General features: G+C 42.6%; 4 protein-coding genes and 2 non-coding genes across 9 annotated transcripts in view; 4 read left to right on the top strand and 2 right to left on the bottom strand.

Annotated features, from left to right (window-relative positions):
• LOC146697636 (uncharacterized) overlaps positions 1–9150 on the bottom strand; it is a 20993-nt gene extending 11843 nt beyond the window's left edge. Inside the window, exons 1-3 of the mRNA XM_085476514.1 lie at positions 8742–9150; positions 6304–6351; positions 1305–1937 (exon numbers count right to left, since the gene is read on the bottom strand). Coding sequence (XP_085332640.1) covers positions 1305–1937; positions 6304–6351; positions 8742–8745 — 685 coding nt within the window. The 5' untranslated portion in view covers positions 8746–9150. The remainder of the gene's footprint in view (positions 1–1304; positions 1938–6303; positions 6352–8741) is intronic.
• A 3315-nt stretch (positions 9151–12465) lies between these two features.
• On the top strand, positions 12466–12537 carry trnay-gua (transfer RNA tyrosine (anticodon GUA)). The gene has a single exon. It is a non-coding gene; the product is annotated as a tRNA-Tyr (tRNA).
• Positions 12538–14242: 1705 nt separating this feature from the next.
• LOC146697633 (cilia- and flagella-associated protein 157-like) lies at positions 14243–23698 on the bottom strand. Of its 3 annotated transcripts, none has more exons than XM_085476458.1 (9): positions 23447–23698; positions 20857–21128; positions 19740–19893; positions 18814–19081; positions 18407–18546; positions 15876–16026; positions 15373–15509; positions 15149–15283; positions 14243–14530 (listed from the first exon to the last, which is right to left on the bottom strand). In XM_085476458.1, exons 1-9 carry the CDS (start codon positions 23608–23610, stop codon positions 14452–14454), a joined length of 1500 nt encoding a protein of 499 aa, XP_085332584.1. In that variant the 5' UTR covers positions 23611–23698; the 3' UTR covers positions 14243–14451. The 3 variants fall into 3 exon arrangements, with proteins under 3 accessions (XP_085332584.1, XP_085332585.1, XP_085332586.1); XM_085476459.1 differs by having other exon boundaries at positions 15373–15506; XM_085476460.1 differs by having other exon boundaries at positions 18425–18546.
• Positions 16044–16115, top strand: trnac-gca (transfer RNA cysteine (anticodon GCA)). The gene has a single exon. It is a non-coding gene; the product is annotated as a tRNA-Cys (tRNA).
• Positions 23699–25398: 1700 nt separating the features above from the next.
• Positions 25399–58323, top strand: dmrt1 (doublesex and mab-3 related transcription factor 1). Of its 2 annotated transcripts, none has more exons than XM_085476457.1 (5): positions 25399–25811; positions 28476–28644; positions 29800–29957; positions 39313–39487; positions 57871–58323. In XM_085476457.1, exons 1-5 carry the CDS (start codon positions 25596–25598, stop codon positions 58026–58028), a joined length of 876 nt encoding a protein of 291 aa, XP_085332583.1. In that variant the 5' UTR covers positions 25399–25595; the 3' UTR covers positions 58029–58323. The 2 variants fall into 2 exon arrangements, with proteins under 2 accessions (XP_085332583.1, XP_085332581.1); XM_085476455.1 differs by having other exon boundaries at positions 39310–39487.
• Positions 58324–66027: 7704 nt separating this feature from the next.
• dmrt3a (doublesex and mab-3 related transcription factor 3a) lies at positions 66028–69375 on the top strand. The gene is made up of 2 exons (XM_085476454.1): positions 66028–66845; positions 68024–69375. Exons 1-2 carry the CDS (start codon positions 66446–66448, stop codon positions 69034–69036), a joined length of 1413 nt encoding a protein of 470 aa, XP_085332580.1. The 5' UTR covers positions 66028–66445; the 3' UTR covers positions 69037–69375.
• The last annotated feature ends 1539 nt before the right edge of the window (positions 69376–70914 follow it).

The raw sequence follows: 70914 nt of genomic DNA, 5'->3' as shown, positions 1-70914 counted from the left end.
TATCAATCTGACCTTCATGTCTGATTTAGTCCTGCACATTGAAATCTGAGGCAATGTTTGAACATGAATATCTCAACAACTTTTAAAGATTATTCTCAACTACTCAGAGTGGCCGTCGACCAGCGCATCCAAGACGGAAGCCTGGCAAGAGAGGTGGGCTACATGCTAGACTAAAGGCTAGAGCCACACGACCACCTCTAGCCTTTTGTTAGCCAACGTCTGCTCTCTCGAAAACAAGATGGATGAGCTGAGAACCAGGATAACATCTCAACATGAGATCAGAGAGTGCTGTGCTCTGATTTTTACGGAAACCTGGACTACGGGAAGCTCGCTAGACTAGGCAATACAGTTACAGACACACATCAGCAAACACGAGAGCGCTCACACAGATGCCGTGTTTGTTGTTGCCGCGGATTTTAATCACTGCAACCTCAGGACTGTGCTCATGAGGTTCCATCAATATGTGGGAACATCACGTCTACAGCAATGTAAGGGGCGCAAACAAGGCAGTGCCTCGCCTGCACTCTGGACAGTCCGACCACATTTCTGTGTTCCTCTGTCCAGCATACAGGCAGCTCCTCAAACGAGCCCCGAACAAAATGGTAAATGGCCTGTATTTGTATAGCGCTTTACTTAGTCACTACATTCAGTCATCCACACATTCACACACACATTCACACACACATTCACACACACATTCACACACACATTCACACGCTAAAATTACTAAAGTTTGGAGCAAAGAGATCTGATTTGGTGCTTCAGGACTGCTTTGATGTTACAAACTGGGGTGTGTTTAAGACTGCTGGCGTAAGAGAGGAGAGTTCTGTGGATTTAGAGGAATATGCATCAGTGGTTACCAGCTACATCAGCACATGCATTGACAATATTGTCCCCACCAAGTACTACAAACATATCCAAATCAGAAACCATGGTTGAACTCTGAGGTACCTTCCATGCTACATGCACGCTCCACTGCATTTGCCTCTGGTGACGCTGTGGGGGACAAAATAAGACCTGCGTAGATCCATCAGGGAAGCCAAGAGGCAATACAGACCGAAGCTGGAAGGACACTACAACAGCTCAGATTTCCGACGCATGTGGCAGGGCCTTCAACAAATTACTGATTTCATGGCATTGTGTCCCTAGTTGTTATTTATTTATTTATTTTTATTTCTATAGTGTTTTTAAATATGGGACTTACTGAACTTATTTATATTTTGTCCTCCTGCCAGCAGAAGAGCTCAGAGTACAGAGAGACCCAACAAACATTTAAAAGTAATAAAATGTTTTCCTGAACTCACCAGCAGCTCGAGCAGGATCCATGTTTGCAGGCACTGACAGCTGATGTTTCAGGGTTTGATGAGAACCATCTGCTCCAGTTTCAGATAAATCACAGCTCACATGTTCTCCATTGTTTTCTTTCACAATCTGACCTAAACGTGTCCACAGTTCCAGAGGTTCAAGGTTCTTCTGCTTCACATATCTGAATCTACACGTTTTCATCATGGCCTTTAATGGGGGATCTTCCATATAACTTTCACTGGAAGCTAATTGTTCCTTTGCAGGTGTTGATATCAGGACCAGCGAGTGTTCAAATGACTGATCACCAAAGTCTTCCAGGACTGTTTGCAGCCTCAGTCTTTGCTCCTCAGTGAAGTCTTCAGGCTGTAGAACCAGCAGGAACACGTGAGGTCCAGGATCAGAGAGCCTCACACAGGTTTCTATCAACTCTGTCAGTTTGTCCTCAGAGATGTTTGGATGCAGCAGATCTGGAGTGTTGATCAGAACGATTTCTTTCCACCTGCACCGCCCGCTGACCCTCACACAGCAGTCTGGTTCCTCAGTGCTGAACACGGCCCCTCCCAGTATGAAGTTCCCCACATCTCTCCTCTGAGACCAGCTGTTCCCCAGCAGGACAACCCTCAGCTCAGACACTGGCATCAAAACACAACGACAACAGGGAGTCAACAAAAACAGAGCCAGGGTCACTCTAAGATGTTTAGTGTGTTAAAATCATGTTTGCTGATCATCAGAGAGGAAACATATGATAAATAGTTTGAGGAATCTTCTCCAGAAAAACATTAATACCCATAAAATATGCAGGAAATTGCAAATGTTAAAAAACAGTTATTCATCAACAAATACATCATGCTATTTCCAAAAAATGGTTTTGATCTAGTTCGAGAAAGAAACCCTGCAATATTATTTGTGTTTTGAATGAAAAATGTGATTTAATTTAGGTTCAACAACATTTTTCAGTTTTGTCATTTCCAAATGAAACAGACACTGCCCGACCACAACAAGCTCACACCTGGATTCAACCAACAGGTTCCACTGCAAAATGTCATGCCAACTATGTGTATACAGTATAATTCATTGCATGCAAACTCCATGTGCTTCACATAAAAGATGGAAACATTAAGACCCATATAAATCAACAGTGCTTTGAGGCAATTAAAAAATAATTTATACCGTAATTAAAGTTAACATTCAAACACACAATAGAAAGAAACTCGTGGAATTGGCACTAAACATCTGTGTAACTAAGAAAAACAGTGATCAGTGAAATTAATCTGCAGAAAATGTTTCAGTTTGATTGGGAGCAGAAACACTGGAAAAGTGATGCATACATCATGTCTAGTTATCAGGATGTGACCTGGAGTTGCTCCAGTTGGTCAGGTCCAGGTTCTGTAGTGTTGTTTTTTTAATAATAGTTTCATTTTTATTTTTATTTTTTTTAGCCTTTTTCAGCTTTATTTGGCAATGAAGAAAGGACAGGAAAGCAGAGACAGAGGGGCGGACATGCGGCAAAGGGCCACGGGTTGGACTAGAACCCGTGGTACATGGGTTAACCCTAACCCATGTACCAAACGGCTGAGAGGAACCCAGGCCGGCTGCTCTCAGCCGTTTGGTACATGGTTGCCCACTCAAAGCCAAACCAGTGCCTGAGAGTCTGTCGTGTTATGTCATCCAAAACAAAGATGACAGTTGACTGAATATACTGGATTGTCAAGTTTTTTCCATCAGTGGATATTTTCTGACTCAGATTGTGAAATCAGGGATCATGAAACATTATTTTCACACATGGATTGGACCCAGAGTCTAGACCAGGGGTCGGCAACATGCGGCTCTTTGGTCCTTTTAGTGCGGCTCGGTGTGGTTTGGGAAAATAAATGAGTTTTTTTTAAGTATTTAGCTGAAGTGCATTTTATTTATGTTACTTTTTTTAACTTGTAGTTCTAAATTGGAAGATTATTGTGATATTGAAATATAAATATAAAATTATATTTTATTATTTTTTTCATGCTCAAAATAAGCGTCACACTCGCGGAAGCCGGTGTAGCCGCCGAAACGCCGTGCATTTATCGACACTTTCGACCCCATGTAGGCCAATTTCGGATCTTCGGATCCACATTATGTCAGCAGCTCCACTGTGAACTATGTTAAAACAAACAGCGCTCACGCCTCACAGACGACAGCTTACAGTCCTGCGTAAAGATGAAAGTGACTTCGTACAGACGCTGTGCGCAGAGGTTCAGGAGCAGAAGTCCCGTTGTAAACATATCACGGCAGACCCGACGATGTGTGCATGAACACGCTTTTCAGCATCTCTTTACTGACCACTTTTCACACACGGTTGCTGACGCATACAGCCGGCTGTAGCTTTTCAGCTCACAGCCCGACACACACCAACACAACAGCAGAGATAGCGCAGACGTTAAGGTGGCGAGGTGCGTCCGCCTCTGCTGCAGCGGCGCTGCAGACCACGCCCCGCCACACACATTAACCAGGTAAAATACATATTTAGGCAGAAATTTGCAAATATTTTTTTTAGCAGCATAGTGCTTTTTTTTTTCAATTATTTTTTAAAAGTCAGGTCAAGGCTCCAAAAGCACAAAGGCGATATAAGGGTGGCTCACAGCAGTTTTTGTTTGCTGGATCATTTTAGTTCAGCTTTCCTTTGGTTATATTTCTTTAAGAGTTCAAAATGTGTTAATCAAATAAATAAAATGTAATTTTCTCTGTAGCACTTCATGGATTTCATAAGCAACACACCTTAGTTGTTCACACAAAGCATAAAGGTAAAAACAATATATACAGTGTTATCTTCATTTTAGATGTCAAAATGTATTTGCGGCTCCCAGTGTTTTGTTTTGCGTGGAAACCGGCTCCAAATGGCTCTTTGGGTGTAAAAGGTTGCTGACCCCTGGTCTAGACATTAACTCCACTGAGAATCTTTGGGAGGTGCCGGAGTAGATTTGACATAGCTGTTAGACTTTCCCATCAGCAAGATGCACAACTGGGGCAGGGATAGCTCAGTAGGTAGAGGGGTCGTCCCATGATCGGAAGGCTGGGGTTTGAATCCACTGAGGCACCCTTGAGCAAGGTACTGTCCCTACACACAGCTTCCTGGGTGCCTGCTTAGTGGCTGCCCACTGCTTCACTGAGTGAATGGATCAAATACAGAGAAAAAAAAGTAATTTCCCCACGGGGATCAATAAAGTATACATTATCAGGGCTCTAGACTAACTTTTTGACATGGGCGCACCGGTACGCCTAACTTTAAAAATTTAGGCGTACCGGCACAAAAGTTAGGCGCACTCAAATTTTTCAACCGCATCGCTTAACACCGCAGTTTTACATGTGCACTTTCTTTGGGGGGGGAGGGGGGGGAGTCCATACAGACAATATTAATTTCTAAATTATTAACTAACAAACTTGTGCTTAAAGTGCTTTGTCAATATTGTAGAAAATGTTAAAAACTTAATCATCATCTTGGCCTCCTCTGACGACCTGTTTGCTGCTGTCTGCTGCTGAAAGGCCGTGGGGAGAGGGGACACTTGGGCAGTGCATTTACTGCAGCATATAATGTGCTTTTTCAGCATTCAAATATTGATGGCACCGTGTCAGAGCACTGGCTATGAATTTCAGACAGATCAGGCCTTAACTTAACAAAAAAGTTATCAATAGTTCTTTTCATCTTTTCTTATTACCCACAGCTACAGTACATCCACTTCTCTCAGGCCTAGGCTGCTCACTAGGGCTGAGTATCATCACTGATTTCTATAATCCATTCGATTCCGGTTCTCAAAGTCCTGATTTGATTCAATTTAGCCTCAGACAGTCAGAAATATTATAATTCTGATCATTTATCAGTACTGATACACATGAGACTTCATCAGAATTGTGAAAATCACAGCAGATGCCTTTGTGTGAAAGTAACTGAGAATAAAACACAGGAAAACATGAAGGAGATTTTCCTGGTCTGGCTTTTTATAGCAGATAACCTTAAAAATATTCTGCAATTTTGCATAATTTTAAGAAATTTAAATTTCTTCAGTATTGAACAGCAGAAATTAGGCTTTCTTGTCCGAGGTCATTTAAGTGAAAAAAGAAAAAGCGCTGTAAATAACGCTAGACTGGTGGGTAATAAGCGAATGAATAATGCAGAAAACAGATTTGAGACAGGAAACTGTTCCTGAAGTACAGAGAGAGAGAGAGAGCTGTGCAGGAAGTGTGATTTTTATCGTGGTGGAAGCAAAACAGCAAAAGTCAGAGGGAATTCATGACGACATTGATCAAATGTGAAGCGCAGTTTGCTGCTTCTTTTGCTGCAGGCTCGGTGAATTTTGGTTGGAGAGAGACAAAACCTGCAGCTCAGAATCAGCGCAAAAAGACATAAACACAGCGCGGACCCGAAGAATCGCTAAGCTCCGACAGCGTGTCCGTGTTCAGGCCGTCGGGTGAGAAAGCCGAGAAAGACTAAGCTGATTCTGATGTGTTGGGTCCGCTCCGTGTTTAGGTCTTTGTGTGGAATCCGTTAATGAATTGATATCGCTTTATTCAAGCTACTCACCTCTCTCTTCCACCTGCACTTTCAACTGGACCACGGCCAATCAGAGAGGTCCCGCCCCTGACTATCTCTGATTGGTTTAGTCCACGATAGGGGCATAATGTGTGTCTGTTGTTGACCACACGGAGAGTTACAGAGATTTTTTTTTTGTTACCGGAACAGTTGGTCGCACCTGTGCGACCAAATATTTATTTTTAGTCGCACCACTGAAAAATTTGGTCGCATTTGCGACCAAATTGGTCGCACTCTAGAGCCCTGATTATTATTATTATTATTATTAAACTGGACGAAAAACTGGATGGAAATAATACTGTGATGCTGCATAAGGTTATATAAATAGAAATAATATCACAATGAATATGTACCATATCAAAGTTAGTCCAAAGAAATATTACAGTGTGACTTTTTTGGCCAAACAGTTTATATTTGAGTCAAGATTAACTTACTGTTGGGGGGAATAAGCTCATAGCTGCTTGTTCGCTGCTGAGGCACCTCTGTGAATATAAAAGAAAAACCAGTTACACAAAAACCTAAACTGTGTCAAATTCCCACAGTGATGAAATTTCTTTGTTGACAGTGAAGGAGAAAGTGGGAAAAACCAGTTTCCAACATATAATGTTGCAGCAAATATACAGGAAGAGAATGTTTTTATCCAAGCGTCTGTTGCACTGAAACTTATGATCTGTTAAATGTAACTAATAATATACACTCAACAAAAATATAAACGCAACACCTTTGTTACTGCTCCCATTCCCCATGGGATGGACGTAGAGACCTAAAATTCATTCCAGATACACAATATAACCATCCCTCCCAAACAGTGGTCACAAATCAGTCCAAATGTGTGGTAGTGGGCACATCTGCTATATTGAGATAATCCATCCCACCTCACAGGTGTGCCACATCAGGATGCTGATCTGACATCATGAGTAGTGCACAGGTGTACCTCAGACTGCCCACAACAAAAGGCCACCCTGGAATGTGCAGTTTTGTCTCACAGCAAAATGCCACAGATGCCACAAGCAATGAGGGAGCGTGCAATTGGCATGCTGACAGCAGGAATGTCAACCAGATCTGTCGCCCGTGCATTGAATGTTCATTTCTCAACCATAAGCCGTCTCCACAGGCGTTTCAGAGAATATGGCAGCACATCCAACCGGCCTCACAACCGCAGACCTCGTGTAACCACACCAGCCCAGGACCTCCACATCCAGCAGGTTCACCTCCAAGATCGTCTGAGACCAGCCACCCAGACAGCTGCTGGAACAATTGGTTTGCACAACCAAACAATTTCTGCACAAACTGTCAGAAACCGTCTCAGGGACGCTCAACTGCATGCCCGTCGTCCTCATCGGGGTCTTGACCTGACTCCAGCTCGTCGCCGTAACAGACTTGTGTGGGCAAATGCTCACATTCGATGGCGTCTGGTACGTTGGAGAGGTGTGCGCTTCACGGATGAATCATGGTTCACATTGTTCAGGGCAGATGGCAGCTGAGAATGTCCCAGTTCTTGCATGGCCAGCATACTCTCCGGACATGTCACCCATTGAGCATGTTCGGGATGTGCTTGACCGGCGTATACGACAGCGTGTACCAGTTCCCACGAATATCCAACAACCTCGCACAGCCATTGAAGTGGAGTGGACCAACATTCCACAGGCCACAATTGACAATCTGATAGACTCCATGCGACGATGTGTTGCACTGCATGAGGCAAATGGTGGTCACACCAGATACTGACCGGTTCTGGGTCCCCAGACCCCCAATAGCGCAAAAAACTGCACATTCCAGGGTGGCCTTTTGTTGTGGGCAGTCTGAGGTACACCTGTGCACTACTCATGATGTCAGATCAGCATCCTGATGTGGCACACCTGTGAGGTGGGATGGATTATCTCAATATAGCAGATGTGCCCACTACCACACATTTGGACTGATTTGTGACCACTGTTTGGGAGGGATGGTTATATTGTGTATCTGGAATGAATTTTAGGTCTCTACGTCCATCCCATGGGGAATGGGAGCAGTAACAAAGGTGTTGCGTTTATATTTTTGTTGAGTATAAGAGTGTGATGAGTGCTGATGAGAAACTCTTTACTTTACAATATAAAGCACATTAACTGTTGTTGTGATTTAATGGTATAAAAATAAAATTGAAAATGATAAAACATGAACTGGAATATTGAAACATGGCAACAAAAAGCCTCAAAGATATCAGATCAGAGACGATCAGCAACAACATCCCGGAAATGTCAAACCTGCCCAGGTTTAAAACAAAAACACTCCCAGAAATGCTGTCAGTGAAAGAACAATAAATAAATAAATAAATGAAGATTGAAACTCAAAGAACAAACGGGATAATTAAGATCAAATCTCATCACATTTAAAACAGTTTCAGTTCAACCACAACAGAGAAAAACGTAAAAAGATAAAATGAGTGATTAGAACAAGGACAAAAGGAAGTAGTTTTATCCACGAGGACATCGAGCACTTGTGAAGCGTTAAACATGGAGCTTCCTGCAAAAACACACCTGTGTAGCTCTCTGCTGAAGGCCGCCCAAATCCAACATGGCGGATGAGCAATGATTACGAATGTGACGGTTAACACGAACGAACAAACAAACAAACACTAACGTTATCTAAGTGTGTACCATCAGAGTCAGACTGGGATCGCTCTGAAATCAAACAGTGATAATAAAAAGCTTTGTGCGGTCGGTCTGTTCACTTCCGTCTGTTTCCGCTTCAGCAGCTGGAGTTAATCTGATTTTACCTGAAAACTGAAAGTTTCTACATTTCTGTCAGTTTATTAAAAGAAACATCAGAAAACTGCGTCCTGCTCAGTTTCTGTGATAAAAACCAGCTGACAGTGTGATCAGCCGATACTCACCCATCGATCCGGATCGATCAAAAATAATCCTTTTAACGTGTTAGAGTCACCGGATCAGCGTTGATCCATCGATGTCAGCACAGCCGCTTCATGCAGAAACTTCTTAATGCTTTACTTTTAAACGTGTTTCTAATCAGATGATTTGTTCTGCTCAGAGTTGAAATTTAACGTAAAAACAACTGAAACCCTTCAGTCTGTCCCCGCTGCGGCGGAGCACAGGTCTCACATCAGTTTCGGTTTTATTTGTCATATGCAAGTTAGCACAGGTCCAACATCGCAATGACATGTGTTTGACGAGCAGAAGACAGTCAGCAGCAGAATGGTACAGTAGAAAAAAAAATAATAAAAAATAAATAGAAAAATAGTAAAGAGCAAAATATTAATAAGATGTAGTAAAAGAAAAAAGAGATTTTCAGTTAACTGACTAAATATATATATGTATATATAAATATATGTACACACTAGTGATTAAATAAAGAAAATCTTAAATAGGAATGTGAGGGGGGGGATGGGACACTGCACAGGAATGAGCAGCAGTACAGACTAAACAGTACAAAAAATGTTTGTTTTGTTTTTTGTGTGGCAGTTGTTGCAGTGGCTGTGGTCCTTGATGATGCTGTGTGCTTTAAGGAAGCCTCGTGCCAGTGATGTGCTCTGCTGCCTTCACCACCCTCTGTAGTGATTTACGGCTGCTGGCAGAGCAGCTTCCGTACCAAACTGTGATGCAGCTCGTCAGCAAGCTCTCGATCGCACACCTGTAGAAATTTGAGGTGATGTTGGCGTTCATGCCAAACTTCCTCCACCTCCTCAGGAAGCTGGCGAGCTTTCCTGATAGCAGTGTCTGTGTGAAGGGTCCAGGAGAAGTCCTCAGTGATGTTGACTCCAAGGAACTTGAAGCTGCTGACCCTTTCGACCTTGACACCGTTGATGTGGGTGGGCTGGTGTTCCCTGACTGGTCGTTTCCTGTAGTCCACTATCATCTCTCTAGTTTTGCTGATGTTGAGAGTCAGGTTATTTTCCAGACACCACTCGTACAGCGCCATCACCTCCTCTCTATAGGCGTCTCATCATTGCCTGTGATGAGGCCTATGATGGTTGTGTCATCATCAAACTTGATGATGATGTTGGACTCTTGTTTAGCAACACAGTCGTGTGTGAGCAGGGAATATAGGAGGGGGCTAAGCACACAACCCTGTGGCGTACCTGTGTTTAGGATGAGTGATGAGGAGGTGTGCTTACCAACTCTCACCACCTGGGGCCTGTTTGTGAGGAAGTTCAGAATCCATCTGCAGATCGGTGTTCCCAGCCCAAGGTCGACGAGCTTCGTGGCAAGTTTTGAGGGGATGATGGTGTTAAATGCCGAGCTGTAGTCGATGAAGAGCATCCTTGCATATGTATTCCCTTTCTCCAGGTGAGTGAGGGTGGTGTGCGTTGCAGAATATAAATACGTAATATGTACTGTTTAATTACTTGTTATCATGTGCAGTGAGCAGAGACCTGCAGCTGCCTGGGTTTGATCTCTCGTACTGTCTGTGAACTTAAAACTAAAATCATCCATAAAACAAACGGAATTATTCTCAGACACAGTTTCATTCATGGATCACTGAAAGCTTTTATACAAATAAAAGCTTTTTCCTGCCTGATGGGCAGTAACGCGTAAAGCGATAGGGATGGGTATCGAAAACCGGTTCTTGTTGAGAACCGGTTCCCACTGTCTCAATTCCTTGGAATCGTTTGCCATTTTTGCAAACGATTCCCTTATCGATTCCAGTTGCCCCGAATGACGTCACCACGTTGCGGAGTGTCATTTACCTGGCAGGAAACATGGCAGCTCAGACGCTAGAAAGTTTGGTTATACTTTACAAGAACGGATGACAACAGGGCAACTTGCAATACTTGCAAAGTAGATACTTCATTTAAGGGAGGAAACACTACGAATATGCAAAAGCATTTGCTCACAAAACACACGATGACCTTAAATGAATGTCGTGTTTTTAATTCCGCTCCGGACTCGTGAATCTCAACCCAGCAGCAGCGGTAACGTTTGCACGTCCTCTCTGGCTCAGATGCTGGCAGTTCTCGCTGCAGTCTACCGGTAGCGTCTCCTTTCAAGCCAGGATAGACTAATGTTACCGAGCAGTGACTCAGTTTGTGGTCAAAGGCTTGCACCCGTTTGCCACAGCAGATGCCCCCGATTTTCGGTAAGTGAATGTGTTTAATTGTAGGCAGGGACATTACTGGATATTCTTGTGTAATTGCTACAGAATGATTTATGTTAAACTTTGTTATTGCTACAGAAGAATATTTATTTTATTATTTTACATTTACAATTTTTTTCCCCGGGGTCCCTGTGACACCCCATTGAAGAGTCATAGGCTTGATCTCTTAAGATCTCACTGTTGGGTTTGTAAGGCCATGTTACTCCTAAATTTCTATCTTGTTCAAAGAGAAGATATAAAACAAAGTTCTGAGCTAATCGACCTTAGTGTTCTCCTTTTTTAAAAAGAATCAATAAAGAATCGAATCGTTAAACAGAATCGAAAATGGAATCGGAATCGTGAAAATCTTATCAATACCCATCCCTATAAAGCGATCAATTTTTACAAGTAACAATTAAAGTAAGGGATTACTATTGCATAACAAGCAATTAGATTACTGTTACTTTTAAGCACACAGTGTTACTAAACCATGATTTTGTTTGCGAGAGTGTCTCATGACCATGATGCAAGCGCGTGCAGCGTTCGTGGTAGTGACTGAAAGAATCTTTTAAAATCACTTTCCTGTTGTTTCAAAAGAATACGAAAAGAACTTAATTAAGAAATACGGGCTTCAGATTGTGACACACCATGGACCCTCACAGCACTCAATCATATTGCACTTTTATTTACACAGTGTGTCAAATGCCAGATGCATCCCTCCGGGCAGCTTAGACACAGAGTTTCCTGGTCGGCACCCTAATGACTCTGGACGCACACACACATCATCTCTGGTCTTCCACATCACTATCAAAAAAAAAAAAATCAAGAATGAAATTACTTGCTACTACGCAAGTAACCCCGGCGGAAGGGGCTACATGAATAGGATGAGGGACCTATGGATTCTTCGATACCCAACATCCACAATGACGGCGAAACAACTAGTAGCTCAGTGTTCCAACATTCGAAAGAAGGGACTGCTCTCACAGCTAGAGATTGACGAGGTACAACACAAATGCTACAGCTGGAGAAATACCAAGGGCTCAGAGAAGAGCTTGAGAGGATGTGGAGGGTGAAGGTAATGGTGGTCCCCGTGGTAATCGGAGCACTAGGTGCGGTGACTCCCAAGCTAGGCGAGTGGCTCCAGCAGATCCCGGGAATAACATCGGAGATCTCTGTCCAGAAGAGCGCAGTCCTGGGAACAGCTAAGATACTGCGCAGGACCCTCAAGCTCCCAGGCCTCTGGTAGAGGACCCGAGCTTGAAGGATAAACCGCCTGCAGGGGCGAGCTGGGTGTGTGTTATTTATATATATATATATATATATATATATATATATATATATATATATATATATATATATATATATATATAATCTAAAACCTAGATGTTATATATATATATATATATAACATCTAGGTTTTAGATGTTCTGACTGGCTGATACCTAAAACCTGATTCTGCCACTTTATTTTTTTCATTCAGATTTTGTGTCACATGCTGTGCAGCCGATGACTAAATTCCACCACATGGGGGTGTAGCTCAGTGGCAGAGCATTTGACTGTAGATCAAGAGGTCTCTGGTTCAATTCCAGATGCCCCCTGTGGGGGCTCAGTGTGCCCTTCAGTCTCTCTGCTGTAGAGATGATCGTTGGTACTTTCATCTATTGTCTCAATAGGCAAATCTATGAAATGCTGAGGAGTGTGTGCTGCAGCTTTACAGAACCCAAAGTGCTGGGGTCCGTTCTTCGTACCTCGCTAAGTAAGTTAGCTGGATCTGATTGTTGACGATTTCGCGTGATCCTGGATCAGTCGGTTCTCCGAAGCTCATCCGGGACTTGCTGTCATAGCAACAGATCCGTAAGCGTAAACCTGCTCGGGAGCAGGTTTACTTTATGTAAACAGGATTAGATCGCGGCCACTCAGGTATGTCCGCTTCATTTATACGAAAGCAACAGCGATATTTTACCACTGTTTCACCATAAATAAATAACATCAATGTAACTAAAGATAATGCAGCACTTGATCCTTTTATTGATGTCACACAGATACATACAGGTCATTTCCTAACAAAAGGGAAATGTACTATTAACATTCTATTTCATGTATTTGATTATTTCAGATGTAATTCATATTTTAGAGTAGTAATAGTAAATCACTTCGTGTAATCAAGATGGGAGACCACGGCTATAAAAGCGAAGGTGGATTTGGGAAGCCTGTCGCAGCCATGTCCTGTCCGTATACGCGAGCCACCCATTGTGGAAGGTGCAAGATTGATAAGGAGAGTTTTCAGAATTCAGCGTATATTGCGGGACAGACAGGATCCTTTAGCTCAGCGCGACAGTGTGCTCATAGAGAGATATCGATTTTCCCGTGAGGGTATTATTGACTTAACCAACTTGTTGATGAGGGGGTGCAGGACCACCACCTGTCTTTTTTTGCTCTGCCCTTTTCTTGGTTGCTGTTATAAACAAACAAACAGATTATTTCAGGGTCTCTGTCCAAGAGACGAAAAGCAATATAAGTGATAAATATTACCATTCTGTAGAATATTCTTATATTTCACTTTTACTTGTTCCCATGTTCTAGTGGGTCCTGTCGTGGCTCTAATGTGAAAGAGGATATAATGTAATATAATATGATATAATATAATATAATAAATTTACCCTACCACCTACTGCTGATGGCCAGAGGGGCCGATGGCGCGATATGGCAGCCTGGCTTCTGTCAGTCTGCCCCAGGGCAGCTGTGGCTACAACCGTAGCTGCCTCCACCAGTGTGTGAATGTGAGAGTGAATGAATAGTGGCATTGTAAAGCGCTTTGGGTGCCTTGAAAAGCGCTATATCAATCCACTCCATTATTATTGTTATTATTAGATTACTTACGAGTTTAATTTGTCAGCAACTTCCTGCCAGCCCTCGCTCCTTGCTTTTGCAGCCTTTGCAGTGTTCCCTTGAGTTTTAATTAAACTCTGAAACTCCTGAAATCCCTCAATCAAGAGTTCTTGCTCTGCTGCCGAAAAATACAGAGCGCGCTCCTTCGACATTTTCGCCGACCAATCAAAGGGTTGCCGATCAATGTTTCTACTATCGATGCGTAGCTCCTGTTAAGCCACCCAGTGATCTCACATTACTTCATCCAGCTGTACTAATCGTCAACAACAGGTGAGAACCGGAATAGCGAGCTCAAAGTTGGCGCGATGATTTGATCTTGGATGTAGTAAGCGAGGTACGAAGAACGGACCCCTGATCTTCACTCAGTAAAGGAATTTTCAGCATTCTGTAACAACAGCCAAGCAGAATCATGAAGACTGTGATAAACAACATTTATAACATGTTTCCTGTTTCACTGCACAATAACAGACAAGCTGTTTTCATCACAGCAGGAACATTATTAGAGTTTGTTACAGAGGCGTCACCTTTACTGTAACAGGCTGAGCTCACAGGAGTCTCAGTCGATGTCAGACTGAACTGCAACATAATCAACAGTTTTTAGGAGATGAGTTTAGTTACTGTCACTAGAGTTTGGTCTGTTTGGAGGTCACAGCTGAATCGGTGAGCTTCACAGAGCTGTCCGCCTTCAGACTCGACGGTTTCCTGGATATAAGAAAAACAGAAGAAGAAGAAAGTCAGGTGACATAATACACTTAAAGCTAAAAAAGGGAAACCTCCAGAGCAGCAATGTCAAACTGCTTCAGTGGCCACCTCTCTCCATCACTGAGTCAGTCTCAACTTTACGGCATTTAAAACATGTTTTTAATAACTGGTTTATTTTGATGCTGCTGAGGCTTCACTGACAGCTGGATGCTGACACCAGTCGCCCTGCTACGCCTCCATGATTGTGCCATTTGGAACAATCTACTTTTCTTTAATATTTATCAGTGTGATACTCAGATTACGTGTTTCTGTTTGTTATACAGTTTATGGATGCAGTTTGCTGTGGGGAGAAGATAAGTCAGCACAACAACCTCTCATTGCTTTAACACAGCGAAGGCTACAACACCAACACTGAGGCTCTGTCCCTCTTTCACATACAGTCTATGAACTGAACTACTTAAATAGGAGGATGTTGTCTGCCTGATATCTAAACTGATGAAGGAATGGAGAGTTTAAATGTTAGTTGTAAACAGCTATATCATATAATAACTGCAGCTGTAGCTGTGATCAGACATCCCCCTGCAGGCCCTGAAGCTGAGCTCTGAGGTCCTCACAAACCTGCTGGAGCCAGCTTCCATCCTGGGGAGCACGTTTTTGTGTTTCAGCGCGGGGCGAGGCACAAAACCCAGATCTCCCGGCCTGTAGCGGGCCAGCTGGAACTGGAAACTCCAATCTGGATCCAGACTTCTTGTTCTACACAGACGATAAAGATGCAGGATTTCTGTCAGTCATCAACCTGTCAGGTATTTGCAGACCATCTTAGCGAGCACTGATTTTATTACCGGGCTGCTGCAGAGTCAGCCGTCTGCAGCTCGTTCACTTTGCCGCCGTCAGCAGCGGAGCTGGCAAATCCGTCTCTGCTTAAAAGCACCAGCATCCTCTGCATCAGCTGCTTCCACTGGTCCACCTCTGAGTCCTGCTGCAGGTGAAAACAAGACTGAAACAGTCTGATTGGCTGAGATAAAGACCTCACCTTCTTCACTGGAGCATGGAACCATCGTCATCGACAGAGAAATAAAATGAATTCAGTTTGCTTGCAACAACTTTGTGTTTTACAGATAAATTCCACCTTGTCATAAATCTTTTTTTCCATTTCTGTATTCTAAAACATAAAACGTTGATGAGGCGAATACCTCGTGTGTTCTGTGTTAGCTGAAGGTTTCAGACTTTTACTTTGAAATGATGTCGGTCTCACTGAAGCTCACTTTTCTAAAATCGAGCAGTCGGTCAGAAAGTACGACACCTGTCATCTGCACACGTTCCAGAGTCAGCGCTGTCATCTTACCATCAGTGCTTGTCTGAGAGCAACAGCTGCTTCCTGAATGATGTTCTTCATCCTGCTCCTCCTCCTCCTCTCCTGTTGAAGCTCCGCCTCCAGCCGGCTGACCTGAGCTCTGTTTTTACTGCACTGTTCAGACAGAGAGGCCTGATTCTGCCTGAAAGCACAAGCAGAGGGGGTATAGCTCAGTGGTAGAGCATTTGACTGCAGATCAAGAGGTCTCTGGTTCAAATCCGGATGCCCCCTGAGCAAATGTTATGCCACCCTGAGTTACCTGCCATCATAGTTCAGAGCAGGAGTGGGAATGTGTTTTAGATGTGTCCTTGATCCAACACAGCTGATCTAAATGGCTAAATGACCTCCTCAACATGTCCTGAAGTTCTCCAGAGGCCTGGTAATGACCTAATCATGTGATTCAGGTGTGCTGACCCAGGGTGAGATCACAGGAGACTCTTCCGCTTTTCCTCAAAGTGAAACAATTTCTCCCCTTTAAGGAAAAGATCTCTTTCTACTCCATATAATTTATTTTTCAACTTCAAAACAATCCTTACTCTTCTCCATCCTCTGCATTTAAGCCACCTTTCTTCTGATTGGTTGCCTCTTTCAAACAGGTTTGTCCTGAACAGTGCATATATGGCAGAAATGATAATAACAGGCTGACCCTGACATGTTTAACTAATAATAATAAATAATGAACGATATCAGTGAGTACTCCAAACTGATGCACAACTTTCTGTTTTCTGCCTGAATCTGAGCCTTTAAACTAAAATACACTTCTCTAGTTTTGCATGTAAAGAATTATTCATTTTGAATGAACACGTTTCCTGTTGTGTTTCTATGTACAAATAATAATTTATGGAGTTAAATGTACGATATTTCACAGACACTGTTTTGTGTGGCCGTAGTTAACACGTCAGGTCAAGGCTGCTCTTATCTTGCAGCGTCTCTTCTCTGCATGTGTGAAAGAGGGATTTTTTGAGCTCTTGGCTTGGAAACACAGAGGAGCAACTGAGGTGGAAAAAAAGGAGGCGAGCACTCCGAGTCACTGATGACAGCAGCTGGGACCGCTGCAAACGTCGCTTTCTTTGTCTGCAGTGATGAACAAGGCTTCATTGTGCAGAGATCTGCGTCTGCCTGAGAAGAATGCGACCTTGCTGATAAGAAAAGTAGCAGAGCAGAGCAGAGCAGTGAGTAATGAGCATTTAATGTTCATATCAGGCACCTGTTTGAGTACCTGCTTGATGGGAGCCACAAGTGCTCTTTTCTAGAGGCATTTTTTTAGTGTGTGTGTGTGTGGAGTCCTGCCTGTGCCCCTCACAGTAACATTTAACGATTAATCACAGTGTTGCTAAATAACAGGCTCTGGGTTGCATCAGTCACATGATGACCATTAACCAATGATCGCTCTTGACAGCAGAGCGCGCTGGTCACGAGTCAGGAACGAGCTCTATAGCACGCAGGAGTATTAGCTTGTTGTGTACACGTTGGTCAGTTGTGTTGTGGTAACTGACGAATTGAAACAAATGAGTGTGCTGTGTGTAAAACCGCGTGACAACCATCACCTGTCCTTTTATTAACTGCACAAGTAGTAGCTGCTAACTAACTGGGTGAGGCTGTCCTGGGTCTGTGGGGCTGTCCCCGTTTTATGGAACATATTTATTTTTACAGGGCTTTTCCTCCCTTTATGGAGGGCTTACATTTAGTATATTTACACAGTGAGAGAGAGAGAGTGTGTGTGTGTGTGTGTGTGTGTGTGGCAAAGTGCTCCTGCGCAGTGTACCATAGGCACGAGGAGTGTGTGTGTGTGTGTGTGTGTGTGTGTTTTGCCTTATGATTCCAAGCACTGTCACCAATCTTTGCATTTTATTATTATCTCACCTGTTTAATCAGCTACATTCTCTCCAATGGACTTTTTACCGTCTACGGTCTCAGATCCACACAGCCCCGCCCTCCAGCCCCGCCCTCCAGCACTGTCAGCAACAACATTGTACCCATCAGGTAAAACTAGTTTCTTGATGAGTGTGGGTTGTTGTTCCAGGCTGAACGCTTCCCTTTTTAACTTTGAGCCCCGCCCCTTCAAACCTCTGCACTGCCCGGGTTCATTTTCATTCTGAATACAAATTTCTGTATTTCTGCTGCACTAATGTAAAATACTAGTTTATGTCTTTGTATTGAAGTAAAACAAAAATGAATGCACAAATATTTTTCTATTTTTAAATATTAATACATGAATTTTCCAGCAATCATAAGTAAAAGAGATGTTTTCTTGTCTCGTTCAGGGAGGCCTCATCATCATCATCCAGCCATCAGCTGCTACCAGTAACACGATTCAGTGCTTTTATGTTTCCTGTCTGTCTCCTTTGTGTCTCTGTTGTTATTGATTTATTTGATTACTTATTATTGATGAATCTTACTGTGGAGTTATTGCTTGCATATAAACGTACCACAAATGAGACTACGAGCCCGTATGTGTAATAACTGCACCTGCTGCTTTGCTTTCATTAACGTGAACCTGAGTGAGACTCATCTGTACGGACGGCAGAGTGAACTTTGACCTCAGCGCCTCCATCTTGCCCAGGGCTCCTGCGTGTTCGGTCTGAAGCTGCTCGAGCCGCTGCCTGCAGTCCTTCTGCTCCACCTGCAGCTGCTGGCACTTCTCTGTGAGCTGCTCCACCACCTGATGGAGAGAGTTGGATATGGATTTAGAGTGAATCCCTTGTTTTTCACGTTAAGAAGACGTTGGCGTTAAACACGATGAAAGGGCCTGGCACTGGGAGCACACTGTCTAATGCTGGTCCACTTTTCAGTAACCTTGATTTAACTAAATAAAACGTGGATTATTTGAAGCCGCTGTAATCTGAGTGGACAGTGAAGCATGACTGTGGTTACACTGCATTTAAAATATTAAGTTAAACTTAAAGACATTTAGAATTCCTTCTCTTACCTTCTTACGGACGCAGCTGGTGCGTGACATCTCTCTGAGCATTTCTTCCAGGTTTTCCACATCCATGCTGAGCTGACTCTTGCAGCCCCGCAGGGCGGCATTCTCCTCCATCAGGATCTGCACCTGCTCCGACAGCTGCCCCACGCGAGCTTTCACCTCCGCGTTCTCCTGCAGCGCCAGCCTGGTCGTCTCCGGGACTTTCTGGTCCACCAGGAGCTGCACCTCTGCTGCCATGGCTGCAGCGTGAGACTCCAGCTCCCTCTCCAATCTTTGGCAGGACACAAGACAAAGGAGGTAACGTCAGAGGGTATTTTAGGTGGATAATTCAGGTACATGCAGCCTTGTGAGGAGACACTGACGATATTTGTGTATTTGCTGTGCAGTAGATAAGGTGAGTGTTCTCATATATATATAGCCAGATATTTAATTCAATTCAATTTTATTTATACAGCGCCAAATCACAACAAAAGTCGCCTCAAGGCGCTTCATATTGTACAGCAGATACAGAGAAAAACCCAACAATCATATGACCCCCTATGAGCAGCACTTTGGCGACAGTGGGAAGGAAAAACTCCCTTTTAACAGGAAGAAACCTCCAGCAGAACCAGGCTCAGAGGGGGGCGGGGCCATCTGGTAGCAGAATTGGTTGGGGTGAGAGAAAACTTATTTTATGCCCTTAAATTTATGCCTGCAGTTTCAGAGCTTCAAAGGAACACGACCCTTGGTGGGACGAGGATGACATAAAGGAAGAAACATTAGTGCTACAGAGGCAGGATTAACATGTCGTCCTGAAGACAAGCTGCGAGTTGCTGCGATGACACGGATTTGTTTACAGTCTGAACTTAAACTAGTTTCTACGAGTGGACTCGACCCGGGTAATGAAAAGAGTCTGTGCTGTGATTTTTATGTACTAAAGTGGATTCCACCTCCTCTTTTCCAGCAGCGCTTTCATCTCCAGGCTGTGAATGTCATCCTTGTGCTCTTCCTTCTGACTCGCCAGCTGCTTCTCCAGCGACTCTAAGCTGGACATCATCTCCTCCTTTTGCCCCTGAAACGCCTCCAGGCTTGCAAACCTCTCCGCTAGAGGAGAGAAGAGGAGAGTTTAAATCATTCCCTGAAGCCAGTCTTTGCTGAAATAAACCTCCTGAAAGTTTAATGGTTCCTGCTGGAAACACTTGCATCCAAAAGAAATCTGGGCTGGATTTTCAAGGAATACTATAAATATAGGAATACTATAAATATAGGAATACTATAAAGCTGAGCTCCTTTTAACATCTTTGGCAGGGAGAGGCTGATCGAGGCCTCTTCCAGCAAATCACTGTCAGTTCTTTTCAGCCTTTCCAAAAGTAAAACCTTTTTTTAATTTTAGTATTATTAATTTCTATATTTGAGACAAAACAAAAAGGCTTGAATTGGAAGGAAAACTTTTGAGTTCCCACATTTGAATTCTTGTGGCAGACACTTGATGGTATGATACAACATTAAACTAATGTTTAAGAACAGGCTTCAGAAAGTTAAATGGAAAATGTATATTCTCCTGAAATGCAAAGACATATTTAATTTAACATATTTAAAATATCACGAGATTCCAAATAAGATTAAGATTCCCCCACAGAGCTTTATTGATGCTACACAGACACACACACCACCCTCATAAATATGAACAAATACTTTGGAGTAAAATCCATCTGAAATGTATAAAATCAAAGGTTTATTTATTCAAATAATTGATTATTGAGGAAAATATGTCTCGGTATAAACTGAACTCATACCAGTCGTTTGACCAGATTCCATTAAAATTAGTTACACGTAAACGTTCAAACAAAAGAATGCAGTGATATTTTGTAATGATTGTGAAAGCATATGTTTGAAATAAAAATGAACTGAACTGAAAAGGGAGGAAGATCCAGAAATTTCATCTTTTATTTAAAAAAAAATCCTTATTATTATTTTAAAAATCGAATCCCTACCATCACTTTGATGTTTATGTGGATACCCTGTGGTAAACTCTGGTGGGCTACATGCTAAGAGCTGAACTTTTACCGAGTGCTGTGTTTTCTTTGATAAGTTCATCGATGCGGTTCTGTAGCTCCTGCCTCTCCCGGCTGTGCCGCAGCTGCAGGGCGTCTCTTTCCTGATCTGAAGCCTGCAGCTGGTTCTGCAGCCGCTGCGACAGCTCGCCCACCTCGTCCTCCTTCTCCAACAGGGAACGCTTCAGGTACGCGATCGTGTCTCTGTTCTCCTGCTCCAGTGTGCTGCGCTGAGTCAGCAAGTCTTTCCTCTGTCTCACAAGGTCATCACATTTCAGCTGATGTCTGAGGGGTTAAGGATGACAGCTTCAACGATTTATAAACTGCATCTGGCCTTTTCTGGATTTCAAGCAGCTCTACAGCTCGAGCAGAGCATGCACTGTCTGAGTGACCTCAAGCTCACTCAGACCGATGGATGCCTGAAACAAATAAATATGTGAAGGTCTCGAGGCCTGTAGAAACCACAGTTTTGCAGGTGTGAGAGTGATATTTTATTTCCAGCTTCTCAAATACAAAATATCTTTAAAACAGGCCAAATCAGGTGAATGTTTTTGACAGATAAGATGGAAAACTCTAAAAAATATTCCCAGTGTGACATGTACCAAATCCAAATGAACTTTTTTTTTATTTTAGAAAAAGCAAGTTTCCAATACTTGAAAAACAAACAGACACTTTCAACACTTAACTTTCTTTCTTTTGAGAAAATTCTGACAGTAAGCACCTAAAATTACTGACACAAGACAATCAACTTGCCTGAAATACTTTAATATTCTTTTGAACCTTGGTTAGTTTCAAAGTCACCACAAAGCAGTATGAGAAACATGAGTCTCACACTGCAATTTACTTTCTTTTCTTTTTTAAATAAATTTTAATGCTTTTTGCAACAGCATACAAAGGTCTGTTTTCCCAGTAATATGCTGCAGTAATAGGAACCCTCCCCCCTCACCTCCCACCCTGCTCTCTTCCAAACTTACATCAAATAAAAAACACATAGAATATGTGTACATTTGTGACATTTATACATATTGAAGGAAACAAAAAAGAGAAAAAAAGAAAACAAAAAAAACAAATAATAGAAACAGCTAGCACAGACTAAACAATTTTCCCCTCATCCAAAACGGAAAAATGTTCCACGGGCTTCTCCACATTTAAAACATGTATCTGGAATTCTGTTATTATATTTGTTCAATTTCACCAGTGTTACATATGTTTGCATGATCCAATTATATTGTAATAACTTTAGGTTAATATTAATCGATTGTTTTTGTGATTTTAAGCAAATTGGCTTCCATGTCTCCTCAGAAATATTAATATTTAGGTCCTTTCTCCAAGCTTCTAACTTAGAAGCTGATGTTTCTGGCGAGACAGAGACAATCCAGTTATAGAATGTTGAAATTAAATTAAGCCTTTATTACCACCTTTTTCCACCATTAACTCCTCTAACTTACTTAACTGGGGAACGTTGAGAGACTGATTTTGCATGGAAGAAATGAAGCTTCTAATCTGTAAATACTTTTGAAACTAAATCCTCAAATGAGACCATTATTCCATCACAAAAAAGATCACCCACTTTCCTAACACCTTTTTCTGCCCAACCCTGGAACCCTGCGTCCAAATTTCCTGGTGCAAATAAAGCATTCCCCCAAATAGGACTAACCTGAGAGAGATTATTCTTAATATTCATCATTTCTTTTATTGTAAACCAAACTTCAATCATATTTTGGACTATGGGATTATTTGTTTCTTTCTTTAATTGTTTTGGCTGTGCAGAGTATAAGTACAAGTTTAATGGCATTTTAAGAGAATTTGCTTCCCTTCCCTCCCAAGATGGGGTATTTTGGGATGAAAAATAAAACATTATTGTCCTTAGTTGAATAGCCAGATAGTACCAGTAAAAATTGGGGACATTTCAACCCCCCTGTATCAAAGGGAAGATACAACAAAGACAAGCGAATGCGGGGATGCTTCTTGTTCCAAATAAACTCTCTGACTAATGACGCTGGTTTGCTAAACAATCTTCCAAGTGTCTCCCTTTAGCATTTTTCTCATGCAGTATAAATACTGATTTATGGTTTGGACGTGTGCAGAGGGTTGGTATATAAACTGGACAGAGGATGTTAAAGAAGGAGCTGCAAGGAAGAAAACAGGAAGACCACGGAGAGCTAGTGTGGGAGAGGAGGATGTTAGAGACGATGCTCTGCTGTGATGACACTTAAAAAGAGAAGAAACTTGTGAATATGTTGGATAGAAAAAAATGAAAAGTCACTTTCATAAGTAAATCCTAGTACATGGCATGTGAAAGAAGCATGTAGTAAATGTTTTGTTGTATTTTGTTCATGTGAACCTGCATTAACACACTTTTCAAACCCCCTCATGAAGGAACCCCGGGATCATTGTTATCTGAGCGCACCAAAGAATGAAGCGTCTCACTGTAGCTTGTAAAATCAGTTCATTTCAATGAAGCTTTGTAAATTCAGCCTCCATTATGCTAATGCAACATTAGATCGAGTTAGCAAATAAAACATATTTAAGATATCATTACAAAGTGCTTTTTACTGCACACACAATCACTCTAAACATTACGGTAAACTTAAACGGCTCACCGCTCCAGCTCGTCGGTTAAATACGCTATCTGTGTCAGGTAGAGGTCCTTCTCTTTGTCCGCAGACCCGCTTTTCTCTGCAAGAAACTCGGAGTTTTCCTTTTTCGGTGTCTTCTTGTTTCCATCTCGTTTGTCGCTGCCTTTTCTCTCCGTCTTTCTGGGCATTGTGTCTCACAGAAAGTTAGCTAAAGTTTCCGCCGATAGCCCGGCGCGAGAAACTAAACGGCACCGTTGCTAGGCAATGCTGCCTTCAGTGACTTCTCGGAAACGGTGACGACTTCTTCTTTAACCTGATTCGTGATTGTGAATTGACTGAGATTTAAACTTTCTTGATAACAATTTAATACATACCGTACTGGAATAAAATACTTTCATGCCTTTTAAATGTGGCAGAGCTAATATATATTTCCATTCTGTTTAATATGCCATCATTTTCCCTTAAAATTCAGTTAATGTGCAATCACAAATAGAACTAAATGCATAGAAAATAAGAATGAAAAGAAAAGAAAAAAGACACTGGCGAGTACAAAAGAAATTGAAGACTGAGTTCATGATTGTAGCTAAAAGGTATCAACGGGGGAAAATATCAATATAATACATAATAACAGTGAAGCAGCATTTGAACTACACACGGAAAGCTTCAGAAACAATTCAGAGACTAAAGTGTCGAAAATGAAAGAAACTCTTTATATGCTTTCACTTTCAGTAGCACAAATTGGTTTTGCCATCTCCTTGTGTCCACCCAGGTAAATTAAATATATAAAGACAACGTTATTGCGTGGCCATTCATCATTTCATTTCACTGCTTCATCAATGCAAACAAACCTCTACAGACCATTGCAAAAAGAAGGTCTGAGACCTAACTACAGGTATTCAAAGCCAACTTCATACCTACTTCTTGTTGCATGGTATACTCAGTTTAAAGCATAAATCATTGTGGGGGCTGGATTACATAGTTGGCTTTTATTGGCTCTACTGTTCATTTTACACTGATGATCATTTCAAAATAAGTGTCTCTCTCTGAGCTGCTGAGAGGCAGCATTTATTCATATTTATTATAAAGCGGTGGATGATAGGCACATACGTTTTCCATGTTGGTCTGCTGTGTTTTACAGGCCTGCTTGGACTGGATTCAGACTAATGGAGATGTTACCTGCATTAAACTGCAGACTTTATCACTGCATTATAATCTGTCATTATAACCTTTAGAGGCAATTAAACTCAGTGTTGCAGCCCTGCTTTCAGTTACTTTAGGACCTGAGCCAGTGAAGTGTAGCAGCTATTTATTTTGACTCAGTGATTCGGGGCTGCTTTTTAATTGGCAACTTTGTTTTATCCCCCTCCGTTTGGCTGTAAGGATTTTAATTGGCTGCCTCTGAGCTTCACCTCACTCCCTGTCTATAAATCCACCGGGCTGACTGACGGTGCGGAGGTCAGCTCAGTTTCAGCTCAGTCAAGCTGAGCAATTAATTAATTCACCAGCAGCCAAGGTGGGAAAAACACTGCAATAAATATGTTTCAGTGGGAAGATACTATAAAGAATATTACACTAATAGTAATAGTTATTTTAATTTGACAGGCAGAACAATTTCCTGTATTTAATTTGGGGGATAATTGGCATGAACCGTAGTTAAGTTAAATCTTCAGATTATAATACAGAGTCATGGTTATTTTCTGTTACCCACTTGGCCCACGCGTTGGTCCTTCAGACTGCAAAGCTGGCACAGACTGAGTTAAAGTCCAAAGAGTATGCCTTTTTTCACTCTGCAAAGCCATCAGGTGGCCTCTGAGGACACTTTTCTGGTCCCTGCACCTCATAAGAAGAATTGTATTGAATTTTAAATTGTGTTTTTGAGTCAATATTTTTAACTCGTGTCTGGAGAGAGAGAAACGGGAGGCCTGCAGAATGATGCTTCTGTACTTCCAGCTCTCTCCCCCGCATTGTTTCCTCCCACTGGATCCCAGGCCTTCTGGGGAAAAAAACCAAAAAGCAGGGTGTGGAGGGACAGGGACCTTACAGCCTCCAGCCTGGCACCAGTGCATATCTTATCAGCCAGCCTCTGCTTGGGCTCAGCAGCAGACCTGTCCGTGTGCACACGTCTTCTCTGGGCAGGTCCAACAGTTATCAGCACTCCTTATTGCCAGGACCCATGAGCCAGGACCAGCAGAGTAAGCAGGTACCGGATTGCAGCGGACCGATGTCCCCCAAAGTCAAGAAATCCCCCAGGATGCCCAAGTGCTCCCGCTGTAGAAATCACGGATACGTGTCTCCACTGAAGGGACACAAGCGCTTTTGCAACTGGAGGGACTGCCAGTGTCCCAAATGCAAACTGATCGCGGAAAGACAGAGAGTCATGGCGGCCCAGGTAACTCAGTTTAGGCGCCGGTTAGCGCGGCTAGCTGCAGCTGAGAACAAAACTGCTTTTTAACACCAAGCCAAAGGTTTTGTGACCACACACAGCCACACAGGCTGTTTGGGACTTTCTATTTATGTCTGTGGACTTTTAAACCCTGTTTGCTGCGGGTGAGTCTGTTCATTAGTAATAACCACCCAGAAAGCAGCTAGCCAAGTTCGTACAGAGCTAACAGTTAGCTGCCTGACGGAGCTAATGTTCCAGCAGCTGCTCACATTTATAAGATACTTACAAAAAGCAAAATGAATTCATTTGTAACTTTGTAATTTAAAGTGACAATTTAAGAGTTTGTAAAATAACATTTTAAATGTATTAAGTTACTAAAAATAACCACATGTTTTTTTTCCTTTCAAAGAATATTTTTGTTGGTTCTTCCAGTATTTCCCCCACATTGATATCTACTGTTTTTTCTTTGAGCTTCTTTAAATCCATGTTGTTGATTCTGCTCTCTTTTTTAATGATCTATCCTGTAAAGAACGCTTTAATAACTGAAGTTTATTGTCTTTTTTAAATAGACTGTATTTAATCCTATTGAAAACCTTTTTTTTTTAGCAGGAAACGCAGCAAAATTTAGAAATCAGTGGCTTTTAAAGTCAGTAGTGCTGGATAATTTCCTCATTTTCTAAAGAACAGATGAATAAGTTGGTCTAGCGTGGTCAGGTGTGTGAAAACTGATTTGGAAAACTGTTTAAAAAAGTTATTTGGAATTTCTGCTTGAAAGTGACTCTTACAGAGAACTGATACTAACAAAATGAGCAGATAAAGAATTAAAATGTCTTTTTAACTGGGTAAAACATCATGTTTCACTCGTGACCCTGAGATACATCGATGCACAGAGCTGTCAGTTTACAGAAAGCTGAGCTGATCACCTGATTGATTACACCAATCATTGATTGATTGTTTGTTAATTTATTTCAAACATGTAAACAATATACAGGTACATTTAGAAAAGAAAATAAGAGAGAGAAAAAAATACTATACAAAAATCAATACATTTCAATATTGCTACCATTCTGATTCATTTACACGTTGAAAGGGAAGAAGTACACACTTATTTGATCCCACCCCTTTGCCATAAATTATCATTCAATATTTAGTCAGCTTCCTTACTGATATAATTTGTAATAAAAATGGTGAACAGATTTCTAATATACTATATCCTGTACATCTTTTAATAGAGACATTCACATAATTTCAAGATCATATTTTTATAACTCTTTTTGAACTGTTTTGTGTTTGGACGTTGCTGTAATTCCATATTCAGACTGTTCCACAGTTTCACTCCATGAACAGAAACACAAAAGCCTTTTCTTGTAGTACGGACCTTCCCTGTTTTGAAGTTACAAAAACCCCTTAAATTATAACTTGCTTCTTTTAAAACAAACATACTCTGAATATTACCTGGCAGTTCTTTATTTTATGCTTTGAATAAAATTTGTGCTGTTTGGAATTTTACTAGATCGTCAATTTTCAATATTTCCTACTGCAAAAACAGTGAGTTTGTATGTTCCTGTAACCTGCAGTGTGGATGATTCCGACTGCTTTTTTTGAAGAGTAAAAAGTGACTGTAATGTTTTATAGCTGTTGCCCCAGACCTCTGCACAATAGCTTAAGTATGGTGAAACCAGTGAACAGTAGAGAATATGAAGTGATGTTCTGTCGAATACCTGCTTTGCCTTGTTTAGTACTGCAATGCTTCGTGATACTTTGGCATGAATATATCTTACGTGAGCTCTCAGTTAAGTTTTTCATCTGTTATTACCCCCAGAAATGTATTTTCACTGACTCTTTCAATATCAACACCATTTATTTGAATCTCAGCATTTGTATTTAAACGACTATTTCCAAATAACATAAGTTTAGATTTATTTAAATTTAATGATAATTTTTTTTTATCAAGCCAGAACTTGACTTTACTTATTTCATATCCTCCAATAAATTCTGCAGATCATCACCAGAGCAAAAAATGTTTGTATCGTCAGCAAAGAGAACCATTTTTAATGCTTTGGACACTTTACAGATGTTGTTAATGATGTTGAATTTTGGGGGGTACACCACAAGCAATGTGCATACATAAGGAGCAACCACCATTTAATTTCACAAACTGCTTCCTCTCACTAAAGCGACCCCTCTGACACCATAACGTTCCAGTTTTCTTATTAATATATCCTGATCTATAGAGTCAAATGCTTTTGTCAAGTCTCTGAATAACCCAGCCACATATTGCTTTTTGTCTATGGAATTTGAGATGTATTCTATTGAATCTGATAGTGCCAATGATGGTGATCTGCTTGATCTGAATCCGTACTGACTCTCGGTGAGTCGTTTATCTATAAATTTTTCAGTCGGTTGTTAAACAGTTTTTCAAGAATTATAAACAACAAAGAGCTGCTGGTTTCATCTCGCTCAGCAGCCAGGAGCGTGTTTTCAATATCATCTTGTTTTATGGCGATATCAACAGTTTATCTGCACACAAACAATCTTATTATTGTCTAATCAGGTGTAATTACAATTTTCAGACGAGCCTCTGTTTAAATCTGTTCTGGGAAGTCAGCAGATAAGGGCAATGTTTGTTTCATGCTCTCGGTTCCTTATCAAACCTCTCCTCCCTTCCAGGTTGCCCTGAGGAGGCAGCAGGCCCAAGAAGAAGAGCTTGGGATGTGTAGTCCAGTGTCTCTGTCCGGTTCTGAGATGATGGTCAAGAATGAAGTTGGAGCAGACTGCCTGTTCTCTGTGGAGGGACGGTCCCCGACACCTACCAGCCACCCCACCTCTGCTGTCACAGGTAACCTCGTGTTACATGGACCTCGTCAGATTTTGTTGTGTTATGAACCTTATTATTAGAGATCTCCAGTGTTTTTAGTTATTAAACAAAAACAAAAACAAAAACAATGCTATTAACGTGTCAAGTGTCTGAAAAAATTCCAGTTAATTCTCTCAAAGACACCTTTTCACCTGTGAGGTCTGGACACAGGTCAGTGTTACTGCCTGCACTTCAGCTGCTGGTCTGAGAGGCATCCACCTGCCTGCACTTCCTCCTTCTCTGTTGTGTGCCTGTCTAGATAAACCAGTTACCCCTCAGTGAATTAATGTTGTTGCTTTTTTAAAATGTTAATTGGTGTTATTGCTAATCCAAGGCTGAACAACATCCTGTGGACTGAACACGTTTCTAGACGAGAACAAGAGACTCCGTGATAACAAAGGACACTGGAAACTTGAAAATATGTCCTTGAGTTTTTCTTCCAGGTTGTGTGGAAGCTGACACAGAAGAGTGTTTCGCTGATAGCGCTTAAATGTGATTTTGGATCAAGGCTGCTCTTATCTTGCACTTTGTATGTTTGTATGTGTGTTCCTTTTATTTTGAGGGAACGGGGGGGTAGAGATGAAGATTGAGGTATAAAAAGGAGTGGAGCACTGTGTGGAGCTGCTGATGGCAGGAGTTGGGACAGTAAATGTGATCATGTTTGGCTCCAGTGGTGCACAGTGTCTTCCCTGTGCAAAGATCAGGGTCTGCCTGGGAAGAATGTGTCCTTGCTGATAAGAAACGTACAAGCGAGAGTGAGTAATGATGACTTAATGGTCATCTTCATCCTGAAAAATGACAATTTTATGTTTGACACCAAGTACAGCTGTCACCTGAAGATGGAGCTGTTGGGCAGCATGTTTCAAAATGAACTCTTTCTGTCTCCTTTAATGATCTGAACAAGTGTAACTTAAATACTGAGAGAAGTTAATTGTTACATTTTAGCATCAGTAAAATGTGAGACGGGCTTAATGAGACTTGTTTCCTTGTTAAAATTGCAACAAAACACAAACACGAGCGTTTGAAAACATCCTGAACATCATATGTTAAATTACCTGACAGTGCTGAAACAACCAGCCACAGACTTCACTCTTCATCCTCTCGGTCTCATCGTGTTTTGTTTGTTTTTGTGTCCAGGGACCCGCTCAGCATCGTCCCCCAGCCCATCAGCCGCTGCCAGGGCTCATACCGAGGGACCGTCTGACCTCCTGCTGGAAACCCCCTATTACAATTTCTACCAGCCTTCGCGCTACCCCACCTACTATGGAAACCTTTACAACTACCCGCAGTACCAGGTGAGCCACAGCAGCGACAGTCAGTGTGATCAGGAGCTAATGAAGGCGTGAGCGTTGGTCCTGCTTGTTGGATACGTTGATTTGACAGGAATTTTAAACAGCTGGGTGAGCTCGGCAGGACAAACCTGTCCGTGTGCGTCAAGCTACAATTCATAATCGTATTACTTTAACCCAGTTACATCAAACGTGACCCGCTACAGGGGATTAACTGCTGTGGCTTCAAATATAAAAGAACCGCTTTTGTGTTGGAATGTTCTTCATGTTTAGGAACAGGTCTGCACATAGTTTATTGTTCGCGTAGCAGCAAAGCCTGCAAAGCAGCATGTGAGAAATTCATGCCACAGAAACGGGAGGTAAGCGGCTTTACGGCGCTTCAGTCGGGAAAGGCTTCGCTTTCACGCCAACTTATCACGAGAGTGTCGTGTTTCTCTCAGACAATCACTGGTGTTAAACCAGTGTTAAACTGGTGTTAAATGATCCTCATTTTAAATGAGTGTTGGTTAGATTGGCACTGATTTGTTATATATGTAGACAGTCACAGCCCAAAAATACTTGTAACTCACAGTTTTGATTATGTTAAACTGATATTTTAATGTCTAAATTCCAGCCTCTTGTTGGGTTTGTGGCTATAAAGAGATCTCACAGGTCTGCTTCACTAAGTCAGTGTGCAGGCTACACTGCTTTTATTTGCCAGTTACTTTGGACTACATAAACAGGAAAGCCTAAATCTGAAGTTGCTTTGCATTTAATCCTCTGGGGTGTCTTCACTCTGTCAGTAGGTCTGCAGCTTCTCAGTCCTCCAGGTCATGGCAGTTTTAAGTGGTTGAACTGAAAACAGCTGGAATATTTTGATCATTAGGATGTTTCACCCGTCATCCGAGAGGCATCTTCAGTGCTCAAAACTCAGGTAGTTTTTCCCCAATGCAGAGGCCAAAAGGTCGATTCTGTTCATCTTCACGTTTACATCATCATCATCATCCAGGTGACTTCTTCAGTCTCAGCTGACTGCAGGTTTCAACCTTATAAACGTACATTTGCATAATGACTGAAACCAGCCCACTGAAGGAACAATGGGCTGGGAGATCAGTTCATTGATCATTAATATGCAAATCATCATGAACATTGATCAACAACCACTGATCAAGTCAGCTCAGACTGAAGAAGTCACTTGGATGATGATGAAACAGATGAACAGAATCAACCTTTTGGGATTTACTTACCTGGATGTTTGAGCCTGAGCATCAAGACACCTAAATGCAGAGGTGTCAGACATAAGGCCCGGGGCCCAGAATCAGGCCACCGCTGACTCCAGTCTGACCCAATGGATTTTTTACAGCGCTTCTTATTAATAAAGACCTCCCCCATGACAGGGCTGTATGACCAAAATCTCATATCCCGATATCAGACATCTATCGTCCGATAACGATATAAATCACGAAAATGTAACATTTTCTGTAAATTCTGTGAATCTCGGGCAGCTCGACTTGTATGAAGTGTTTCCAGCTGCGTGTCGTGTACCTGGAGTCGAGTGTTTTAACTGATGCATGAAACGATGCATTTTTAGACATAAGTTGTAACGGCCGCCGTTTTCTTTGTATTTATTACACGGCGTGCGGCGGGGAAAAGCCTGTTCTAAGGTTTGCGTCTAAGGTTTATTTTTTAGCACCTGGCGGCTCTTTTTTGCTTCTCATCTGTAAACACTCTGCATCTTTCACGTGATTCAGCTTATTTTGAAAAGTCTCAACAGGATCTTGAGCTTTATTCTGAAAGGTTTATGTGGAAAATAAACAAGCGGACACGCGATGGTTTTATTGTCGTTGTTGCTAACGACAACGCATAAAAACAGGTGCTTGTCCGTCTGTAGTGGTTATATTAAATATAAGAGAAAGAGAGAACTTTAATAAATTAATATAGACACTACAGTGACCATCAAAACAATGAAAACAGTTTATTTTGCGACACCACGAAACAAACGATAGCGTAAAATGAAACGATAGACGTTTTTATATCGTTATATCGAACAGCCCTACCCCATGATCATTTATACTACACCACAGTAACTCGGTTAAACATACGTTTACGTGACAGAAAAGTTTAGTTTTTTCAGTGTTTAATATGAAAATGTTTCTTTTTTAATTCACAAGAATTAATTTCTTACAGTTTAAGCCCAAAGAGTCGTGTTGATTATACCGTCATGTATCTGAGATGAGCTAAAGTTGAACTTTCTCACTTTGGGGTTTCTGAGGGTGCAGTTAGACTTCTTTACACTGACAGAACGCAGAGTTTCACTGGTCCCGCCCCCTGAAGCTCAGAGTGGGCCTACCATATAAAATGAGTTTGACGTGCTTGCCTTAGTGGTCACTTTATAGTATGTTACAGTCCTGCAAACCCAGAGGATAAAGATGTGTCCAGTTTCTGACTCCAGGTCCGCTGCCTCGCTCTTACTGCGCTCAAGTACAGACCTCTGTTTAAATCACTGAAATGAATTTGGGGCTGATTATACTGGATGTTTACTGCTCGGTCAAAAGAAAAGCGATGAAAATCAATCCAGTGTTAAATCATCTTTAAGGATACTTTAGTGAACTAAAGGTGTCTAAAAACAGAAACCAGCTGTGAAAAATAAAAATCAACTCTAGACTTTGGACGGCTGCAAATTAACTGCATTCACAAAGTGTTTGTATCCAGATAACTGCTCTGAACTTATGTATAGAATAGAATAGAATAGAATAGAATAATCCTTTAATTGTCCCGCAGGGGAAATTTGGTTCTAAAGGCAGCAAAAAAACACCTATACAAGCAGAAGAGGACACAGGACGGAGACACACAAAATTGTTACATATTTCCATCATGGACAATCGTTACCAAAACAGTTCTGTGCTGTTATTAAAATTAAAGTACAGATAAATGGCAAACCCAGCTGTAGTGTGCAAACAGAGCAGGATATGAAAGTTTAAATAGTTAAGAATATTTAGAATAATTAGAAAAGTGCAGATTGTGTGTCGTACCTGTGCATTAAAAAGTAGACGTGTAACTTCCAATAAGTTAGTGTATATAAACTGAGGAAAGTAGTTGTAACAGTAGTAGTTGTTCGGTTGATTAGTGGAAATTTACTCCACGACTAAAAACATTGAACCCAACACTGAAACTAACAAAGCTGAACCCAAAGCTCTTAACGAGTAAACCAAAACAAGCAAACCTGCTGTGGAAAGAGAAGAAAAGTGAACAGATTTCAGAACAAAATAGAAATAAAAGCTCTGATGTTGCTGTATGTTTGCTTATTGTAATCACATTACATTTGAAAACAGCCCCAGCTGATTTCTAACAGAAGCCGCCTGATGAACGATGTCTGTCAGAACAGTTTAAAGGACTAAATGAGGGACAGTGTTCATGTATGAGACTGATGAGGAACTTGAACGTGTCCTGATGGAGAAGGTTCGACGTCTGTGTTCAGGAAATGTAACCGAGCTCCGTCAGTGATGCATCAGCGTGTCCTGTACTCATATAACCGTATACGTGGTTACACCCAGGTCACAACTCAATTGAAAAAAGTCAGCGCTGATGGTAAAAGAGAGAGCAGGGCACACACACACACACACACACACACACACACACACACACACACACACACACACACTAAGCTTATGCATGGAGCAGATTAGATCTATAACTCTCCTGCGTTTGTGTTTTTATGAAGAACATTTGTACCCCTCTCTCCGCCCCCTCCTTCTCTCTCAGTTGCCCCAGTAGCAACGTCTACTTTTGGGGTCACTGCCTCCGCGATCCTGCCCGCGCACAGCAGAGCCTGAATTGCAAAGGTTAATGGTATTGTCTGTCGGCAGAGGAACACACCGCTATGCCTCAGCGCCCGAGGGAGAAAGCCAGCACATTAATGCTAATCAGTTAGCGCTCTTTAGCATAATTTGGCCATCCGCTTCTGTGATTTATGATATTTTCAGTGAAGTTGTCAGGTTGAGAGGGCTACGTGCTGTGGTTATTCAATATCAGAGGCAGATTTTTTTGTATTTGCACGAGGAGCTGATTTAATGAAGATGAGTTTTAGAGCAGCAAACACTCAATAAATAATATCTGTAAGTAGAAAGGTGGGATGAAATAGTTCATTGCCTGATTTTAACATTTGGTTAAAGAGAAAGAAAGAAGGAAACCGTTGTGTGTCTCCTTTACCCGTCCTAAACCTCCAGTTCAGTGAGCTGCATTCAGATTTTAGTATCCCAAACTGAAGCGAGTCCTTGAGTTGCTCACTTTAGATTTTGTCTCCATATTTGATGCTAAGCAGTTATCGCTGTCCTGTTTCTGCACGATGCAGAGAGCACGCCTGAGTCAATGCAAGCCCAACAGCCTTTAACTTTTCATTCGTTGGGGTTTTTCTCAAGGTGTCCCTTTATAAATACAACATCTCATTGTGAGTGCATAAATGACACTATGCACATCTATAAATCTGTTGATGCTGACAGAGGTGATGGCAAAGGCGAATCATCATTAACTGTGGATGGATCTACTATGAAACTTCCAGAACTAAGAAATAAATGGTTTTCTTCACTGTGAGGCAGGAAACTCCTGACAAAGTGTGTAACAGGAGAAAAATCTGTACAGTTCACCTTGTTGCTGTAGTCGTGGGCTCACGGTCAGAATAATCTTGGTGGCTCATATACATTTTTTAATTTAAACACTGGTTTTCAGCCATGCATCCATATTCTGCTGCTGATCTGAGAGGCAGCAGTCTAAGCAGGGACCTCCTCGAGCTCTGAGGTGTCACCAAGCTGGCTGAGAAACATAATCTGACCAGTGTGCCCGAGGTCTTCCTGTGCTCTCCTACTGGTAGGACTATGATTCCTACGATGCCCAAACCACCTCATCTGGTGTCCTTATAGAAGAGTAGCAGCTTTACTCGGAGTCCCTCTCAGGTGACGAACTACAACTACTGCTGGATGGAACAGGGTTCACACTTAAATGAGCTGTGGGCCCCTGCTGGCACTGTCGTCTCATTGAGGGTCACTGTAGTGTTCAAGTGTACAAAAGAAACAAACAACCACAAATGTTTGTTTGGTACCACTGCTTGCATCCACGACCGTAGGCGAGGGCGGGAACGTAGACGGAGCAGTAAATCGACAGCTTTGATTTCACGCTCAGCTCTCTTCACCGTAAAGATGGGTACAGCGTTCAGATCCCCGCGGACTCCTGCTCCTCTCTCCACCCACTTGTGAACCCGACCCACAGATACTTGAACTCCTCCCAAACACACCATTTTGTGGCCTCTGACTTTTCTTGCCAGCTGTTTCACGCTTGGCTGCAAACCCTCCAGTTTAAGCGAGAGGTCACTTCCTGATAAAGCCAGAAGATCGGCAGAAAGCACAGAGGTGATCCCGAGGCCACCAAGCCAGAAACCGCCGGCCACACTTTGCTGCGCCTGGAAATTCTATCCATGAAAGTTACGAACAACAAGTTTCAAGTCAAACTTTGTTATTTTTTATATTTCTGCATCTGCTTTTTGCCAGTTTGTTTTCGTCTGTTCTGTTTTTATGTTTTGTTGGCACTTCTTAACGCCTCACTCATGACTGAGGTGAAATATGCATTTCCCTTAAAATCATTAAGCTAATGCGTCATAATAAAGTGATCCGCAGGTCCTGAGCTCTTCCCACTGTAACACCAGAGGAAACAATGTGGTCTTTATCAGTGGAAGGCCATCTGCCTCCTCCTTTTCTCCTGTGCACTCAGTGATGCTTGGCTGTCATGCAGGTGGATGGTGATAATATAAGGGTAGTGTAGAGCTTCCAGACAGGAGATGGTGCCAGATAAGAAGACAGGCCCTCTCAGGGAGGTAAGGAAGCCCCTCCTTAAGGACTCAGCAACTTATCTGGGTGGTTCAGAGGAGGCACTGTAGGTCTGTGAGCAAACCGCAGCGTACGGCCGTCTTACACGTTTGGCACAAGTTGTTACTGATGTCATGGTGATAATGGTGGCTTTCTCTTCACTCGCCATTTATTTCAATATTAATATCAGTGCTGTCTGACATGTGCCTTGTTTAAATCACTTTGGTTGGTACATCCAGGTGTTCTCCAGACTGAGTGCAAATAAGGCAAAAACTGCACACGTGATCTGTCCACTGCTGAAGCAGGACCACAGGAGAGCCGATGCTGCACGTCTGACCCGACAGGCTGATATTGAGACGCATGTGCACGTCCAGTTTGTAGCAGTGGCCCTTGTTATATTTTAGTCTTGACCACAGAACTCGTAATATTTTAAAGAAATGCTGCTTTGATGTTAAACTGCGCTTTGCAGTAAAAACTGAGCAGCAGTTTCTTCATTCGCTTACAGGCCTGCAGACTGTTACTGAGGGCTGCTGCTGGCCTGCAGACCACGCTTTGAGAACCATGCCCCCTTTCCTTTAACAAACAAACACCTTTATACAGAGTACAACATGTAGTGAAATTCTTGTGTCCAAGCTGCAGACAGGCTGCAGACATAGCTGCGGGAGTTTTGGGGGTTTTTTTGCGTGGGGGGTCTAGCCAGGACCCTTACTGGATACCGGGTGGGAATCAAGCTTGTGACTCCCGTTCCAAAGGTGTGTAGTCTTACCACTACACCATCCAGCTTCCTTCCCTCCACTTGAACTGGAGTCAGCTGATTCAGGCACAAGTGTGCAGAAAAAAAGGCGCCTATGATTTTTCCTGCTCATCCTTCATGCAGATCATTAAAGATTTGCAATGCAAACAGCAGCACATTTGTACCTGTAATGGCGTTACTGAATTTAGTACAATAACGGGTTAAATTACTGCAAAAAAAAAGTTTCATGCGTGCATGTGGAAAAGATTAAGAAACAGCAGCGCGACCTCTGCACAGACCTGAGCGAGCACCAGTGAGAATGATAGCGGGCTGCAAACCAGCATGACTGAAGGCAGCCGTGGAGACGTTACTGCAGGTTAATCGGACACTTTATTAGATTCATCAGTAAGATAGAAGAAGGGTATCAGCTGGCACTGCGATCAGCTGATCAGCCTGGAATTAAAGTTAAGCTTGACTGTGTGACTTAATTCAACTCTTATCACTGAAGGACATGTTTTTGTTTCTGTTTCCAAAGTTTGATGCTTTAGGTGAGCGTGTTAGGGTGAAGCTGCACTTTGACTGACGAGGACACACACAGTTTATTTATAGCACATAATCATAAACATTTGGAATGAAAACCTACACTGTTCACAGAAAAACACAGTAAACTGGAAATAATCTGATAAAGCAGTGGTATTCAGATTTCTCCGGGCATAACCACGTGGTCGGTGTGAATAACCAGCCTGATTATGGTCGCGTGTCTGAAGGACATCCCAGGCAGCTGTTATCATCTGGGTGTTTTGAGCTGCTTTCATTATTTTAACCGACACATTTTGAACCTGTTTGTGATCATTTCTCCGGACTTCTTCGTTGGTGTTGCTTCCAGCTTCAGCTTCCCATTTATCACTCCATAACCCCCCACAGCTTTGTGAAAGCCTGATTGGTGGCTGGTGGATCCAGCTGCTGTCGAAGGTTTATTAATCATCTGTGGGGAAAATATGTTTGAACACCATTTGTCTCTTTGTGTGAGAACACCAACACTGAGCTAATTTAAAGTCCTGCTTTTTACAAAGTGGCACAAACTATCACCTGACTTGATGACAGGTCAGATGATGTGGACAGTTAGCTACACACTGTGGCATCGTGCTGAACCCGGGGATGTGCTTGCCGCCTCTGGATGTAAACGTATGGAAAAACTCAGCCTCGGCGAGCAACTTTGCCAGTTTTGTTTGGTGCTCCGTGTGTCCCGCTTAACCATCAGCGCGGTGCACTTTCAAGACTCCAGTTCCAATCTGTATTGTATTTTTCACGGCCTAATACAGGAGCCGAGTGTAGCTTAAATAACAGTTTATAAAGCTGTCGCAGAACCGATGGTGTGGACAATACGGGTGACGTATTACAGCCTGACAGAAATCAAATTCCATAAAAATGAAATTGAAAACCCTCAGCGAGGCGGCCTTGCTGCTGAGTAGACAACTCGTTTTAAAGTTTTCAGAGGACTGAGGAAAGCCAGCTCTGGGTGTTGCTGCCCATTTTGAGAACAAGCCGCGGGCCTGTGAAATCACACACTGCTAATTTTCTGTCATATATTATTTTACGGCTGTATTTCTTTCTGTCACTCCGAGTTGTTAAAGTGTTGCCTGTGAAAATCTGATGTATGAGATGAAGGATTTTACAGTCAGAATCTGTGAGTGGACTCACACAACAGCGGCGTTTATATTGTATTATAAATATATCCAGTGGTGGTGTTAGCGGGCTCTGATGTTCTGATGAAAGTCATAAAGCCAGTGTAAACCACTGTAACCTCACAGAGCTGCAGGAAATAAACTGTATTTTATATAAAACCTTTATTTAAAGTGCAGATCTTAAGATCATGTGACCCCAGTAAGGCGCATAGCCTCTGTTGAACCAACGGCTGGTGTTTGACTCACAGAGCAAAAGTCACAGGAAAGACTTTTTAAAGCCGGAACAGTTCTTTGTTCTTTTGAACAGTTCCCATGAAAATCTCCAGTTTTTATCAGCGTGTCTTTAAGCTCAGTTTTTTAATTCATCATGTAGCTACCAAGCTATCAGCTCAGACGGAAACTATTCAAACACCTCAGAAAGAAATCCCCTTGTGTGCAGCTAAGATTTCAGTGTGAGCATTTAAGATCAGGACATTTTTGTCGTGAGCAAAACCAAATGTAGACTGATGTTAATTTTAGCTGTTTGCTAATCTGTCATTATCGCATTTATAACAAACAATTAAAAAGAAGTGACAGAAACACCCTTCAACTCTGTTATGAGTGATGTTGTATAGTTTGTCCACCAGAGGGCGCTCTGCAACTTCCCCAATAGCAACAAACATGTTTGGAACCAACAACCAGCTGATCCAAGAGTAAACAAGCAGATAAATAACTGCACACAACAAATGTTACAGATCTGTTTAGGTTTTGTTTGTCTGGAGGCAAAAAATATATATTTAATATCATATTTAATATCCGATAATTAAAACATTTTGTTTCTAGTCTCGTGTTTTTTTTCTGTCGTCATCTTGTCATATGATGGTTTTGTTTCTGCCCAGCGGGGACCCCAACATGAACTTTTATGGAGAGCTATTTAATCCTCATACCACACCTTCAACCATGGGTCAGCTCCTAAATATGAAGACTGACCTTAATTCAGATCTTTGGTGGATTAAGGAGGACCTCCAGGCCTCCACTTTCTGGACCTTTGCTGTTTATCCACAGCATGCAGTGTTTGTATGTTTTCAATCTAAAAGTGCCTGTCTTTGTGTTTTACTTGCATAAAGCAGATGCCTCATGGCGATGGCCGCCTGCCCAGCCACAACGTGTCGTCTCAGTACCGCATGCACTCCTACTACCCAGCAGCCACCTACCTGACTCAGGGCCTGGGCTCCACCACCTGTGTGCCACCCTTCTTTAGCCTGGATGACAGCAATAACAGCTGCTCTGAGACCATGGCAGCCTGTGAGTGACACACAACAACACACTTCTCAGGCTCCATAAACCTTTACCCAGACTTTATCAACAGTACATGGAAGGGAGGATTGCACTCGAATCCAGAGCGCCATAAAATGCACTTTTTACTTTGACTAAACTTTTTTCCTTCCTGCTTCTGATGCAGTTCTGTGAAAGCAGGTCTGACCCGAGCGTTTCTGAAGCTACAAAGTTAAAAACAGTACTGCTCTGTTTCTTTTTGGCATGTTTAAAGATGAAGTAGATTTGATCCCCTGATCTCTGCAGCTCTCGATTTCTGGCACTTGCCAATCTCAGACGCTGATCTCTTCTTAACGTAGCTGCTGACGGAGGTGGCTTGGATTTTGTGCCTTTCTCATGCCTGTGAATGTGGGCTCATCAGATTGTGTGTGTGTTGCTTCACATGTTCAGCACAGTGTTTTTGGAATTTGTAAAGACTGCATGTAAGTGCATGATAAGAGAGAAGATCCAGCATAAAGCAGAAGAGATAGAGGGAGGCTGCTCGACTAATAAGGCCAAATGGAAATTAAGGACATTTAAAGGATTTGCTGTTTGATGGTTTTCAGGCAGGATAAGCTTCAGATCAGGATTCTGGCTCTGCAGTGGACGTCGTTATTAGATTTAAATGTGTTCAGAGAGCACACGACATAATCTTAACAACTCTCAGATAAACTTGTTAGTAACAGAGGACTGCAGCATGCAGAGGTTCACATTTGCATGAGCACAGTGGGAGTGCAAAGGCTGGTTTGACTGAGGCATTGAGGGTTTGATGTCTTGATTTTGTGTTATGATTTTTATTATTTGTTGTAGTTTCTGTTCCCTCCAAGGATCTCGGACTGTTTTTGTTCCTGTTTTAATTTGAAGTGTCTGCCTTTTGTGTCGTTTGTTTTGTGATTGTTGGTGCTGTTGTTGCGTTGAGTGCTCAGTCTTTGTTCATTTGTCTCCACACACCCTGACAGAAGGTGTCTCTCTGAGTTCCTGTGATGGAGCTGCGTCTGAGTCAGTGTTAAACTCAGACTGTTGGACGGTCGTCTTCTGTATCTGTTTCATGATTATCGGCGTTTTCTTTCACACCTGTTACCTGTACAGATCTGGGCTGTTCTAATCCACACCTGCCTCATTTTTGTGATCCTCAGATATATGTAGAATCATAAACCTGTAGGTTACATAAATTCTGTAGCAATTAGCATAAAAAAATCTCTTTTTCCTCTTTCCTCGTGTGTTTGTCTCATATAAACCTTTGCACATTGCAGAGATTCACTTCTATAAAGCCTTAAATTAAAATCAAGTTTTCTTTTAACTATTTCTGGCACTCTTTGGCACAGGATAATCCATTTTTCCTTCCTTGCACTTGGCAACAGTGGGAAGGAAAAACTGACTTTTAACAGGAAGACAGCTGGTGTGAAGGAAAGGGAGACATAAGGCACGCAGAGGAGGAGAGCCAGAGATTAATAATAACTAATGATAGGAAATGAATGAAAATGAGTCATAGACGCACCTTGGTTGCAGAGATTTTTAACACTGTGAATATAACACTCAGTTCCCTTCGTGCTTACATCTAAAAACTGGGTTTGTTTTATTTTTAAGGAACTAAAGATGAAGGTTGTATTGTATGTTATTGCTCATATATAAAGGATATAGGGGAAGCGCATCAACAGTACAACATAAATATCCTTCTTTCAATGAATCGGAGCGCTGACAGCACCAGCATCGCAAACCTAAAGACCCCCACGTCTCTCCTTGTGTCTGTATTTGTTTATGACTTTCACCTGTCCTTTTCCTGTGGGGGTCCCACGTCAGCCCCCTGCTGTGAATCGCCATGCTCCATTACAAGATAACAACGCTCTCTGTGGGTGGCCCCGCAGTTAGAGGCAGAGGATCAGCCTGCCTCAGTCGGTTCTTTCACCTTTACTGTGGTTTCTCTCATCAGGAAGCGTGTACTTGCATATATACCTGGAGACGTTTTTTTTAATTAATCGAATTTTTAGCTTCTAAACTTTAGAAATTAAATGAGCTTATGTGTTTTTAAAGATACAGAAACGGCCTTGGTGGCTTACTGAATGTAATAAAAACAGCACAGCAGATCCCCAAAGACATTAAAGTGGCTCAGTATAGCAGAGGGAGGCACAGAGCAGTGCAAAGAAGAGCTGTCATTTAACACTGACACGAAGGTTGATGGTTTATTTGAAATGACAGAGACTGTGAGTACACTGCTAACGTTACAGTTACTTTATGTGTTTAATGTTAGCTGCTGCAAACATTTTGATTGATTCCACATCGACACTGTGCTGTCTCACACAAAAATGTGCATCTCAGGGAATCATGAACTCGTGCAGCACAAATTCTGGATGCAGGTCTTTGAGCTGTGTTGTTTTTCCTGTGCTTGTGCACTTCCTTCTTCTGATTCAGCTGTAAGGACAGACTTGAACACTTGTCCCTGCACCTCAGTACAAACACTACAGAACAGAAACAACATTGATGGCGTTTTCAGGATTTTAAGTGTTCGTCCTGGTGACATCTGCACTACTCTCTTACAAATGTGATTTTGCTTGAAGCATCTGAGCTGCCACAGGAAACAGAGCCTGCTTGTCTCAGCCCAGGTACCTGTTCTCCTCCAACACATCAGGGACATAAAACACTCATCTGAAGTGCTGTTTTTGCGTTAAACTGTTGGTTAGCATGCGAGGAAAGGAGGTTGCTAGCCCAGACTATTGACTAATAAATTAGTCTCCATCAGATGTTATCGTTTGCTTGTTTAGATCTTCATTTTATTGTAAAAAGGTAAAATCAGTGCTACAGTAAAGATAAACCGAGAACCTCCCCACGCTGTCTCGTTTCTCATATTTTATTAAATCATGTTTCACTTCAGCCGACCTTCCTCGGGTACAAAAACCAGTGTTTTCAAAATGTTCACTCCCATCCACCCGGCAGAATTCCAATTAGGGAATATTGGATGTTGAAACACTTGACACGTGTTTGCTGTTAATCAGATGATGGCGCATTATAATAAAAACACAGGAACAGACTCACTAACAGGAAGAAGGATGAAGGATATCTGCTTCCATCGGTGGGGTGAGTGGGGTCTGCTGTGGGCTAATACTGCAGCTACTGCTGCACAGGCTCTGATAATGTGGTTCTCAGAAGGAATAACGAAGCGTTTAAAAGGGAGGCCTGTTGGGTGGAGAATGTTTTTCCTTGACTCAGCTTATTGTCATCATGCTTGCTTAGTTCAGACACAACCAAACTTGGTGTGTGGGTGTGCGCCGTGTCTCCCAGAGCTGGAAGATAAAGCGTGTTTCTGCAGACAAGGCTGCGTTTAATATGTCGGCTGTTAGATCACTCCTGTGCTTCTGTAAACGGCAGCGTGCATGTGTCAGGCCGCGGCCTTGATGTCTGCTGAGGCTCGTTCACATCTTATCAGCAAGTTTTTGGACAATGACCATTTTTGTAGCTTTGGCTCTGTGTGCATGTCAACTGAAACTGCCAAGAAGTGAACACTTTCAGCTTGGCTTCAACAACTGCATCAACCGTTTCAGGATTATAAACACTTTTATACACAACTCCATCATCAGAGGCTCAGGAAGTGGCAGATAAAAAATGTTTTTTATCTGCCACTTCCTGAGAACATGAAAACTTGATGTTGATGGAAGTGAAGTTGGCCGTCGTTAGACTGGAAATAAAGGCTTGTAATAAAGAGATGTGATGCAAGGTGCAGGTGACTGCTGGTTTTCTTTGTTGTTTTGGTGTAAAATCATGTTTCTGATTTGGAGTTTTGCTCATTTGGAGTTCAAATGATGAGGAAGAGAAAACGTCTGTGTCCTGTGACAGTTTGGTTTGGACCTCAGTTCACAGCCATGGTTCTGGTTCATCCCTTCAGGTGCACAGGGGTGCAGCGGTTACTACTGTGGCCTCACATCAGGAAGGTCCTGATTCCAAATCCACCGCCCGGCCGAGACCTTTACAGACTTGTATGTCTGCTCACTCTTCTACAGTTCTCTTCTTCCTCCCACAGTCCAAAGACACGTTAAACTTAGTGGTTCTGAACTGGTCATAGGTGTGACTCGTGTGCTACCCCTGAAACAGACCAGCGACCCCCCCCTCTCGCTCCACAGCAGCTGAAATAGGCTCCTGCTTTCTGACAAGCACTTAGGAAAATGGATGGTCGGGTTCATAACTTGTTTTTCTTTAGAGGGATGCACAACAGAAACAGGGTGAAATGTATTTTTACTGCAGATCAGATCGCTTCATCATGGACCAGCCTGTTAAGAATGACATCATCGTTTGTACCGTGAGCTTAGTCTCAGCTAACGGTCACAGCATTACTGTCGTCGTATTTAAACAGAAATATTCAGTGTAATCAATGAAATCCACTCTTTTCCTAAAGATAACTTTTGGACAAGAACTTTAATTATTATAACAGCAGTCGATTAATCATTAATCAAAAAATGTGTTACTTCTAAGACAGAAAGTCCAATAATTGACCTAAAATAACTTGTTTTGCTTCATGCAGTAACCAGAAGCAATCCAGCAAGAAAAACTGAAAAAATGACTCAATTTAAGGTTAATAAGTAATCAATTAGTTTTTACATTTATAAATAAATAGTTGAGGTTAATTTTCTTCCATTCACATATTGATTTTGGACTGTTTACTGAATAAACTGAACACTTTAACGACGCCTCTTTGAAATTGGACATTTTCACTGAGCTAAAGTCAAACAGTCATTTTTAGCTTTTGGTGATAGAGACACAATCTGGGTTATACGTCCTGGTTTCAGGTCTGCATTTCAGAAACGGCTTTGCTGTGGCTGAACGTGCATCTGGTGCATCTCGGGATCAGTCGATGAGGAGGAAATGACTGTGAGCGGGGAGCCTCGCTGCCCTCCCTTCCACCTGGCAGCCAAGCAGCACCCTGTCAGATTTATCTCCCTCCCAGGATAAGGCTAATCATTTGGCCAAATACAGAGATCCAAATAACCTTCAGGAGTGCCACGTTGTCCTTTCCCCTCCCCTCCTCGCCTCCTCCTCTTCTTCCTCCACCCCTCTTCGCCCTCCCCCTTCGCAGGCCCCGCTGTCTCCGCAAAATTGCCTTCTGGAGTTAGTGAGCGGGAACAGTTAAGATTTACAAACAATGATGAAGCTTGTCATGCGTCTTTCTCCATCCGTCACGGCGGTCCGGGCGGAGCTGTGGGTAGAGCCGTCCCGGTGTTCTTCATAAAAGCCAGCTCTGTGTGAAATACGCCCCCGGCCGGCCTGTTTACTGCCCCGCGCTCGTCAGCAGCCCCGCCGCCGTAAATCGCCGAGCGGGAGGTGACAGTGCAGTCCATCAAACTCCCACCCCACTTCGCTGCCCTCCCAACATCTCACCTCGCGCTACCCCCACCCCTCATCACTCCATATAGACACACACAAACCGCAAACACCCGCCCCGCTTCCTCGCTAAGATCTATCCGAGGAGGCTCAGATGAGCTGCCCGAAAAGAGTTATGGCGGTTTCGGTCTTACGGGAGACAGCCGCGCGCCCGGTCCGTCGGTGTTTATGTTCTTTCTTTTTTGTCCTTGTGTAGACTTTTTCAAAATTCACGAGAGCCCAAAGTTTGCGAGCTGTCAGCAACTTTCCCTCCACCTCCTCCGACTCTGTTTTTAGACCTCGCCCGCCTGACTGTACGTTTGTCTGTTTTTGTTATATTGGTGTCAGCGCGGCGTGCAGTCATTTAAATGCAAATCAGATTGTTGAGCTATTGCAGATGTTAATCCTGCTAATCGATAGACCTGTGTAAGCCCATTAAGTTAGAAATCCATTACTATCTTTCTAGATGATATTCTATTGATTTTTCTTGCTTCGGTCTACACTCTACTGTACGCCAACGTGAGTTACTGCGTATAAAGTCTGGCGTTTCGGGCGTTCCCCTCCTCCTCGTGCAACAGGCGGGGAAACAAACGGCGGGGAGATTGGTGTTAGTAAGTTTCTTTGTGTCGTGTGTAAAATGGGCTTTACCTGCTTTCAGATCAGATTTCTTTACACTCACATACAAAAAGAGTTAAGAACACACACACACACACACACACACACACTCGGGCCGCACTCATTCCCGAGATGTCGGCAGGGCCTCTCGCTCTTTTGGATTTATTAAACCTGAAACAAATGGGTACCTGAAACCCAGGAGGTGACCTTTTCAGAGGGAGTGCTGTTTCATGTCATGTAGCAGCCAGAGTTCATTTCCTTGGTCACTGACAGGCTGACAGCATCACTCAGCTCCGTGTTGTTTCATTGGCTCAAAAACAAACGGTTGCTGCAGGAAGCAGAAGTTTTGTATTGATTATGGAGCTTAAAGCTCTCTGTAAGATTTCTGTGACACACAGGAAAAAGCCGGGGTGTTGTTTAGTAAATAAAAAACAGGGACATACTGTGATTGTAGCTTCAGATTAAAATATGTGAGTTCAAATTGGACTCTTGTGTTTTTCCTTGTTTTGTTCTTTTGCTCTAAATGCTGTAATTCAGTCCATGCTCTCCACACATGGATCTTTCTGATGTCACTGGGAGTGGATGTCCCTATTGGATGTCTGCAGGTGCTCAACTTGAGCCGAAGCCAACATGGAGATGCCTTCAACCTGCATTCTTTCGATCAGACACCAGGGGGCGATCGTTGTGGTTCCAAATACAGAGGAACACTTCCCTCTTTATGCGTATGCTCATTGGCTACATACGTTCACCTGAACAATAGAAACCAGCCTACAGTTCAACCACACAATGAATGAAAACTTTGAAATGGGACGAGGGCTGCGTCACGCCTCTGTCATCTTCACTGGGGACAGACTGGTTAACAATGCCGGAGTTTTTTCATTTAATGGCTGATGTCAGAAAAGTGTTTGCTTGGTTAAAAATACACTCGTCAGTAAAGTGGGCAGTGACAGGATTGGACAGGAAAAAGAAAAGATGCAACTGTTCAGTAATTACCAGCTTTAAAAAACAGAAAACTCTGGGTCACACACTTTTAACAACAAATTAAAATTTTAGTAACCCTGGTTATTAATTGGGTCACCTCTTTGAATATAAACACGTTGTGATCTTTGCAGTTTTTCAGAATACGTTTTGTTTGCTGTTTGTTTCTGAGAGTCCCCGCAGTGTTCCCGTCATCAGCGTGTCTGACTGAGCGGCCGTTGCTCACAGAAAAGTCCTGCGTGTCCTGTCAGGTTGTCTTCCACACTTTGCCGTGGTGCTAAGTGCCCTGATAGCCCGCGGGGCCGTGGACGGGCTAAATACCGGCGTAATTGTCTGCTCGGGGCACAAGCACCGCTGTAATGCGTTGTACAACCACCATTAACACAGGCCTGGGGCTGTGGAGACATTAAATGGCCAGGGCTGTGTAGTTTATGTCCTCTTCCCCTCACTCTCTATTTCTCTTTCCCTCTTATACACAGACACACACAGACACACACACACACACACACACACTCTCACACATTGTCCTGCTCTGAGGGGCTTAAAAGGAGATGAAATGTGATCCTATTGGCTGCTGTTTCATCTTTGATTTTCTTTGATGTGCTGCATCGGTCTTTGTTGCTCGGGACGTTTGGATTAGCTTTAGTTTGTATCTGTAGTTCAGGAACTTCATTAGCGGCAGCGTCTCGACCCGGTGAGCAAACAGAACAATCAGACTGAAGCGTTTCTGAGCCACAGTTACATAATGAGACCTAAATGTCTGACACTTATTCACTCAGAAAATACACATTTTTGTCATGTTTTCTGTTGTACTTTCACTTATATCGTCTGAGATCTTAAAGCTTTAGACAGTTAACTTTAACATTTAACGATTAAAAGTCCTGATGTTCTCGTTCGGTTGCCTTGAGTTTGTTTTCATGAATGAAAAACCTGGTGCACTGATTTTTTTTTCCTGTTTTACTTTTAAATAGAAAGAATAGGAAGCTGACATTCACATTTGTGATGTGGTTATGTATATGTTTAGGACTGGTATTTATATTTTTGTAAAATGATATCCTAATTAACATTAATAATAAGAATAGCCTTTTTAATGAAGTCTTGTATTATGGTGGCATTTCAGGTTCTTAAACACTGAAAAATGACTTTGTCTCCTAATCTAGATTCTAACCTGATGGTTCTACGCAGCTAATCTCAAAATGCAAACATGACTTATGTCTAAATGTTCTCCGGATATAAACGACTTCTTGGATGTTGTTTCCTACTATGCTGCGTTCCCACTTAATGGTGCTCGTGTAGTCTCTTTCCTCGCGTTGTTTTGAGCATCAGCAGCGGCTGACAAATGACGCGGCCGTGGCAGCTCTCCGAAACAGCCGAGCGACTCGGATAAACACATCTGGCAGCTTTAGCACCCGTGAGAGGCGTCCTCCTATCCACAGCAATATATTTCACTCTTCCTGTGTCCTTTACTTTGGCATTTTTCTTACCCTGTCGACTCACAATGAATCTCTTGTTTAAAATGTAATGATAGAGAAGTCCTGCAAATATCGATCGGCCACCTCAGCTCATTATTGCATATCCATAACTCTTCGATGGATCATGTCAGGCAGCCCAGCGATGGACTGACGGGCCATTTTGTGAGCTGATGGGGCACAGTAGCCGAAATGGAGATTTAGCATAGGGACGAGGGCTGCGTCACGCCCCTGTGGCAGTCATCTTCACTGGGGACAGATTGGTTAACAATGCCGGAGCAAAGGTTTCTCTCTGCTTAATTAGCCTTTGACCCCGACAGTCTCCGTGGCCTCGTCTCGGTTTGGTTCCAAAACAAACCAATAATGAGCCTTTAAGTGTTTTCTGATCCTCTGCATCCCTTTGAACAATTATCTTAACAGCTATTTATTAACAAGGTGAGAGTGATAAATGTATTTAACGGTACAGACAAGAAAACAAATAGTCCTGATTCATGAAAATGCAAAAGTTATTATTGACTCTGAAGATGTTTGATGTGAAATAGCAGTAGCTCAGGCAGTGACGGACTGTCAGCAGCAGTCACAGTGCAGAGCGAGGTGTGGTTTGTTTCAGCAGTGCTGGCTCTATTTGTACACACATATATATGTGGGGGGGGCTCAAGGCTCGTCTTTGTGTTGTGAGAAAAAGAACAAATATAATCATACAACCAAAACAAAGAGCAGTCTGTCCTTAGGCTCTGTTAGCTTCAGTGTTCTGGTTTCCCTTCGATGTTGTGTCTTTTTGTTGCGACTGCTTCCACAGCAGGACGGGGAGGCTTTGAAACGCTTCATTTGGACTAATTCTTCAAACTTTGTGGGGAAAAATTCTCTCAAAGTAAAAAGAAAAGAGAAAAAGATTTTTTGTCTCCCTTCAGATGTGGATTTCTTTCCATAATCTGGATTAGTAGTTTATAAACTTGATAAGTTACATAATTACCTTAGGGGTTATTAAAGTACTCTAATTCTGAAGTCTAAATAAGTGGGACGCCATAGTGGGCATTTAGTCTGTTGCTTGGCATAATATTAATTGAAAAGTTCAATGAAATGTGTGAAATTATGACTGACACATACACTCTGTCAGGTTTAAAGGCTCCAAAACATTTAAGATGATGTCTTTTGATCAGCTGTAATGCAAACAGTAATATGGATTATGTGATGTCAAAGAAATGAAACAAGCATTTTTTAAATAAACTGATACATTTTAGACTGTTAGATTAAAATGATTGTCCAGCCTGCAGAGTTAGGGCTCCTACAGAAAAGCCAGGTGGTTTAAAGCCGAGGGTGAAGGTCTGCACTGTGAACATCAGCTGAGTGTCATGAGCCTCCACTGTTCACTGCTCAGTATTTAAAGCCCGCCTGCCTGACTGCTCTTTGACTGAGTTTTCCGGGCCATTAAGTCCTGCTGCTCGCCTGATGATGAGGAGCCGAGCGCCCATACGGGGAGCATCCATCCCTACATGGGCTGTCCTCAGTTGGACACACACGGGACCCTCTCAAACTGGCCAGGCGCTTTTTTTAAGCTGCAGCTCGTATCTTTTTAATGGGAGCCATTTAATCCCAGGTCAACCTTGTCATGTGACAGGCAACTCTTCATTCGTAAGATTGAATTTTTGCTGCCTTGATAACAGCCTCCACTAAGTGTTGCTGTCCCTGGACAGAAAGCGCTTTCAGGCAGTCGACAGTAGCGGGGAACTTGCAGCTTGCAGACACTGAACAGTGTCTCCTTTGCAGTTAAAAGTTACGAAAGTGAGAGCCAAAGTATCAAGGCTGAGTCATCTGCTGCAGAGACAAGAGTTTGGATCTAGTCGAGTCATGCAGCTGTTCTCTCTTAATATATCATTAATGTGTTCTTGTCTGTTATTCTAAATCAGGATTAAGACAAGATTGATTTTTCAGTTTGTTTGTTTTTGTCAGGAGTGTTAGTTTAGTTGCTGTCTCGTGTTTTGGTTCATGTCTATTTCTATCATAATTTATGCAGAGGTAACCTCCTCTGGTGTTTCTGTTATTGCTCTCTCTGTCTCACAGTCTGTGTTCTTTGCTCCCTTCTGTTTCCTTGTGCATGTGTATGTTAATTAGGGCTGGGCCATATTATACAGTTCACGGTAATACTGGTACAATGTTAGGCAACGATAAGAAAATGATGTTTTCATACGCACATGGCCGATCGTTGAGTGAAACGGATGAACCAGAATTGGTTTGTAAAAATGCTGCAACTTCAGTGATGTGGAACTGGTTTGGTGTTTGTCCGTCAGATACACAACAAAGCACATTTTTTGTAGAACATGCAAGTGGGCGTCGTTGTTGTCGTATTTGTCGAACTAAGGTGCTCCTAACTCTGGGAGTAATCTGGGTCCTAAACTCCGTAATCCTACAGGTCCCAAAGTCAAACGAACACTGCAGCATCACTGAGAGTTAAAACTGTCTAAATTCTTTCATCTTTAATAAAACGATCAGCATTGCTGCTTTACCAGGTGTAACTATAAAGTTTAGCATCCAGGCATCCATGAAAACAGAATTTATTACATTTAACGGAGTTAGAAGTTAGCGGGAGTTAGCGGAAGCTAGCTCGCTAGTTTCGCTAGTTACCTCAGCATGATATAGCATGTTCTGACTGAGAGATTTCTGAAAAAAATCAAACGTACACCTCTGTTATCACTTCCAACATAAATGAAGACAGGAAACTAAACAGCAGTGACGTTTGTAGGGTTACTGAAGTTGGGCTAGCTGCTATATAATGATGTGCTACGTGATCGCTAGCGACACAGCTATGTTAGCATAACATAAACAGTGAAGCTGGAGGATGAACACTAACACTTTTCCACTCGATAAAAGTTAACGTGAAGGTTCCTGATGGTTAGAGACAAATACAGTCGCATGGCAGGATGCTGTAAAAGGACCAAACTTCAGTCAGGAGAACAACTGAGACAATCCATCCACAATACGAGGTTAGTGATTAATATACTGCAACAACATGGGAATAGAGCAGCTGTGATAGAATACAGCATTAATGAATCAATGGTACAGAAGTGGAGGAAGCAAGAAGAATGAGTTTAATAAAGTTTAATTTATCTGACTGCTTTGTTTCGCTTAATGTGTCTTATAATCCCGTGCACCTTATGGGCCGAAAAATACATATTTGACTTTTTTATTTGGCACACTGCAGTTTAATGTAGCAAAGCACCTCTTTTTAACTTCAGTGGATATTATACATGGTTATGCTCTGGATATGCCAGCCCATGTCTACTGGAAATGGCTTTGGTTAAACTTTCAGTAAGGAATTTGCATTTGCACTGTTACATTTTTATATAGCTTCAATGCACATAAAAAACAGCTGCTTGTTTAAGCTGGATGGGTTTTTTGGCGCTAGTAAAGTTGTGGAGTTGTATTTTGTCTCGCATCAATTATATCGTCAGTTATATCGTTATCGCAAATTTTCTGTTGATGTTCTTGCTGTTTGTCCAAGCTAAGCTGGACATTATTTAATTCTGGACTTTCCATTTCCACCAACATGTTCTGGATTTGGGTTCTTCTCTACATACTCCACACACAATGTCAAATTAGTTTTCCAAGAAAGCCCAATGTTAGAACTGCTAACACGATACATCTGATTATTAATCCTACAGAATCAGGTTAGTTCAGCTGGTTACTTTCCATCTGACTTGCTAACAACTACCTATCAAACAGAGGCAGAGACGCTGTGATGTGATGACATCTTAGAATCAGCTGTTAGCTGCTGTTGCACAAACATTACTACAGACAGCAATGCAACATCCATCCATTCTCTTCCGCTTATCATTGTCAGGGTAGCAGTGACCAATGCAGGGAACATATAGTCAGGTAATTCCACACATCACAAACTTAAAGTAAACAATTGCCTTTTAAAAGAAATTCGTTAAAAATACAGAAATGTTTGAGATTCACTGACCTAAAGGCTCACAAAGCTGTTAGCAGGTTTCAAGGCCCAGTTAGATGAATTATTTTCTTTGTTAATGAGCGATAAGATCGGCCTCGTTGATGTGAAATGATCTCTGCAAATTTAGATCCTGTGCTAAGTAGGTATTTATTTCAGATACATAAACTCCCCTGACAATCAGTACAGTTGAAGGCAGAGCTAAGCATGCACATACAGGGTGTGTGTGTTTACTTAAGTGTTATCTACCCACATGACCCTTGTGTACAGGAGATGAGTGTGGAGCATGAAACCCACAGAGCGAGCTTATCCTCGGAGGATCAGACTGAATTACCATCTCCTCTCACATCTGGGCTTTTGTTCCCTGCTTTGGCAGCAGCAGAAGTGATTGTACCTCCATTCACACCCTCCCTCCCTCTCTTAGCAGGACAAGTGGGAGGTTAAAAAAGCTTCCTTTTGTTAATCCACACAAAGACTGTTTAATAGTTTGGAAATCTTATATAGAGTGCTGAGTGAGTGAGAAAAGGGCACAAGTTCATTCCAGAGAACGAACTCTGAGCATCACAGGCGGTTTGTTACAGCCTGGAGGGGAACTTTGGACAGACTGGATATTCTTGGTTGTTACTATCAGACATGTAGATGAAAGTTACAGCTTAAAGTTCTCTGGAGGCCACGCATGAAATATATAACATGAAAATTATCTGTATCCATGGATACTGTGACGTCACCCATTAGTTTGTTTTCTTCACCCATGTTTGTATCAGCTAATGCTGGCGAGCTGGTTTGGTTAACAAGCATCCATCCAGTCAGCAAACGTCAGTGACTTGACGCGATGATAGATGATCACTGGAGATGCAAAGTGGGCGGTACCAGGTTAAACTTTTCCAACTTTGAGGTCAGAAAATGAAGCAACTTTGAACGAGAGCGAAGGGTTCTGCTGATTGAATACGACATGCTGGGTTATACATTGTTACCTAGGTAACCGGAGTTGTCTGCCTGTCTTCAACTTACAGATTTTATGTATTAAGCTTTTATCAACCCCCCTATTTAAGAAGGGGGGGCTGGAGAGTGTGCACCAACCACAGGGGGCTCGCACTCCTCAGCCTCCCCAGCTCTGTGCCTGGGACACTGGAGAGGAGAGTCTGTCCGTTAGTCAAGCCTCCGATTCAGGACGATTTTCAGTCGTGGAAGCTGGACCAACTCTTCATCCTCTCCAGAATATTCGAGAGTCGTGGGAGGTTGCTCAACCACTCAACACGTGTTTTGTGCACTTGGAGAACGCATTCAATTGCGTTCCTCGAGGTATCCCTTGGGGGGTGCTTCAGAGGTATGAGGTGTCTGGTTTGTAAAAGTTGGACTTTTCCCGTGGTTGTTTGACTTCACCAGCGCTGCTCTGTGTCGCATATTTACATATTATGGACAGAATATCTTGGATGATGTGGTTCTGTTGGCTTTATTGGATGTAATCTCCGGGTCGCTTTGCAGCTGAGTGTGAAGCGGCGGGAGTTAGAATGATCACCTCGAGGTCTGAGGCCGTGGTTCGTGGAGTGGCCACTCTGAGTGAGGGAACAGTTACCCAAGGTAGAGGAGTTGAAGTATCTCAGGGTCCTGTTTACAAGTGAGAGGAGAGTGGAAACGGAGATTGACAGATGGTTTTTGGCCGTGGGGCATCACGAATGCTGTATTGATCTTTTCTTTTGAAGAGAGAGCTGAGCTTAAAAGCAAAGCTTTGGATTTTACCGGTCAGTCTATGTTCTTATGTTCCCTCGCCTAAGCTCACGAGCGCTGGGTAGTGACCAAAGAATGAGTTTGCAGATAGAAATGACCTTCATTTGAGGAGTGCCTGACTCCTCCGTAGAGATGTGGTGAGGAGCTCGGTCATTTAAGAGGGACGAAGAGTAGAGCCGCTACAAGGGGCCAGTTGAGGTGGTTCAGTAATCGGACTGGGATGCCCCCTGGACGCCTCTTGAGTGAGGTATTCTGGCCATGACCTGCGGGGGAGGAGGTCTCAGGACAGACCCGGGATTTTGATTTAATTTTTTAAACTTTTCTATTTAATTAAGCACTTCTGATCTATTTAGTTTTGTGATTTTTGTGTTTAATTTGACTGCTGTAACACGTTTCCACACACACACTTCCAAATATTTAGCATAGACAAGATAAAGAATATGTTTAATTTAATTAGTGTCATTAACAGGTGTGATGTGGCTAATTGAGAACACGGCTTCCTGCTGTCGCAGCGGCCTGACATTAATCTGAATTAAACAGGAGAGCCGAGGACAGTCGGATGCAGTTGGGAACATGTGTACTACAGTGTGTCGTGATTTAACGTCCCCACTGAAACTAACGCGTCCGGTTGCTTTTGGCCTTTAATTACACCATAGATTTCCTGCTGATGAACAGGCGGCGAATTAACAGTGAGAAGGCTAATTCACAGCCGCTCTCCCCCACCCACTCGCTGTTATTGCCACACAAGTTATTGTGTTATTGCTGAGGGATGGAGGGGAAAAAAGAGAAAGAGCTGAGTGCACTTAGCTACACAAACATTAGTATTAACGATCGGGCTGCCAGTTCACAACTGGTGACAAACTGCAGACGGGCAGAAACTGGAAACCAATCAGGAAGTTAATGAGGAGAAAAATTACTCCTCTTCTTTCCTCCCACCACTGCTGAGGAGAACACACACACACACACACACACACACACACACACACACACACACACACACACACACACACACACACACTAGTGCAGGGAGGTTTTATATTTTTTTAAGCTGTGAATTCAGTAGACTTGTGTAATCTGATTACCTGTGTACATTTCTCATAGTTTTATTGTATTTTGGGAGCTGATGAACCTTCTAATCTGTCATCTTCTCTCCTGTAAACTCGATCCTCAGATTAACACGTGTGGAGCATCTGGATTAAGCAGCTGATTATTTTCTTGGTTTTTATTAATAAATAACATAAATAAAAAATAACAAAATCTTTTAATGTACCTTAAAGTAATTTTTTGTTAATTATCTTAACATTAATTATTTATTAATTTATTACTTTTATTAATTACATGTTATTAAATTAAAAAGGCATGATTTTGTTTCCTATTTGTATTTTTTGGCATTTATACAAAAAAGTTACTAATACTATTGTAAAAACGATATTTAAATATTTATTGAGTAATTCTGTGATCAAAAGGCTGTTCGACTTTTCTTGCTTCGATCTGGGAAACGTAACTTTTATCCTGTTAAATTAGCACTTTCTATTCATTTTACAAATAGGGATGAATTATTGCGTTTGCTGCCACATTAATGTTATTGTTTTATTAGTAGACATAGCTTGTTCGATTTCAGTTCAATTTTATTTATATAACACCAAATCAAAACAGTCGCCTATAAAATAAAATACATAAAATTGTATATTTATACGATAATACACACAGAAAAAAACCCAAAAACCATATGACCCCCTATGAGCAGCACTTTGGCAACAGTGGGAAGGAAAAACTCCCTTTTAACAGGAAGAAACCTCCAGCAGAACCAGGCTCAGGGAGGGGCGGGGCCATCTGCTGCGATTGGTTGGGGTGAGAGAAGGAAGACAGGATGAAGACATGCTGTGGAAGAGAGACAGAGGTTAATAACAGATATGATTCAATGCAGAGAGGTCTGTTAATACATACTGAGTGAGAAAGGTGACTGGAAAGGAAAAACTCAATGCATCATGGGAATCCCCGGCAGCCTACGTCTATTGCAGCATAACTAAGGGAGGATTCAGGGTCACCTGGTCCAGCCCTAACTATATGCTTTAGCAAAAAGGAAAGTTTGAAGCCTAATCTTGAAAGTAGAGATAGTGTCTGTCTCCCGAATCCAAGCTGGTTCCACAGAAGAGGGGCCTGAAAACTGAAGGCTCTGCCTCCCATTCTACTTTAATTTCTACTTTTAAATACTCTTACTGCTAATAGTTGAAGTTTATGTGTGTGCTTACATGTGTTTAGTACGTCCATGTTGTTGAAATGGGAACTTTTACTGACCTCTGCGTCAGTAAAAGTGTCCAGTGTTCATCTGCTAGTGGTGGGAGGAGCCTGGCTCTCTGCAGGTGCTGCAGGTGTGAAGTTGTGCGTGAGCTGGATGATGTGACGATTTCCTTTCCCACTCATGTACTGATTTATTTTTATTTGAATTATAATTAAAGTTTTGGAAATCAGCTGTTCAAGTTTTTAAAAATGTACGACTCTTGTTAAGTTAATAAGTGATTATAATGATTTGGTATAATAACTGTCTTCTGTATGTTTCCCTCCCTGAGCCTGGTTCTGCTGGAGGTTTCTTCCTGTTCAAAGGGAGTTTTTCCTTCCCACTGTCGCCTAAGTGCTGCTCATAGGGGGTCATATGATTGTTGGGGCTTCTCGATGGCTTCTTACAATATAAAGCGACTTGAGGCGACTGTTGTAATTTGGTGCTATATAAATAAAATTGAATTAATGTAGTTTATACTACTGCTCAGTTACATCAAACACAACAAAAGCTGAGCACCAAAACTGTCAGCAGTTCTTTCATTCATCGTCTCCAAGCTCGAACATTTAAAAGTTTAACTACACGAAACATTTCAGAAACAGTTACCTGAGTAGAAAAGGTCACAACCAAACCAAACAGTGAAAATGATCATTGTTAATAACTGAGCCTGAGGTCTGCTGTTAGTGTTTGTGCTGCAGCTACAGGGCGAGTGTTAAAATGGGCGGGTGCACATCGCTCCGCTCTTAACTGTAAAAGATGTAATGCTTTTGTTTTGTGGTCACTGTCTTCTCTTTTTGCTCGCTGATTCAATTTGCTGTAAATCCCAGGCTTTGCCAGGAATCATTTCACCGTGCGCTCGTATTTATATCGAGGCTAACAGAGAGGAGCATTTATTCTGCAGAGCTGATGATTACTGTCCCGTTTTGTCTGTCTCACTGTAGTATTTCTGTTGTCCTTCTCGTTTACTCGCCTCACAGCACGGAGACATGTTTATTTTATATGTGCGCTGTCCTGTCTACCTACACGACGTAATAGGAATCTATCATATTAATGACTTTAAGGAGTTTCCGAGGAAGAGATTTGTACTTGGATGTCAGACGTGAAGTGAACCATCTGAGGATTGTCAGGGTTTTTTCCCGGTTTATTATCATGTCACTGCAGTGTGAAGGAGTTTTAATATCTAATAATCAAATGTGTCGAGCAAAGCTCAGCAAACGTCGTCATCGGAGCCATCGTGACAACATTTTGGATGTGCCGCTGTAGTGTTTTTAATCGAAAAACGACTCCTCCTTAATTTCCTCAATCAAATTCTGTGACTTCTTGTAGTTGGTGCAGCAAAGATTATGGAAAGTTGTATGAAATATAATCTCTTGTTTTTAATACTTTAATATCATTTTTAAAGTGGTCTTGAGCGATAGTTCTCCAGGCTTTCTGAAGGTCTTTCAAAGTTTTCTTCGGGCATTGGCTGCGTGTTCACTCGATTTTCAGTCCAGTCCAGGAGATGAACAGGAAAACAAAATCCAGCAGAGACCCGACACAGGATCAGCCTCTCAGTCGATTCATTCAACAGTCCAACAGTGAGTCTGCAGCTCACTGTAAAGCAGGGTGGAGGCTCTGCATTTCAGCCAGTGGGGGAGGATGAAATTATGAACACAGAACAGCAGCGTCCGATTGGGCACAGCTTCATTTGTCAGCACACTGCCAGTGCGGTTACAATCTTACCTGGACAGGTACAAAATGTTGTTGCTTTGCATTGCTGCGTCTATTTTTCATCGTCCGACTTTTATATAATCAACATAAATAGAGTCATTAGAAAAAATGTTTCCATTATCTACCCAGGTGGTTGTTTTAGTCCCTGACATTGTTCGGTTTGTTTGATGTTAATGAAGTAAATCGATGTGACGTTTGTTGGTGACTCAAAGGGTTCAGACTCTTTAGAGAAGCACATTTTTGCTCTGAGATCTTCGGTGCTCCTCAGCAGATCTCTGACTCTCCATCTGTGTTGTTCCTGCAGCCTTCTCGCCCAGCAGCATCTCCGCTGGTCACGACTCCACCATGATCTGCCGCTCCATCAGCTCCCTGGTTAACGTTGACGCCAAGGCTGAGTGCGAGGCCAGCAGCCAAGCTGACGGCTTCACCGTCGACTCCATCGAAGGCGGCGCCACCAAATAAGAGAAGAAAAGGATAAGATCACACGACAGAAGCTTTACGAGCTCGGACGAGCTGAAACTTGATGTTCTTTAAAAACTGTTTAATCGTTCGCTCTAGTTTCACGTTGTCTGCACGTTTCCCTTCTAAAGCTCTGTTCTTGTATTTGTAGATCATTTTAAATCCAGTTCAGGGTTACGTATCGCAATGTAATTAACTGGCCAATGCAGTGAGACCCTTGATTAGCTTTAATCAAGATCAGATGATTGAGCGTGAAGCAACTCTTCCAAACAGAAATAAAGTGGGTTTTTTAAATGCAGAGCAAGGTTCTGGTTTTTTCCTTTGAATAAAGCTGCAGCGCCACATTTCTGCTGAGGGTTGCTTAGCATGATCGACTTTCACCTCATCAGTCCAACAGCTGGTGACTTACAGACAAGATCAAGAAGACCACATTTTTCTGTGTTAAACTCTTTGCAGCTTGTAAAGAACAAACATGTCAGGATGATGTGCTGTTAAATAATCAGCGTGCACAGCCTTTAACCGTCTAACTTCCGTCATGTCCGCGTGCACATTTACACTCCGGCTCAACATTTAAGTCTGATTCTCTAAACGAGCAACGTAAAGACAGCCGTGGAGAAAAACGAGACTTTGTTACAAATAACATTTAATTTAATTATGAACCAGGTGATTTATTTGATCTGAGCAAATGAAACTACATATGGATGTTTCCTGTTGGTTATTGGCTGACGTACAGTATCCTCATTATGCTGTCATGTCAGCTAATTATGGGCCCACTGTAACCATATTCTCACAATGGGGGGGAAAAAAAAATTTAATCTGAAAAACTGTTTTTCAGATTAAAAGTCAGCTGATGTAAAAAAAAAAAAATCACAAAAATCAAGTATTTGTGACGTAAAGTTTGGTCTCCGACTGGACGTCTGTGTCAGACTCAGATGTCCTCCCGAGGATGGCGTGGGACGGGTTAGACGGGAATCGCGTGTCCTCTGCTGCGTTGGCGCCTGGTGAGCACCGGCTGCTTATTTATGGTGCAGCTTCCACAGCATTTGCATGTCTATTGTGTTTTTAACCCTCCTGTGGCCGGGAGTCAGCTGTGCACACCGCTTACTGTTTGCAACTTCTCCAACGTCCTGTCAGGCGGAGCAGAGGCGGAGCAGAGGTGGAGGCCGACGGCTGACTTTGGAATATTTCATGTTTTCAGCTCCATGTTTGCTGATCGACCTGTGAGCATGTGGAGAAAAACTACATCTGAAATATAAAAGTAGCTTTCTCATTTCTGCTCTTTTTCACATTGACTGAAGGCATAAAGCTGCGTTTGACTTCATAGAGTTTAACTGTAAATTAAAAAGCAACTTGCGGCCCGGAGCTCTCCCCGCTGCGCACGCTCTTTGTGTTTTATAGAGATTCATTTCAAACGGCTCGCTTCCAATGCCTCTATTTGTGTTTGCGTTTGAATAAGACAGCAACAAAAGTAATTTGGAGCTTTGGAGTTTATGTCGCTACAGGTTTCCTGGGAATAAAAACGCTGGGACGTGATGGAGTGCGAACGCGGCCGTGTGCCGGGAACAACGATATAAAACAGACAAAGAAAATTACTTGTATTTTCTTTGTGCTGCACGGTGGGAACATTCATTGGATTGTGCCCCATCTGTTGTAATCAATAACGTGACCATCTTGTTTTTTTATGAAATGCACTTACTCTTAATTTCATCCACCAGTGGTTTTAGAGAGAAGAATGTGGAGTTACCTATAAGGCTCTGACATTATAAATCACCTCTGGAGACCAGATTGTACAGCAGTATCGATTGATCCTGATATATCACAGAAATTTACTGTCACTTCTGTTTTCAATTAAAGATACAATCAGTCAGATAATGACTTAATTGGATTTTACAGAAGATTGAGTTTTATCGCCCCGTGCTTTATGAGTTTAGTTAAGGAAGGCCGTTTTATCACAGTTGTCAGGCCGCCGCTGCCTTGTCCTTCTGTAGCTGCTGCCCCGCGTACAGGCAGGGGAGAAAGTGTCACAGGGTCTGTTTTCCTTGAGCTGCCTCCGCCTCCATGAATCACGCCCTCCCGTAATAGATAAAATCTGCTCGGATCCCGCCGTGACACCTCCTCGGGGAGTGATGGGAGCTCGGTGCAGACGGTGTGGAAGGGGATGCTGCAGGTTCAGAGACGGAGGAGGAAATTTCCAACCGCTGGGAACAGCCAGAACGTTGGCACCACTGTTGGAAAGGAGAGAGTTCAAAGGTTATTTTATTGAGACGATATTTTACTGTGTAGATGAAACATTCTACATTAAAGGAAACCAGTTCTCCCATTCTACTCATTCCCAGTTCCATGTTTTTATTCCTGAGTCTACTAGAGCAGCTTTGCATGATTCACAATTCAAAATAAGCCTCATACATCTTATACTACTGAAACTAAAAATGTGTTTCTAGTTCAGTTTTTATTCACAATAAATGAATAAAAATTAGAATAAATGAATAAATCCAGAAGTAGGAAAAAAAGTCTCACAGGGAGTTCTTATATATAATTACTTACATTTTTTGTCTTGTTTAATATGATTGTCCTCCATAATAACACCATAGTGTATATTTAATATTACAGAAAAAGCACAACAGGTGCCCTTTGACACGATGTCTGCGTCTATATTTAGCATCTTAACACTATTTTCTTGCCAGTTTTCACTTCTGTGAACCAGGAGAGCGTCTCACCTTTAACGTATCACCATCAGCTCTGGCTGTTTACGGCCACAAACTTGGACTCGAGGATTAACTGAGCAGAAATGTAGTGGTCCTAGTCCACTGTGATGTCACAAAGGACATTTTTGGTGGTAACTGAAAAAACTGCAACATAATTTCACTGAAATGTCTAAAAATAGAAGGAGGTCAGAGTATTTTACAGTTGGTCTCATGCTGACAGCACTGACGTGGCTGTTTGGGTCCAATGAAGGGTTTGCAGAGAAACTTGTGAAAGAGTGATGTTCCTCTGGCCTGATGTTTTGTTCCTTCTGACTCGTCATATTTTTAGATTTCTTCTCTTCTTTTTTTTTTTTTTAACTTTAATTACCACTAAAAGTCTATTTTATATAAAGGCTGAGTTTTGTTGCAATATTCTGCCTCCACTCTGCATACCTTAAAAAATGCAGTAAAATTAAAGCATGTACTTCAACCAAGTATTCTGTACGTATTAGCAGCCACTGAATTCAGCTGGTTTACTGAGAGCACGACTGTCTGAAGGACGGAACGAGCTCTGTTCATAAATGTCTGTCCTGAAAGCCGAGCATCAATAAAAGGGCCAAACTGTGAAGACTAACTTCCCAGGTTCACCCTCCCCTCATCTGAGACACGGAGCAGCCTTTGGGAGGACAGAGTGCGACCAGAGGCCTCAGTCGTGGCCTAATTTTGGTATGAAGAGATTAGTTCATCGTTAAAAATGGCCTTTTTTATACTTATCTATATCTCAAAAAGAGATTGTGGCCTTGCAAGACATGCAGTAAAACACCAAGAGGCTCTCAAAGTGTTATTTTGTTGGCATTCCCCTCTGCACCCACAATTACATTTTTAAATCAGCTGTTTAAAAAAATCCAGTTTTATTTGAATCTCAGTGCCAGACCAGCAGGCCTGCATCAGCACACTGTGTGAGATAATAAGCTCATAAAATAATTATACAAGAAAAGCAGAAAATCTTTTGAGAATAACGACACGTTAATAGTTTAGCACAGAAAAATCTAAATGATTCTTTAACTCATGAAATTATGTGAAAATTGTTTTCATTCCTTCGAATAATGAATCACATTTTGTATGACAACTTCAGATTTAGACCACTTTGTATTAGTCCTGTTTTTTACTATTATTATTGCATCTTTCCTTTTCTGTCCTTATCATCATCAAATTGACTTCCCTGCCCGGCACCGACAGGGTTGAGCAGCCACGTAAAGAACACCATAAAATTTTAGCCATCTTCAAACATTTTATAGCTTTACATGCAAGTCAAATAAAAATGACCTGCCCTCCTTAATGATGACAATAACATTTATTTATTTATTTTACAAATGTGAGATAATAAGAGGCGAAAGAAAAAGCTCAGTTTGAGATGTTAATATGATCTATAACTCTGAGACTGATAATATTAATGACACACTCACGTGTGCACGCTTTGCTGATATTTCTGTTTAATTTATTCAGTATTTTGTTTTTACTGCCCGCTTATAGATTTTCTTGCAGCGGTCTTAAAAGCACAGCCTTTCCCTTTTTGCCTGGATGAAGGCTGACGTCTGACTGATGTCCTCGGTCAGCTTTCTAAAGACGTCAGATGTCCAGCTAATTCCTCTGTAGGAGCTCGGTGTCCCGCCTCCCCAGGGAAAGTTAAATCAGCATTTCTGTGACAGGACTTGTGAGTGGCAGCGACGCCCCCAATCAGCACCTCATAAAAACCTCACTCAGCAGAGGTCAGCTCCTCCTCCTGCTCCGGAGGGGCCCCGCTGGAGGAGTTCCCTCAGCCAGCGTAAACAAGAGCTCCAACATGAGGAGAGACTCAAGTGCAAAGTACTGAAAGCAGCGTGGGAAGGTTTTGTGTCGTGAACAAAACTGCCTAAAATAAACACTGGAACTCCATTTATGAAGCAAAAACTGAAAAAAGCCTTCGACACATTAATCTGAGTCCAGATTTCCAGGATGGAGGTGACATATGGTTTAAGTTCACAGAGCTCTGTGTGACTAACCAATGAGCCCCGACTACGATCTCTCATAATAACAGAATCTATAATGAAACCAAGTCAACGTGGACTCTCGAAAAGATGCACTTTTATCCAAATACACTCATAAATAAATATAAGGAAAATATATTATAGCCAATATAAAGACACGTTAATCATCCTCAGCTGACACCTTAAAGAGAGAATCATTATTTTTACATTTTTTCAGGTAAATGTTGTAATCCTACAATATTACAGTATAAATGCTTCTTTTCCTGCTTTGCTGAAGGATTATTCAAAAGTAACAAACCAGTGTTTAAACTGTGTGGAAATGAAAAAATAATTACATTTGTAGTCTTTTAAATTCTCCTGTGTCTGTTGTCGGGACCTTATTCTTCTAATAAACGGCACGTTGCTTTAGGCACATTATAATTTTGCATGTGTAAAAGAATGTGTGGCTTTGAGCTCATTTTAAATACTCTGTATATGCAATCCTGTCATTTTGAGCTTCTACAGGACAACTTCGTTTCCTACAGAAGGCAGAACAAAGCACGTTTTTCAAATTCACCCACATATGTGAAAATATTGGATATAAATATGCTGATGCACTGAGGCCATACAGCACCACACACAGAACTTCATGTATTCATTTACTTTTAGTTACTTCTGGGTTGGAGCAGCTCAGAAACTCAGCAGGCTGTGATGGAGAGTGACTGTGTGCGGCAGTGTTTTAATATCAAAGGTCTAAAACTGAGATTATTAACATTTTACATGTGCGTGGGCGCTTTGATTGAGTTAAATTACGTTGACACAGCTACATATAAATTTGGGCTATAATACATAATGACTGAGCGGACTGGCACAAGTTTAATTTGGATTACATTTCTAACGTGAAACGTCTTAGCGAGTAAATTCGAGTAACCTTATTTTAATCTGTCACCCACGCGTGTTGGGCTGTCAGCGAGCGCGGTCACAGACAGCGAACAGGTGTTTAAACCCAACTCACGAAGGGTTTAGTGCTTAAACTGAAGCAGATAACACTGCAGGCGATGCCCCTCCAAAGCAGCCCCTCACCCCACGGTGGCTAATTTGGCCACGACCAGCGCGTCAGGGCGCTAAAGGACACCTTGCGCGTGACGTGGAAACGCAGGAGCCTCTCCAGCATCCTGCAGAGCCACAGCTCTAACAGAGAAGCTGCAGTATAAACTTTCATCCCGAACGTGTTTTAATCTTTATCGTGAACAACACGAATAAATTTATTATGCGTTCACCCGCAGCCTCCCACTCCCACAAATCTACTCGGCCGGCACAAACTGCAAAGCCACTCTAGTCACCTTGAAATTTCCTCTGCTATTTTCCAATTAAAAGCTTAATAGCCCTGGAGACGGGCTTCACGCGGGGAAGTTTACCGTGCTCTTATTCCCTGTAAGCCGCGAGCCTCGGATCCCATTATTTGCTTGAATAAACCTTTTTTACGGTCAGAAATGGGCCCGGCTTTGTCCGGTGTTATGTTTCAATGCCCTCTATTAGTCCGGCAGAAGGGACATATCAGCATCCTCGACATAGCTCCCAAAGGGCTTTTATACATGCAGAGGCCTAATCAGCTAAGTTATGTACGATTGTGTAAAAGGTGCGAGAGGCGCCATTATTATTTTTCGCCCCTGGAATTAAGACTTAAAGCGTTTCGGGCCTGCAGGAAACGGAGCAGAGCGCGGATAGATGTCCGGGCCTGTAATCGAATTATGAACAGTCTTTAAATAGCAACCTTTTTACACCGTAAAGGTTTTCATGGGTGACTCATCTGGATATTTCGGAAAAGGGAAAGTTTGGATTGTATTTTTATGAAACAGCTGATTTAAGATTTAAAGGTTTCGCTGGTTTGTTTCAGGGAGCGAGTCCTTTTGAAACCTGCACACAGGAGATGTCATATTTAGTCGTTTTGTGATTTCACGCTTCTTTTTACACACACACCCTCTCTCTCTACGTGTGTGTGTGTGTGTGTGTGTGTGTGTGTGTGTGTGTGTGGTGTACGACGCTAATGTTGCTAAAAAGGGGCTCAAAACAAATCGAGTGCCTGGAAATAACACGAGGCTCTTAAATCTTCATACGAGTCTGTCCTGCAGAGTGATTTTTCTCTGAGCTACTTACACTAATATCGCACTAATATTGCAGTAAAGTTGCAGTAATATCACACTAATATTGCACTAATATTGCAGTAATATTGCACTAATGTTGCAGAAAAGTTGCAGTAATATTGCACTAATATCACACTAATATTGCAGTAAAGTTGCAGTAATATTGCAGTAAAGTTGCAGTAATATCACACTAATATTGCACTAATATTGCACTAATATCACACTAATATTGCAGTAAAGTTGCAGTAATATTGCAGTAAAGTTGCAGTAATATCACACTAATATTGCACTAATATTGCACTAATATCACACTAATATTGCAGTAAAGTTGCAGTAATATTGCAGTAAAGTTGCAGTAATATCACACTAATATTGCACTAATATTGCACTAATATCACACTAATATTGCAGTAATATTGCAGTAATATTGCAGTAATATCACACTAATATTACAGTAATATTGCACTAATATTGCACTAATATCGCACTAATATTGCAGTAATATTGCACTAATATCACACTAATGTTGCACTAATATTGCAGTAATGTTGCAGTAATATCACACTAATATTGCACTAATGTTGCAGTAATATTGCAGTAACGTTGCACTAATATTGCAGTAATATCGCACTAATATCACACTAATGTTGCACTAATATTGCAGTAAAGTTGCACTAATATCACACTAATATTGCACTAATGTTGCAGTAATATTGCAGTAATGTTGCACTAATATTGCAGTAATATCGCACTAATGCTGTAGTAATTTTGCACTAATATTGGAATAATCTTGCAGTAATATTGCAGTAATGTTGCAGTAATATTGCACTAATATTGGAATAATCTTGCAGTAATATTGCAGTAATATCGCACTAATATCACACTAATGTTGCACTAATATTGCAGTAAAGTTGCACTAATATCACACTAATATTGCACTAATGTTGCAGTAATATTGCAGTAATGTTGCACTAATATTGCAGTAATATTGCAGTAATGTTGCACTAATATTGCAGTAATATTGCAGTAATGTTGCACTAATATTGCAGTAATGTTGCAGTAATATTGCACTAATATTGGAATAATCTTGCACTAATATTGCAGTAATATCGCACTAATATCACACTAATATTGCACTAATGTTGCAGTAATATTGCAGTAATATCGCACTAATGCTGTAGTAATTTTGCACTAATATTGGAATAATCTTGTAGTAATATTGCAGTAATGTTGTACTTCATTGATAAATCTGTAACACGGGGTTTCATTTCGGATCCAGGGTCACGTGTTCGCCTCCAGCAGCGTGTCCGGTGCTTCGGGAGGTCGTTGCTGTTATCTGATCCTCGCAGGCGCTTTGACGCGTTTGGTTACTGCTCGTCTCCACAATAGCGTGTCAGGCTGATGCGTATCAGTGCTGTCAGCTGAGGAAAGGTGGATCCTCCACTACAAGCCCACACCTCTCATCCTCCTCCTGTCATGCGTGCAGCACAGCAGCTCCATCCACCTCCACCTCTCTGACTGCTGCTGCGGCCGACGGCGACTCTCGCGCCCGCGTCCACGCTGGAAAACACGCTGAGTCCGACGCAATGAACGGTTATGGGTCTCCGTACCTCTACATGGGGGCTCCGGTGTCACAGCCTCGGGCCCCCCTCCAGAGGACCCCCAAGTGCGCGCGCTGCCGGAACCACGGCGTGCTGTCTTGGCTCAAGGGTCACAAGCGCTACTGCCGGTTCAAAGACTGCACCTGCGAGAAGTGCATCCTCATCATCGAGCGGCAGCGCGTCATGGCGGCGCAGGTGGCGCTCCGGAGGCAGCAGGCAAACGAGAGCCTGGAGAGCCTCATCCCGGAGTCCCTCAGAGTGCTGCCCGGCATCGGCTTAGCCGGGGCCGGCGAGGGGAATCAGCCAGCCCCGCCGAGGACCGAGGAGCTGGAGCTGAGGTGGAGCAGCACGGAGCCGGGGCAGCCCGGAGCACCGCTGTGCTCAGGTAGGAGAGCAGGGGGGAGAGCAGGGGGGAGATATTTGACTCTCTAAACAATTATTGTTTGTCTGGAATGAAGAAAAAAACCCTCGAAATTATGGGATGTTTTTTTTAATAAGAATATCTTTAAAGGCCTGAAACTCACAGTATAAACATTGTGACTTTGTTATTTAAAACCGTTTTCAGGTCAAACAAAAACGGATGTGAAACAATATAAAAGCTGAAATGATCATTTCAGCACTGCTCGCCGGTCTGACTGCACTGATAATGACACATTTAGCTGAAGTGATCGATACACATCACTCCGATTTCTGTGAAATAATCACGCAAATACGAGGTTTCACTTTGCGAGTCAGGAAACAGATGAAGAGATGAGCTGTTTCAGGAAAGAGACGTTTAATAAAACTGAAGCGAAATAAAACAAAGACGTGTTGACATTTTTAAAACAATATGAATTAATTCAGTTTTTAACATTTGTTTAAATAATGATGCATATTGAATTATTACAGACGTTTTTTCTGCTGCTGAACTTTTAATAATGTTCTTCTATTTCACGCAGAAATTTTATTTTCTATATAAATATAGAAACTATATAATTTATATAAAATAAAACGTGCTTAGTTCTCGCTGACCTGCGTGGAAATGATTTCTGTGAGAACCATTAAGGAATAATTACTTTCCATCCACCTGCCCGAATCACCTTTATTGCTCCTGACACTTTAGGCACGGATTCGGACACGCGCGCTTTCATTTCCTGCGTGACTGTAAAAGATTACAGTAATCAGCGGCGGACAGGCCCGATCGAATATAATCGCCATATTTCTCACAGGAGGTCAGCTTCGGATGAAATGTTGCCGAGCAACAGGCCATGTGTTTGCAAACTGCGGTCAAAGATCCCACGGCGCGCGCACTCAGCACTCTGCGTTAACAGCTTCTGTGAGGAGGCTCAGATAAATCCTCACACGTCTACGTGTAGCGGACAAGTCGTGACACGCGATTAATGGCGTGTTGCTTTTCCTCGTGAGGAGCGTGGAGGTGTTTGCACTGTGAGGCGGGTGAGGAGTTCGCACTAACCGCCTGTGAGCTCACAGGCTTAGGGGTGTGCTTAAAGTTTTCTGTGGATGCTGACACTCTTTCGTGATTTTGTGCTTACGCCGATAAAGTTGTGACTCTCTGACCCGCAGAGTCCACGGAGGACGGCGCAGACGAGGTTTCAGCAGGAGAGAACGGAGAGAGCTCCAGCGAGAAGGAGCAGGACGCGGTCAGCTCACCGGAGGCCTCCAAACCGAACTGCTACACCCCCGAGCCTCCGGGGACCCCCTCCCTGCCAGAGGAGAGCCGCTACGGCCTCCCTAAAGCCGGGAGCGCCGAGAAGGAGGCCAAAGCCGAGAGTCCGCAGAAGTATCCGGCCAGCCCCGCGGAGCAGGGCGTGCTGATCGAGGGCCTCGGCGGCTCAATCACGCTGCCCCTCAGCCTCCGGGCCAACCGGCCCCCGCTCGAGGTGCTCAAGAAGATCTTCCCCGCCCACAAGCCTCCGGTCCTGGAGCTCATCCTGCGGGGCTGTGGGGGCGACCTGGTGGGGGCCATCGAGGTGCTGCTGTCTAGTCGAAATCCTGACGCCAGCGCGCCACCGCACGCGGACGCGCACGCGGACGCGCTGGTGCTGCCCTCCAACGGACACCTGTTCGAGCCCGGCCTGGGCTCCTACCACCCGGCGTCCTCCTCCGCCAAGTGGTCCGTGGGCTCCGCCTTCCGGGTCCCGGACTCGCTGCGCTTCACCTCCGACTCCGCCGCGGGGGTGGTGTCCACGGGCGCGCTGGGGGTCCCCCTGCAGCACCCGTCCTTCCCGCAGCCCACGCGCTACCCGCTTATGCTGCGCAGCTCTCTGACGCGCAGCCACGCGGGCCCCTTCGTGCACAACGACGTGACTCTGTGGAATTCCGTGGCCCTGCAGCAGCAGTACCAGCTGCGCTCCGCGGCGCAGTACGTGTCCCCGTTCCCCCCTGGCGCCCCCGGCGGGCCCGGGCTGTTCCGAGGCTCAACCCTCCTCCCCTCCAGGCCCTCCGAGGAGCCGCGCGTGGGCATTCAGGAGGAGGGGTGCCCGCTGGGGCCCAAGCCGGGCCTCTACTCCCCGGATGAGGAGTACGAGGAGCGCTCAGATTCGGCGGACTCCCGCATCCTGAACTCCTCCAGCTGAACAGGAGACTGAGGAACATGTGTCACCGTGACAGGACGTGTGCGTGGACGGCGTGGACTGTCCTGTCTGAGCTGAGCCGTGGGAGCAATCACTCCGATGAACCTCAAACATCAGCCTCGCGCTTCCCACACTGGACTCGACCAAAGCGGGTGAATGAAACAGACTCATTATTCTGAAAGCGTCTCAGCTGTTTCCTGTAAGCATGTGTAGTACTGTGAAATCTGCCGTGTCCGGATCACGGCTGCATGTCGAGTAATGCCAAATAAATGTGAGTAGTCCAAACGGATAAAGGCTGTTTTCTTGCGTGTCGGCCACACACACTCAGTCACGATTACACGAGACTACAACATGTCTGCCCACAGTCCGGCTTCACATCCACACATAAAACACGCGTGACACCAAAGGATAATAAGAAATAATAGAAGCAAAATATGGAAGCATCCCCGATAATGATTTTGTTTTATGGAGCAGCAGTAATAATAAAACCTTAATTTAATCAGGACTGGAAACATTTAATATGTTTGTGAGTGTGCTGTGGGCCTGATCTCTGTCACCCGTGGCACCGTCAGCGCACTCCTCACAGACACGTGATGTTGTTTTTGTATGAAATGTTTTCATATCACATGTAAAAGCCAAACAGAAGGATCTGAAATCAGCTTTAAAAAATCTGATTGTCCTTTAATTTCTTTTAAAGAAAATAATGAATAATCTCAGTTCGATGCATCAAAACACGAGATTATAAATATGATATTCATGTTATTAAAATGATTAAAGCCTCGTGAAACCCACTGTTTAGATATTTGGTGTCATGTCGAAGATGTTTCTGTAAAAGTGAAAAACAAACACTGATCGTCATCAGACAGTGACGTCAGTCAGGCTGTCAGCGCTTTAAAAATCTCAAACGCAATAATAAGAGCACGTGTCTCCCTCAGTGCTCGTGTATTTAAACCTGTGACGTGTTGATGATCTGCGCAGCTGCAGACCAATCACATACTCCAGCTTTTAAGCTTCCGCTTGTTCAGACGCTCCAAAGGTGACAAATTCCAACGAGGGAAGAACCAGGTAAGACGAAACATCCGGATTAAGCAGCTGCGGCGGATTAAAATAAACATACGTGACTTTCTAGTTACAACAGAGAAGTGACAGTGCTGTGAATAATCTGTGGATCAGAATTATCCACGCGCGTGGGGGGCAAATAGTTTTTACTCACAGAAATACACAAATGAATATCCGCTAGTCCACGTTTCCTTCGCTCAGCGCGCGGCCCCTCACGTTAAACCTGTCACGTGCTGCCATCTCGTGGTGTCCTTTGCACATAAACTACAAACAGGCGCCGGAGACTCTCGTGACGTGGATAATGAAGATTTTCAAAACAGTAGATGTAACGAAGACGAGTGATGTGAGAAATGAAAGCCACAGAATCCCCGACAGTGTGGGCAGGAAAGAGGAAGGACACGCCCGGAAGCTGAACCCCTGCCTTGCTCATGGACAGCTCGGCAACTGTTTCTGCGCTTTGTGACAGCGCAGTGATATTTCCTCGTGTGCTGCTCGCCACTGTTTTTACTGCACTACAGTCACCTGACAGCTGCTGCTTTACTAATTAAAATGTGGATGCAAAACACGAGAGAAGCGTCAGAGTGATCTTATACACGCGGAAAGACACGTGAAACCAAATTATCAATAAAATAATCTGTTTGTCTGTTATTTTGGACATTTTTTTGGGATATTTTATTGAGTGGTTTAAGAATCCGATTCATTGACCAATATTATTATTTTGTCTTTCAGACTCATGAAACAAACAGATTTCCTAACATTCATGTGCAGTCACATATTTATGAGGCTTTGCTGACATAATATAATGATGCCATTTAAAAATAA

Source organism: Copadichromis virginalis, linkage group LG12 (assembly GCF_057382275.1).
Source record: "Copadichromis virginalis isolate Kocher_CV1m ecotype Utaka linkage group LG12, C_Virginalis_male_GT1.1, whole genome shotgun sequence".
Classification (NCBI taxonomy): Eukaryota; Metazoa; Chordata; class Actinopteri; order Cichliformes; family Cichlidae; genus Copadichromis; species Copadichromis virginalis.
Note: the sequence above shows the minus strand (reverse complement) of the source record. Positions and strands in the feature narration are given on the sequence as shown.

Excerpts from the sequence above, each read along its gene's own strand:
- dmrt3a (XM_085476454.1), top strand. The coding sequence starts at position 66,446 with ATGAACGGTTATGGGTCTCCGTACCTCTACATGGGGGCTCCGGTGTCA. Across the intron at positions 66,846-68,023 it reads CGGAGCACCGCTGTGCTCAG|AGTCCACGGAGGACGGCGCA; the intron begins GTAGGAGAGCAG and ends TCTGACCCGCAG.
- LOC146697633 (XM_085476458.1), bottom strand. The coding sequence starts at position 23,610 with ATGCCCAGAAAGACGGAGAGAAAAGGCAGCGACAAACGAGATGGAAAC. Across the intron at positions 16,027-18,406 it reads AGGTCAAAGTTCACTCTGCC|GCAGAATCAGGCCTCTCTGT; the intron begins GTCCGTACAGAT and ends TTGTGCTTTCAG. Across the intron at positions 15,510-15,875 it reads CTCTCAGACAAGCACTGATG|CAGGACTCAGAGGTGGACCA; the intron begins GTAAGATGACAG and ends TTTCACCTGCAG.
- dmrt1 (XM_085476455.1), top strand. The coding sequence starts at position 25,596 with ATGAGCCAGGACCAGCAGAGTAAGCAGGTACCGGATTGCAGCGGACCG. Across the intron at positions 25,812-28,475 it reads AGAGAGTCATGGCGGCCCAG|GTTGCCCTGAGGAGGCAGCA; the intron begins GTAACTCAGTTT and ends CCTCCCTTCCAG. Across the intron at positions 28,645-29,799 it reads CCCCACCTCTGCTGTCACAG|GGACCCGCTCAGCATCGTCC; the intron begins GTAACCTCGTGT and ends TTTTGTGTCCAG.